The 72089-nt window shown below is 36.3% G+C and overlaps 2 protein-coding genes across 3 annotated transcripts in view; both read left to right on the top strand.

Annotated features, from left to right (window-relative positions):
• The first annotated feature begins 17709 nt into the window (after positions 1 to 17709).
• LOC145258309 (mitogen-activated protein kinase 3-like) lies at positions 17710 to 45518 on the top strand. The gene is made up of 5 exons (XM_080116358.1): positions 17710 to 17773; positions 38753 to 39349; positions 39848 to 40157; positions 41950 to 42095; positions 44258 to 45518. Exons 2-5 carry the CDS (start codon positions 38771 to 38773, stop codon positions 45254 to 45256), a joined length of 2034 nt encoding a protein of 677 aa, XP_079972484.1. The 5' UTR covers positions 17710 to 17773; positions 38753 to 38770; the 3' UTR covers positions 45257 to 45518.
• A 19049-nt stretch (positions 45519 to 64567) lies between these two features.
• The window catches only part of LOC145258308 (COX assembly mitochondrial protein 2 homolog), a 25379-nt gene continuing 17857 nt past the window's right edge, over positions 64568 to 72089 (top strand). The window contains exon 1 of one of the 2 annotated variants that reach the window (XM_080116356.1): positions 64568 to 64806. The gene's annotated coding sequence lies outside the window, so the exon portion shown is untranslated. The remainder of the gene's footprint in view (positions 64807 to 72089) is intronic. The other variant, XM_080116357.1, reaches the window with a different exon arrangement.

Raw genomic sequence — 72089 nt, 5'->3', positions numbered from 1 at the left:
TAATGAAGACTAGCAACCCTACTTCATTTTTCAAACTTGTGCCAAATTGTTTTTCTAAAAAAATGCATTTGTATTTTTTAATGAAAATGAGTATCTACCATTCTCATTATGTATCAATGATTATATTGGTAGCTGAACGCAATAATGCGGAGATTTAATTTAAATCTTTGTCAACGAAAATAACTAATTCAGTGAAATTACCGTCAGTGGTTAATTCAAAGCTGCTTGTGTTTAGAATTAACCACATGTTTAGTTACAGCTTTAATTTTTAAATTTTTTTTATTTGGAGGGGGGGGGAGGCTCAAGGTCACTGAGTTGAGGTCTCTCCAGGATAAGAGTTAATAAGTGTTAGGTAGAGGGTGAGATGTGATCAGTAATGGTGGGTTTCATTATTTAAGAGGACAGCTCAACAAGAACTTATTTATAGTAGACTCGAAAATGACTGTTATAGCCGGCTGGGAAGATGGACAGTTCTAGGAAAGAAACTCTGGTCATGGAATTTTCATTTAGTTTTATGCACAGATAGAGAGGAAAGTTGTTTATGGTTGTAGAAAGACGAGTTTTTGTTGATTTTTCGTTTAAATATGTTAAAATATGAGTACATCAGGGTTCTGTACTTAGTATTTCCCTCTCTTTCTCTCTCACTTCTCTCTGTCTTTCCTTACCTCTCTCTGTTCCCTCTTCCTCTGTCTTTCTTCATCTCTCCATCTTTCTTCTCTTTCTTTTCTCCCTCTCTTTTTTCCTCTCTCTCTCTCTCACTTCCCTCTGTGTCTTTCCCTCCTTTTCCCTTTCTCATCCACTTGTCTCTGTTTTTCCATTCTCTATTCCCCTGTCGTTCACCCTCTCCCCCTCTCTCTGTCTTTTTCCATCTCTCTCTTTCTCTTCTCCCTCTCTTTCTCGCCCCCCCCTCTCTGTCTCTCTCCTTTTCACTTGTCTCCGTCTTTCTCTCCTATATCTCCCTCTTTCTCCCCCTCATTCTCTCCCCCTCTATCTCTGTTTTTCCCCTTCTCTCTCTTGTCTCTGTTTTTCCCTCATCTATCTCCCTTTTTCTCTCTCTCTCTGTATCTCTCACTCCTCTTTCCTTCCTCCCACTACTTCTATCTTTATGTCTCTTTCATTTTGTGACATCATACAAAAATCTTTCACCTTCTCTGTTTTAATAGATCACATCATCAAGTGTGCATGGACACAAGCAAGCAAGTTGTCCTTTTGGCCAAGATCAAAGTGTAGCATCTGTTCTTCAGATGCGGCACTTCCATTTCTCGTTCTCTTTCAGTGGAGGAGAAATCCTTCATGACTGAGACATTTTTTATTTTTGTACCTTTTCTCAACGTTAAAAAAAACGACCCTGGTGTCTAACTCTGTCCCGTGGGGAGGCATTGTAAATAGGGACATAATATATAAATATAGATTTAAACCATATTACCTGGTCTTTGAGACAGAATGTAGTATATATTCTGGTCAATTTCAAGAGGCCAACCTCCCAGGCATTATCTCTTCCTTTGGAAGATAACATCATGGCTTATTGCTTGAGGTACTCACTGTGGAATATTTTTAAGTTTGTATATGCTCAGAGAGCTGCATAAACTAACTTTGCGAGACAAGTAATCAAACTATGTTGTTTTTTTTATCCCTCTGGGAAGGACTCTATCCACTCGCCAATCCCCCTCTTTTTCTTTTCTCCCACACTTAGATCCCACACCCACTTAGAGATTGGCCTGCTTGGTTTCGGCAAACTGAAAAACAATAGGGGGTCTGTTACTTAGATAGGGCTGGGAGGGCCTTACTAACCAATTTTTATTGTTTCCTGATTATTCCTAATGAAATGTCATTACTGTAAATAATTCAATAAAACTTTTTGATCCCCTGACAAAAGGAGGGTGGACCTGTAAATTCACCCTTGTCCGTTTGTCTGTCCGCACTTTTCTCAATAACTACGCCTTGGAGTTTTTTGAAATTTTGCACAAGCATTAAACATGATATGAGTAAAAAAGTAACAGAACAGATTTTCCGGGAAAATTCTGGTTGCCCCCCTAGGGGTGTCTTTTGGGTTAAAATGGCTAAAAATGACACTTTTGTGCTTATTAAAAGAATTTGATGCCTTGATTTTTATAAAACTTTCTGAAAAGTTGTAATTAACTGATTTCTATATAATTTTGTTTGTCTATATTTCGCGATAACTCTCGGGTGTGCCCCAGGGACTCTTTTAAGGCTAATAAAAACACTCCATTTTTGGTACTATTTTACCATATTTGTCCAAAATTTTCTGTATATATCTATTTAACAATTTTGCATGGTGCTGAACTCAAATTTACATATGTTAAGGTCTAAAACTGCACCATTTGTTCATTTTCACCAAGATTTGACGTCCCCTGCGGACTTTTGGGGCTAAATGAGGTTGGTGGGGGGCAAATGCTGAACTTAATCATTTATTTTATGCCTCGTTCACTGTGTGCTCACAGGGGACCATGCATGCTTCTTTTGTTTAAATTTGGATTTATCTTAAGTAGGGCAGTCCCTTGAGTGAATGTGGTATTGTGGTGACTGAGATATTTCTAATTAAGTGTAGGATAGATAATTTTAAGTATTGGAGACCACAGATGACCAATGACACCTGTAAAGGATGGAGTCACCTTTAGGGGTGTGGTTAGCGATCCCATCCTTTATTGCTAACTAGGAGATTGAAGAAAAAAGTTGGATGGTCTCCTTGCCATGAAAAGAAGATACAAAGTATGCCAATATATAATTACAACCAAAGTGAATTTAGTTACATGTAATTAAAAATTAAAGATCGTAACAGTTCATAGCGAAAGATGATTAATGAGTAACGTTACTTGCGTGATTGTTTGGTGAGAGGTCGAAGGTCAGTTTGGCTGTTTGCTAAAACTAGGAAGTGTTTTTCATCACATCTGCATTTGTTGCGAGGTCCAGCAAAAAAAAAGAGTGAATGATATAAACTGGAAGTGAAGGTGGCTGTACTGCCCCCTAGTGGTCAAGAATGAAATTACCAGAATTAAAGGACGATAATCTGTTTGTGTGGAGAACTTGGTTCCCATAATACTCCCTCCATGTTCTCCACACCCATTATTCCCACACTTTTGAATGGCTGTGTGCCTAATTTGTTCATAGGCTTCGTGGCTTAGTGAGGGATGCCCTTTTCTGTTCCCTGCAACCTCTCTCCCACAGTTGCGAGCCTGTCTTTGTTTTATCGTTACTTCCATGACAAGCGCTCATCTGAGCTCCAATCCCTGGTCCCCCCTCGCCAATCCTTCACGAAAAATACCCGTCTAGCTGAAACCACTGTCAAAAATTTTCCCCACTCTTTATCTGTGCCAAAATCAAAACGTAGATTCCATGAACAAAGCTTCTTTCTTAGAACTGCACGCCTGTGGAACACTGTCTCGTTTGCCTGTTTCCCACCTGACTACAACCTGGATGTCTCCAAGTCCAACATAAACAAATTCCTGATGAACCGCCCCCTTAAATAAGACACTTTATCAGATCTCAACACTAATGTACTGTACATGCAATAACTCTTATCCCTGAGTTGTTTCCGGCCCTTGATAAGTGGTGACCACCTTGTAAAAAAAAAATATTTCAAAGTGTTGTACGGGTTCTGATACTATTGACGTTTGTCCCCCCCCCCGTCCCACAAAGTGTTAGGAACTTTAAAAAAAAGAAAAGGAATAACTATAAAAAAAGCAGGTCAATGTGGCCTGGTTATCTCACTGAAGACTTACTTGCAAATGGTATTTATTCTGAAAGCTGTACTTCACATGGGGAGGTTGGGGATGTTTATTTCAAAAGCAGTTCCTAACATGGAGAGGTTGGGGGTAATATCCTTAAAAAGCAACTTTTTGCAGGTAAGTCTTCAGTGGGACAACCAGACTACATTGACCAAAAACAAGGCACAAAAATAATTTGATTAGCAGAACAAAAATTATAGAAAGTTAGCTTAGTAAAAAAACAAGAGAGGAAATTATTCACCAAATAACACAAAAGAAAACTGAAATAGAATTGTTAATCAAGGTTTGGCAGTATACGAGCACAAAGGACTGAACAATGGAGATCAATATATTTAGAGTTAGTTTACAGACAGTTTTAGGAGTGGCAATGAGTTGAGAGAATTGAACTCAGGTTATGACTCAGGCAGATTGAGATGAGCTGATGGCAACTGACAAACACAGTCTCAGCAGATGATTAAGATACAGACGTTAGCCTTCAGTGGATCGTTTTCCACAATGATGTCACACACATACCCAGAACCGAACCGATATATACAGAATGTGTTGGGGTCTTTTGTTTTGAGTTATTTTATTTTTTTATACTTGTAAACCTATGCGTGCCTCTTTCCTCGCTAATGTGAGTGACACTGACACGGCCAGAACTGGAAGAAAAGAAGATAAAAGAGAAGACTGCAGAAACAGCGTTGAAGTTGGTGATTGTTGTCAAACGAGGGAACACATGGTTGCACAGAGTGACCAACCGAGTGAATCATTTTTGTCTTAATCCAGCATGCTGTTTTCGAGGAAGTAGGATTTTATCCACATTAAAATAGATCAATTATTGTATAGCTGGAGTCTGCATAATGTGTTCATATATATATATATTTTTTTTTTTTTTAATTTTTTTATTGAAATTTCACCCCAAACAAGGCACATTGCCACTTTGGTGTAGGGGGTTACTATCAGGGCCAACAGCTATTGGGGTACTATGTTGGGATTTGGGCAGCAAGATGTCGGTTTACGTTACACTTGAACTTCTGCATGTCAGTACAGTCGGGGAAGCAGTGGCCTGGAATGGAATTCCAGAGTTTAGCGGTTCTGGGGAAGAAACTATTGGAGTAGAAAGATCTTTTATATCTAGGGATCTCTACTGTGTGGGGTGGGATTTAGCTGCCTGTCGGGTTTGTCGAGGGTGTCTACGTTGTGGGGGCACAAGTGTCTGCAGTTCGCCAGAGCATTCACCATTAAAATACTTGTAGAACAGGCAGAGACATTACGTCGATGGGACAGAGGTTGAAGTTTAGATGCCAGTTCAGGGCCTATAAGATTTGCGAGCGACTAGTAGCAGATGCACCAGCCCAAATGTGACAGCAATACTCCATACATGGGCGAATAGTGGCCTTATAGAGGTACAAGATACTTTCGGATGTTAGTAGTTTTCTAGCACGGTAGAGAGAGACTACCTTCTTCGCAGCGGCCCTGGCAACGCTTTCAATGTAATTGTTCCAACTCATGTTTCCTGTGAACGTTAGCCCAAGCAGTTTGAAAGATGTACTCTCAGATAAAGAGTCACTGGCCATTGCTATTGGTGACAGAGAAGGTTTCTTGTAATTATTGAAGGAAACCAGTTTAGTCTTGGCAGCATTGAATGTGATCATCCATTTATGTCCCCATTCAACTACAGATTGGAGGTCATCCTCTAGTGTTTTTGCCATTTTTTTTAGATATATGTTCATTTGTTTTCCTGTCATGCCTGTTATAGAGTGTGGTGTCATCAGCATATATACCTATAATATAGCTTACCCCTCTTCTCTCGTCCGAGGGCTGGGCCGCATCCGTCGCTATCCTGGTTCACTGGGAGCATACTTGTGATGTACTTCTGGCCGTGTTCGTCGCTCCCAGCTTACAGGACCATAGATGCAACCCAGCAGGGCTACATTCTTACTTGTCTAGTGGTGGACCCCTCAAGGGTGACCAGACTCTCACTGGTCACTGGAAAATATCTTCTGCTGCTCAGGGCACGCGAAATGTGCATGACCCTAAGTCCGTGTGGCAACATTGTCGATTTCGGCTGTCACTCTGGCTTTGTGCTGGATCCAGTCTGTCTCCTCCATCGTCTGGCGTCAGGGGATATCTGAAACAAACTGCATCTTCATCTCAGGCCGACAATCGAGAAAGAAGGAAAAACTCTGGGACATTTTTATATAACGAAACAAAATAATTATTCATAAATCGTTTTACACTTGTTTAGTCGAGTTCTTTGATTCAAGCTTCATGATACAGGTTGCATACTTAAGTTCCACTAATCAATTTCCCAGCTAAGAACAAGAGCCTTTCAACTTAGCTCTTATGAAGGTTTCGCCCCCCCCCCCCTGGCAGGGTGAGAGCGATGTGTACGTCTCGATGCCAGTCAGTAAAAAAGGACTCTGGACTAAAAGCCCTAACTCCAAAAAGTCAATCATTTTTATCAAATCAGAAATTCCTCCTTCCACCTTTTTGGAGTTATTCTTTCTTTTTTCCATTATCTATTCTTTTCCTTCTCTCGTGAATTCATTATTTTATTCTTTTCATTTTCTTTCTTTTATCATATCAATTTGTATTCCCTAATTTCTACTCCTTCTCTCGGCTTTTATCTATACCAATTTTTAGCCCTCATTGTACTGAGGTGTTACTTATCAATAATTAGTCACTTCCAGGTCGACCGTGTCACTCCACAGGGTTTAAAAACAACCTCTTCGTTGTTAACAGATTTTTTTACCAGCCATTATCTCGAAACAAATTCTCGTTTGTCTTTCTCTTAAAGACCCCACCCCGGCCCTGATGTGATAAGCGACAACTATTTATTACCATCAGTCAACCATTCTCGGCTGGCGAGTCTGTATTGCCCCCTCTGACCCTAACTTCCTATAGGTGTCGGCCAGTAAGACCGCATCCCCCCCACGTACCTTTCGATAGGATCTTATTTCCTTAATAATTTGCATTGTTGTTCTAATCTAAACTAGAAAACGACCCTGTATTCCTTTTTCTTCCTGACCCTAACACCCTCTCCCATCTTCTCTTCCTCTATTTCAAAAACCAAGATCATCTGGTGTCGCCAGGGATCTTGTCATATACCCATCTCAGAGGCAATTTTGTCGGGGAGGTCATTTATGAATATTAGGAACAATAGAGGTCCAAGGATAGACCCCTGAGACACTCCCGCATTTATATCATATTGTTTAGATGTACGACCGTCGAGGACAACCTGGATTTTTCTCTTATCTAAGAAGGATTTAATTATGTTAAGTATTCTACCAGTGATACCGTATGATCTAATTTTCCTGACGAGACCCTCATGCCACACCCTGTCAAAAGCCTTAGACATATCTAGAGCTACCGCTCTGCCCTCCCCTGATTTGTCCAGTGAATGGTATATACGTTCAGAGATTACAGTGAGGATGTCTACTGTGGAACGGGTTTGTCTAAATCCATATTGTTTGTCAGTCAGAAGTTTAGCATCTGTAAGGTGATGGACTAGAGCATGGTTAATTAAGGTCTCAAATATTTTGGCAAAAAAGTGGGAGGAGGCTAATGGGGCGATAATTAGATGGGTCAGTTCTTTCACCAGAATTCTTGAATACTGGTACCACAGAAGCAGTTTTCCAACAGTCCAGAAAGCAAGATTCATTAAGGCATTTGTTGTAGAGTTTGGAGAGAACTGGAGCTACTTTGGCTGAGCACTTTTTTAATAGCACAGCTGGGATAAGATCGGGTCCACATGCTTTTGAAGTGTCAAGATTTTTTTTATGATAGCATGCACCTGAGCAGGGATGATTTTTAGATCATCTAGCGTGGTGTTTGTCCGCAAAGGAAAGTCAGGCAAGGGGTGGTTGGAAGGGTCCAGTGTGGAGTTTGAGGCAAACCGACTGGCAAGCATATTAGCCTTGTCGGTTGCTGAGCCAGCAACCTCGTGATTGTTGGTTAGTGGGGGAATTGTTGATTGCCCATTATTTACTACACTGTTGTAGATTTTCCAGAAGTCACACATTCCTAATTTTTGTGCTTCTATGCGTTTTTTAGTGGTTTCCGTAAATTCTTTCTTAGCTGTCGCTATTTCTTTCTTAACATTATTTCTAGCTTCTATATACTTCAGTCTGTTTGAACTGAACTTATGTCAGTTAAATCTGTGGTATGCATGCTGACTTTGAGCAATGGCAGTTGCACAAGTAGAAGTAAACCATTGGGGAGAGTGGGGCTTGCTATAAAATTTCCGCATGGGAACATGTGCTTCAATTGCCGTTTTGAACCATTCAGTGGTCTCATTTGCGCACTGTTCAGCAGGAAGAGAAAAAATATTTCCCCATGGGGCATCTCTGATAAGATCTCTGATGGCTTCCCAGTCAGCCTTTTTATAATATCTTGTTGTTTTGAGCACTGGCTCTTCAGTTTTGGGTCTAGAGTTTAGGGCGATTTCGACCATTATCACTGTATGATCAGCATTCCCGAGTGGGCTGTCAGCATTTGTTATACAATCCTCGGGAACTGTGGTCAGAAACAGATCTAAAAGTGATGCGTGTTGTTCTTCCTGGTCAGGGAAACGGGTTGGAAACGTAACCATTTGTGATAGGGAGTGAGATATAGCAAAGCTATGTGTTGTGCTGCCCGCTGCATCTGAGAGTAGAGAATCCAAGCCAGTTTCTGTGGTGGATATTAAAGTCACCAAATACATGTACATGTGCGCCAGTGTCGAGGGAGAGTGCTGTGTCTATGCTGTCAGAGACTTTGTTAATTATGGTGCAGTCCTGGGTCGAGGGAGAGCGGTAGAGAAAGTAAAAGTAGTTAATCTTATGTTGTATGTTTAGTCTAGAGCACTTGATCGTCTGATTCTAGGTTTGTTTCTCTAGTCAAGGGGAGGGTGTTACGAATGTAGACTCCAAGTCCGTGCATATGTCTGTCAGAGTCCTTACGGCAAAGTGGGAGATAGCCAGGCATGTTAAAGTAGTTAGAAGGGATGGAGGAGTGTAGGTTAGTCTCACTTAGTGCTAAGATATCCGGGGTGTTTTTTAGGAGAAATGCTTCGACATCATTTAAATTAGTTCTAAGCCCATGGATGTTCGTAAATGCAAGCCTCAAGGGAGAAGGCAGGTTGGTTTTGTTTGAGTTTGGGCTTGGTTTTAGCGTAATTTTTGATTGTACTGTCATTTTTTTTTTTTTAGAGTTTCAGTTTAGGTAAGGGATACTGAACAAGTGGTTATGCAGAATACCAGACATGCAACACAAGCAGACCATCAGTTGTCCTGCCATCTACTAGGATTGTGGCCTCGAGATAGCCCACCATTGATGAGTGCAGGGTCCCTTTCCATGCGTGACATGGCACTACAAACAACCCGATATTATACAACTGTTGATGGAGCAGCCGCTCTAAGTGCTACCAAAGAGTTAGGGCCTGTACTACCAGTCGGGAACAGCAGCTAGGAACTGTCTATCCGGTACCCTCAACCCATCAGACGATGGTCAACCCAATCTACTTGTACTGGCATTATGGCATTCAAGCACTTCCAAGTGCCCAGTTTAGGGGATGGGATGTGTCGGGAGTGGGGAAAACGGCGTTCATTGCCCTAGTCAGGAAACAAGATCGACCACTGAAGCTCTGTCGACTCCTATGATTCGACTTCTACACCTAGCTAATAAGCAAAGAAGGAGTATGGAAGCAGGGCGATAGACAGTGCCTATCTACTCCTTAAGCAGTTTAGGTTTGCAGACCGGTAATTTGTTTGAGTCATCAGCTCCAGGAAGGTTGTCATCCAAGACTGGAGAGGCCTTCCTCCCCTTAGGTTTAGCTTCAGAGTTTTCCTTCTCCTAGACGGATGACCTGGGAAGATCTATGGGTCCATCAGCACAGAGAGGGTTTTCCCCGCGCCTGGGTTTACAAGTATTTATGAATGTATCTATTCTCTGTTTGACTTGTGATAGATTTAATTGTCTCTAAGATATTGAGTGCATATATATTTGAAGTGTATATGTGATCATCTGGTGATGAGAGTATAAACAGGATATATAACATTTATGACAGACGGTCTTTACAATAATATGGGATGAATACAGTTCTCTTTGGGGAGAGAGTTAATATCAGTCAATGGAGAAACATACCTCATCCATCCGGGTTGATATATATTTGATCACCTAGTGATTGTCTGAAAAGGACATAACAAGTATAACAAACAAGGACAAATAAGAGTCTCTTGGTGTTTACATCGGTCGATGGGAAAACATACCTTATCCATCTGGGTTGATCTTCATTTGACGGATCCTTGGAAAAGCTGCAAATGAAGATTCACACGATTCAAAGTCTCCATTATATTTGCAGGAGTTTTATTTACCAATGTTTCCCCCATTGGAAAGCTGTATGCTGGTCTTGGATTTTTACATCTTAACTATCAACATTTTCCAACAGTCTCCCCTGCTCAGAGCCATTACAGTCAGTAGACCATCTCTCTCCTACTGACTGCCGAGTCTAACAACTCTGAATGTCAACTAATTTCTACATATCTCTCAAAAAACTATCTCCCTATCTAAATGATGTCATCAACACACATCACCACACGACCGTCATCTGATCTCTGTCACGTTGTCATCCGTGTTTATTTTTACTTACCAAATTCCTTTTCCCCAAAGTTAAAATTCCTGGGAACTATTTTAATGTAAATATTTTCTCAACTCAAAAATACCTTGAACAGGAAAAATTTTGTGCAGAAATGCTAAAATATCCAATATTTTTATGGAGCAATTCCAGTTTCTGATTGGCTTCTAACAGAACGTGGATCAATTTGATTGGTCAGTTCCTATCGCCAGTGTCTATAAGTAGATTCTTCCAACTTTCTTTAATCATCTATATATTAATATGATAGCGGATGTGTTATTTTGTGTGTCATGCTTACATCTTTTTGCTTCCAAGTGACTGTTTTTTTAATTGTTATGACCTTCCATTTCTTGTAATAAATAAATTTAAAAATCAAAACATTATAATATATAAGAATCAATAGAAAATTGACTCTATAGTAATAGATATGAAATCTGCATGAATTAAGAAAAAATAGAATTCCTTTCACTGGCTTGTTTTTTGTTTTTTTTGTAATGCCACTTTTTTCACTGGCTCTTTTTCATAAAGTTGCTTTCTAATATGTATTAAACATAATTTGCCACAGTTTAAAGAGTTTTCGAAGGGAAATATTGCATTTGATTCAACAGGTGATGCCCAGGCGAAATAACTCGAAACCGGTTACTAAAAAAATAGATGTTGGTAATAATAATTCAAAATAAATTAAATATATTATCAATATAAATTAACTTAAAATAACAATCTTAAATTGAACACTTAAAACAATTCTCTCACTATAAGCGGTAAATATCATACAGCTATTTAGCAAAATCGATTTTCCTTAATGTAATATGCAAATGATGTTACCTCTAGAGTTCATATTTTGCAAGAATCATACTATATATAAAAACATTCACAAGAAACACCCATCTAGCTGAAAAGACTATCAATAATTCCCCCCACTCTTCATCTGTACCTAAACCTAAATGTAGATTCCATGAACAAAGCTTCTTTCTTAGAACTGCACGCCTGTGGAACTCTCTTCCCTTTTCCTCCTATCCAGCTGACTACAATTTGGTCGTTTTCAAGTCCAATGTAAACAAGTTCTTGATGAGCCATTCCTCTTAAATAATCCAATTTACCAAATTTACACTACTTACGATTACTATGGCATTGTCCCATTGACTACTGTACATTCTTTAACCCTTATCCTCCAGTGGCCGCTGGGCCTTGATAAGTGGTGACTTTGTAAAAAAAAAAATAATAATAATAAAATAAAGTTTATGCAAGTAAGTTTTCAGTATGAAAATTAATTAGGAAAGTAATGAACCTTTTGTATTTATTAATCAAATTGTGAACAAACATAAATGCAAACAAACAGACAGGAATACGAATTTATATATATAAATATACCTTGTTTGGGGGTGAATAAAAATATGTAATCAAAAATTAAAGTTAGTATATGTTTCTTTCTTTCTTTTTTTTATGTATTATCATTCTGGACTTTTTGAGCATGATTTTTTGTTTATTTACTAGCTAGCAGCCCGGAGATTTTCCTTTAAGGTTTCAGTTATTGTCTTAGATATGTGTTCATTTTCTCCTTATGTCTGGTGCCTGTTATAGACGGAATTTGATGAATGGCATTAGCACTGTTTTTTTTTTTTTTTTACACAGGAGTCACCACTTATCAAGGCCCAGAGGCCACTCGAGGATAAGGGTTAATGAGTATACATTAGTGAATGTGATTGTGATGAAACATAAGTAGTGGAAATTTCGTCAAATTAAGTATAAAACTATTTTTTAATTGTTGCCAGGTTTAAGTTTTAGAGATGATTGGTCGGATTATGTGACTTTTTTTTCTTTTTTTACATAGGCATCAACACATTACCAAGGCCAAGAGGCCACTCGAGGATAAGGGTTAAAGAGTGTACAGTAGAAATTGGACAATATAGTAATCAATTCGGTAAATTCGGTAAATTTGTTAACTTATATTCTTTCTTCATTTTAAATATGATGACAGTACAATCTAAAAATAAGCTTAAACCAGGCTTAGGGTCAAACAAATCCAACTTGCCTCCTCCCTTGAGGCTTGCATTCACAAATATCCATGGGCTTAGAACTAATTTAGCTGATGTTGAAGCATTTCTCCTAACAAATACCCTGGATATCTTAGCACTAAGTGAGACTAACCTACACTCCTCCATCCCCTCTAACTACTTTAACATGCCCGGATATCTCCCACTCTACCGTAAGAACTCTGACAGACATATGCATGGACTTGGAGTTTACATTCGTAATACTCTTCCCTTGACTAGAGAAACAAACCTAGAAACGGATGATCAAGCCTTTATGTGTTTTAGACTAATTATGCAACACAACATTAGCTACTTTTACTTTCTCTACCGCTCTCCCTCGACCCAAGACTGCACCATAATAAACAAAGTATCTGACAGCATAGACACAGCACTCTCCTTCGACACTAGCACCCAAGTACATGTATTTGGTGACTTTAATGTCCATCACAGAAACTGGCTTGGATTCTCTACTTACGCAGATGCAGCGGGTAGCGCAACTCATAGCTTCTCTATATCTCACTCCCTATCACAAATTGTTACTTTTCCAACCAGTTTCCCTGACCAGGAAGAACAACACGCATCACTTTTAGATCTGTTTTTGACCACAGTTCCTGATGATTGTATAACAAAAGCCGACAGCCCACTTGGGAACGCTGATCATGCAGTGATAATGGTCGAAATCGCCCTAAACTCTAGACCCAAAACTGAAGAGCCAGTGCTCAAAACAACAAGATATTATAAAAAGACTGACTGGGAAGCCATCAGAGATCTTATCAGAGACGCCCCATGGGGAAATATTTTTCTCTTCCTGCTGAACAGTGTGCAAACGAGACCACTGAATGGTTCAAAACTGCAATCGAAGCGCATGTTCCCATGCGGAAATTCTATAGCAAGCCCCACTCTCCCCAATGGTTTACTTCTACTTGCGCAACTGCAAAATGCTCAGCTGAAGTAGCTTCAGTTCTCTCCAAACTCAATGTCTTAATGAATCTTGCTTTCCGAGCTGTTGGAAAACTGCTTCTGTGGTACCAGTATTCAAGAATTCTGGCGAAAGAACTGACCCATTAAATTATCGCCCTATTAGCCTCCTCCCACTTTTTGCCAAAATATTTGAGACCTTAATTAACCATGCTCAAGTCCAGCACCTTACAGATGCTAAATTTCTGACCGACCAACAATATTGATTTAGACAAGCCCATTCCACAGCAGACAAAGCGGGAGAGGGCAGAGCGGTAGCTCTAGATATATCTTAGGCTTTTGACAGGGTATGGCATGAGGGTCTCCTCAGGAAGATTAGATCATACGGTATCACTGGTAGAATACTTAACATAATTAAATCCTTCTTAGATAAGAGAAAAATCAAGGTTGTCCTCGACGGTCGTACATCTAAACAATATTATATAAATGCGGGAGTGCCCCAGGGATCTATCCTTGGACCTCTACTGTTCCTGATATTCATAAATGACCTCCCCGACAAAATTGCCTCTGAGATGGGTATATATGCTGATGACACCACACTCTATAGCAGGCACGACAGGAAAACAAATGAACATATATCTAAAGTAATGGCAGAAACACTAGAGGATGACCTCCAATCAGTAGTGGAATGGGGACAAAAATGGATGGTCACGTTCAATGCTGCCAAGACTAAACTGGTTTCATTCAATAATTACAAGAAACCCTCTCTACCACCTATAGCAATGGCCAACGACTCTTTATCTGAGAGTACGTCTTTCAAGCTCCTTGGCCTAACGTTCACAGGAAACATGAGTTGGAACAATTACATCGATGGCATCGCCAGGGCTGCTGCGAAGAAGGTGGGCTCTCTCTACTGTGCTAGAAAACTACTAACACCCGAAAGTATCCTGTACCTCTATAAGGCAACCATTCGCCCATGTATGGAGTATTGCTGTCATATTTGGGCTGGTGCATCGGCTACTAGTCTCTCACTCCTTGACAGGGTTCAAAAGAGAGTCGCAAATCTGATAGGCCCTAAACTGGCAACTAAGCTTCAGCCTCTGTCCCATCGACGAAATGTTGCATCCCTCTGCCTGTTCTACAAGTATTCTAATGGTGAATGCTCTGATGAACTGCAAGCACTTGTGCCCCCACGACGTGAACACCCTTAACAGACCCGACAAGCTGCAAAATCCCACCTCCACACTGTAGAGATCCCTAGATGTAAAAGATCTTTCTACTCCGGTAGTTTCTTCCCCAGACACTAGCACCCAAGTACATGTATTTGGTGACTTTAATGTCCATCACAGAAACTGGCTTGGATTCTCTACTTACGCAGATGCAGCGGGTAGCGCAACTCATAGCTTCTCTATATCTCACTCCCTATCACAAATTGTTACTTTTCCAACCAGTTTCCCTGACCAGGAAGAACAACACGCATCACTTTTAGATCTGTTTTTGACCACAGTTCCTGATGATTGTATAACAAAAGCCGACAGCCCACTTGGGAACGCTGATCATGCAGTGATAATGGTCGAAATCGCCCTAAACTCTAGACCCAAAACTGAAGAGCCAGTGCTCAAAACAACAAGATATTATAAAAAGACTGACTGGGAAGCCATCAGAGATCTTATCAGAGACGCCCCATGGGGAAATATTTTTCTCTTCCTGCTGAACAGTGTGCAAACGAGACCACTGAATGGTTCAAAACTGCAATCGAAGCGCATGTTCCCATGCGGAAATTCTATAGCAAGCCCCACTCTCCCCAATGGTTTACTTCTACTTGCGCAACTGCCATTGCTCAAAGGCAGCATGCATTCCGCAGGTTTAACCGATATGTCCAGTTCAAACAGACAGAAGTACATAGAAGCTAGAAGTAACGTTAAGAAAGAAATAGTGACAGCTAAGAGGGAATTTACGAAAACCACTAAAAAATGCATCGAAGCACAAAAACTAGGAACTCGTGACTTCTGGAAAATCTACAACAGTGTAGTAAATAATGGGCAATCAACAATTCCTCCACTAATCAACAATCACGAGGTTGTTTGTTCAGCAACCGACAAGGCTAACATGCTTGCCAGTCGGTTTGCCTCAAACTCCACACTGGACCCTTCCAACCACCCCCTACCTCAATTTCCTATGCGGACAGACGCCACACTAGACGATCTGAAAATCATCCCTGCTCAGGTGCATGCTATCATAAAAAACCTTGACACTTCAAAAGCATGTGGACCCGATCTCATCCCAGCTGTGCTATTAAAAAAATGCTCAGCTGAAGTAGCTTCAGTTCTCTCCAAACTCAATGTCTTAATGAATCTTGCTTTCCGAGCTGTTGGAAAACTGCTTCTGTGGTACCAGTATTCAAGAATTCTGGCGAAAGAACTGACCCATTAAATTATCGCCCTATTAGCCTCCTCCCACTTTTTGCCAAAATATTTGAGACCTTAATTAACCATGCTCAAGTCCAGCACCTTACAGATGCTAAATTTCTGACCGACCAACAATATTGATTTAGACAAGCCCATTCCACAGCAGACAAAGCGGGAGAGGGCAGAGCGGTAGCTCTAGATATATCTTAGGCTTTTGACAGGGTATGGCATGAGGGTCTCCTCAGGAAGATTAGATCATACGGTATCACTGGTAGAATACTTAACATAATTAAATCCTTCTTAGATAAGAGAAAAATCAAGGTTGTCCTCGACGGTCGTACATCTAAACAATATTATATAAATGCGGGAGTGCCCCAGGGATCTATCCTTGGACCTCTACTGTTCCTGATATTCATAAATGACCTCCCCGACAAAATTGCCTCTGAGATGGGTATATATGCTGATGACACCACACTCTATAGCAGGCACGACAGGAAAACAAATGAACATATATCTAAAGTAATGGCAGAAACACTAGAGGATGACCTCCAATCAGTAGTGGAATGGGGACAAAAATGGATGGTCACGTTCAATGCTGCCAAGACTAAACTGGTTTCATTCAATAATTACAAGAAACCCTCTCTACCACCTATAGCAATGGCCAACGACTCTTTATCTGAGAGTACGTCTTTCAAGCTCCTTGGCCTAACGTTCACAGGAAACATGAGTTGGAACAATTACATCGATGGCATCGCCAGGGCTGCTGCGAAGAAGGTGGGCTCTCTCTACTGTGCTAGAAAACTACTAACACCCGAAAGTATCCTGTACCTCTATAAGGCAACCATTCGCCCATGTATGGAGTATTGCTGTCATATTTGGGCTGGTGCATCGGCTACTAGTCTCTCACTCCTTGACAGGGTTCAAAAGAGAGTCGCAAATCTGATAGGCCCTAAACTGGCAACTAAGCTTCAGCCTCTGTCCCATCGACGAAATGTTGCATCCCTCTGCCTGTTCTACAAGTATTCTAATGGTGAATGCTCTGATGAACTGCAAGCACTTGTGCCCCCACGACGTGAACACCCTTAACAGACCCGACAAGCTGCAAAATCCCACCTCCACACTGTAGAGATCCCTAGATGTAAAAGATCTTTCTACTCCGGTAGTTTCTTCCCCAGAACCGCTAGACTTTGGAATTCCATTCCAGGTCACTGCTTCCTCAACTGTACTGACATGCAGAAGTTCAAGTGCAACGTGAACCAACATCTTGCTGCCCAAATCCCTACATAGTACCCCAGCAGTTGTTTCCCCTGATAGTAGCCCCCTACACCAAAGTGGCAATGTGCCTTGTTTGGGGTGAAAATGTAATAAAAAAAAAAAAAAAAAGAAAATTTTTTGTGAATTAGTCCATTGGACAAATTGTTCCTCGTAATATATAATAATAATATTCAATAGAGGAATGATTCTATAATAATTCATACGCAATCTGCATAAATTAAAATATGTTTAAGCATATTGTACGACCAGGCAACGCCGGGCGTTCAGCTGGTGTATTTTTAAAACTTTCCTAATGTTTTTTTTTTTTTTAAATAAAGCCCATTTACCAAATTTTAACTAACGATTACTATGCTATTGTCCTAATGACTACCAAACACTCATTAACCCTTATCCTCAAGTGGCCCCCGGGCCTTGATAAGAGGTCACTTTTCTGTAAAAAAAAAAAGCTCATTCAAGATCGGCAGTCTATTCAACAGATTCTTGTTTGCTTACTAAGTACATGACGTCATTTTTCGGTGAACAGGCCTGCTTTATAGAGGTCGTCAGAATGTGCGTAGTAGAAAGTTCATCGATTAAAAACGGACCGGAAGTGAATTAAAGCTTTGAAACCAAAGTAAATATTGCTATTAAATTATATATCACAAATCAAACTTCATTTAAACATTTTATTTCAATATTTTAAATAAAAAAATTATATTTTTATATAAATGTAAATTATTTTACTTTTTAAGTAAATCAATCGAAACTGGGTTCGAGGCTATTCGTGTATTTCCTGCTGTCAGGTCTGACAGGAAAGTAAGTATTTTTCGATTTCTTATCTTTATTTGTTTTCGTTTTTATTGACCGAAGTTGAGTAAAGGGTTCAAAAATCTAATAATATACCTTTGTATAGACAATGGTTGGAATAAATATTTAGATGAACAGAAAAAATGCATTTAAAATTGTTAATAACGAAATCTTTCATTTATTATTATTTCTGCCCCCTTCAACATCCATTGCTTTTTCGCTTGTGTTTTTTTAATGGTGTTGCGAATATTTATTTTTTTTATTTCAAATGACTGTTTTTTTTTTTATTTATTCTTGAATGATGACGATTTTAAATCAAAAGTTCACCCACGATTAGAGCTCTACGCATTTTTTTTTTCTACATCAATAATTGAATTATTCTCGGTTTAAAATTGATATTCGAATTCTTAAAAATACCTCTCCTTTCGTTGACAGCATTTTTCTAAATTCTCTAATTTGTTAAAATATTTTTTTTTTTTTTTTTAGCTTTTGTTTTAACGTTTTGTTTTTAGTATTTTCTTGAACTTGTCATCAATATCTTTTTCATTTTTTTTTTTTTTTCACGCCAAGCAAGGCATATTACCACTTGGAACGTAAGAGGCTACTTACTATTTGAGATCGTGTGTAACAGGGGGCTGTGGGGAGTTGAGCAGCTACATGCCTATTTTGCATGTCGGTACAGTCAGGTAAGCAGGAAACGGGAACGGAATTCCAAAGGCTATCATCCGAGGAGTATTAGAGTAGAAGGCTTTCTGGCATCTAAGGACTTCAACAGTGAAGGGGCGAAATTTTGCTGCTTGTCGGGTTAATTGGGAATATGTACGTCGAAAGGCACAAGTGCGACGCGTTCGCCAGAGCACATTAAATTAAAGTACTTGTGAAGCAAACGCAGGGATGCAATACTTCGGGTATTATTATACAAACACCGTGACAGCGTTAGGGTTAGGGGTTAGGGTTAGGGTTAGGGGTAGGGTTAATTCGCTGTCACGGTGTTTGTATAGTTTTACCATACTTCGTTGATGGGGCAGCGGTTGGAGTTTGCCGATAGTGTGGTGTGTAGAGACTCATTTTTGGGGGGTGAGGGGAGGCTCTCTTAGAGGGAGTAGTTCGTGGAAGATACTCCATCCATGGGCAAACTGTGACTTGTATGCTCTCTGGTGTGAACCATTTTCTAGCACAAACTTAAAATATGGCTCAATTGTACTATTGGGTCCGTCAGTATATCTCCCTTATTTCCTCCGGTTTTTATCGCACATATTTGGGCTAAAAATGTTGGCGTTTCTACACTATTGGGACGAAATTTCGCAAATCGTAAAACTGAATTTCACATGAAAACAATTATATCTATGTATATTTTTAAGATAATTATATCCTAAAATTACGAAAATCGATAAGGTAGAAAATTATTTATCAAAGAAAATAAAAATTTAGTTCGATGAAAACTATCGTAAGACACAGAGTTCAAAAGAGAGGTAATTTTCCGTTTCGATTTAAGAGATGGCGGCAATTTTTCACCTAATACGATTAAAGTTTTTTTTTTTTTTTTTTTGGTAAATATTCAGATTGCCGACCACTCTAATTTTTTTTTTTTTATAGGTAATCGAGGTCGCTGACAACGAATCTGATAAAATAGGAGCAAATTTATCGTTTGTAAAATGGCTGAAAGTAGTTCGTGGGTTCAGGGGTTAATACCATGCAAACGGTAAATTTGCCCCGGATTTGATTATCAGATACGTTGTCAGCGACCTTGATTACCTTTAAAAACGAATTAGAGTGGTCGGTGTTATGTTGTAAATAATCTGAATATTTACCTTTTTTTTTTTTTTTTAAATAATTCAATAATATTCAGGTAATTCCGACTGCATAATTTGGAAGCTACCATTGTAATTTTTAAGAATTGACGAAAAAAAGTCGGTTGAAACCATTGTTTTTTTTTTCTATCTGAAAACTTTATCATTTATCGACTACGAAATCTCGTTCCAATAGTGTAGAAGCGCCAACATTTTTTTTTAGTCTAAAATTGTATTTCTTTTCTGAAATAAAATTTTAATTTAGTTTTTAAAGTTATTGAAGTAGAACTTAAATTCAATGTTTTAATCACCGGCAGCCATGTTTTGTGTGTATGTCTTCGACATTTCAGGCCACATTTTGGTAAATATTGGCTCTGTAAAATCCGGTAACTAATTAGCAAGAGCCGGATGACAACAATACAAAATTAAACTCTGGTTCCTGAGGAAAAAAAAAAACGGTACTTCTGCAATTTATGGACCATGCTCTATTTAGAAAGCCATTCTTATCATGAGAAGAGGATTTTGTTAACTATTCTGTACTTCTATCTAACAATTTAATGAATAAGAGTGCCATAAAAGTTGAATTTAGCTTAAATTTTGTTTAAAAATTAGCATGGTCTGCAATTTGCACAAATATCGGAAAAACTAAGAATTTACAGATTCAACAAAACAAAAAAGGGGTAAAAAAAAAAAAAAAAAAAAAAGACGAGTAAATGTTACCAAAGGCAAGATAAGTTATTCTTCTTCTATGGTAAGTTTTTGTGCTTTAACTTTGTTTTTAGTTCAGTATAAAACTAGTGTCCACTTTCTTGAATTAAAACGATAAAAAAAATTCATTAACATTAGACAATCACGCAGTCTAAATTCGAATGGGATCAGAGCTAATGTTACCAATCATGAAAAAACAATGTTCAACTGAACTGTATTTATCACCAGTGTTTTTTGTGTAATTTTCGGTTTACACGTGATCGTCTAATGCAGGAGTCAGCAACTCATTAAACCCATGGGCCAGATAGTGTTATAATGATGGGTTGCGGGCTGGATGAAGGTCATTAATGAAAAATTAAGGAAATCAAAATATTTAAGACATAATAAAAATAAACATTAAGAAATCAGAAAAAACAAAAGGAAAACTTAAAATTATTAAAAAGAAACACCGAACAAAAATTAGTTTTCCTCGAGAAACCTCAAAATACTTCAAGTGAAAAAAATCACTCTAAGCCAAATGGATGAAATTATGATGTGTATGTTTGAAGCTGTTATTGAAAAAAAACAAAACAAAAAAACATGGCCCATTGAAAGATTCCAGCAACTTACATAGGGTTGGTAGCAGAGGTAAGCATTGGGGAGGTTGTTGTTGAAGGAATGAAATAGAAAAACCAACTGAGACAATATTATCTCGTTGAAGCTGTACCCGCCTAACATATGTCACTAGTCGGTTGGTCAATCCGGCTCTGAGTTTTTATTTTGTATTTATTTTTAATTTTTATGCAGAAATAGAAATAATTGGGTTTTGATCATGTTTTTTGCGATCATAGTGTATCTGTGTGTAGTATATATATATATATATATATATATACTAGACTACCCATGACCCGTTGGGTCAGTATGTTATATTAGCTATGGAATTCATGTATGAGCATGACACTTGTGACGTAAATAAAATAGTTCTTTTGTGACATAACAGAAACATTTCTATGAAAATATATTAAAATGAAAAATCACAGACGGATCACTCAAACATGAAAAAAAAAATCCTCCCTATTCGTGTAAAGTTACCTATTTTTCCGAATAATCGCTCAAAAATCGAAAATTAAACATGATTTTCCTACGAATCGAATGCTGACAAAAGTTATTTAGCAGCAAAAACGCACCGATGAGAAATATAAGAATGAAAAACCCATATTAGAATCCTTCAACCAAGTTATAGAAACTTAAAATCTAAAAAAAAAAAATGATTAATAAAACCTGAAGCAAAAAAAATAAAACCTAAATAAATAAAATAAAATAAAACTAATATTGAAACAGATTAGTAAATGTGTCAACAAATTCACCGTTCTCACACAACTACCTTGTATCTAGAAATGTAAATAAAAAAAGGAAGGAAGGAAGGAAAAGGGACGGATAGAGAGTAGTAGTCTTGGCTTTACTACAATTGTTCTTATGTTTGTCAACGGGTTAAAGTTGTTTAGGTGTAAGAAAATAGCGACAGTATAGTTGTAATAAAGAATAGTTGCAAAACACCTCGACTCTTCCCATGTTAAATAATAATTTCGAAATAATAACGTTAATATTTCAGTGCACAGGTCAAAATGTGCAAAAGAAGCGATTTGTGTTTATTTTTACATTGTTATGGGTTCAAAAACAGCCTACAGAAAATGGACTCTGATTTATGAAAGTATGATAGGTTATGAAAAGAAAGGGTTGTAAAGAGATAGCTTCGAATTTGGGGGTATCAAAACCAAAGCAAAATATGATGAAAGTAAAAATAAAATAGATAAACCCCATAATTTATTATACCATACCTGTTCACACTGAAACACTTATCGCAATATTCTGTGGATCTATATTAAAAAACCTTGTTAAATTTTGTGACATATTTCCATTCTATGGAGGTTAGGTGCGAACGAACACCCCATAATTTTATTATACCATATTTCTTCAAACTGAAACATAATTATCAAAGTATACTTACGCAGATAGATATGAAAAGTCTTTATTAAAGTTTGTGCCTATTTCCATTCTATGGAGGCTAGGTGCGAACGCAGACCCCACAATTTTATTATACCATCCCTATTTAAGTTAAAACATACTTATCAAAGTATTATGTACATCTATATCAAAAACACTTGTAAACGTTTTTTTTTTAATTTTCAAATTTTTTATTTCCATACTTTGTGGACCATGCGCGAACGCAGATCCCACAATTTTAATGAACCACCGTTCTGCCAGATCAAACATAGCCATTCCTGTGTCTCGATACACCTTCTATCATTATATATAATCAGTTTTTTAAAATAGTCAACCCTATAGGAGCCTATTTGTGACCAGACACACGCACACATTCAGCTTTATATTATAGATATAAGGGGTGCCTGGTTGTAAAATACACCGAAATATGATATTTTAATTCATGCAAATTTCATATTTATTAGTATAGTCGGTTCTCTATCAATTATTTCATATTATATTTTACCCAATATAATTTCAAAAGTATAAATGAAAATGAGTGGGGTGCCATCAGCTAGAATTGAAGCTGAAATCAAAATTTACAAAATTCAAGCAAGCCAGCCCGGACGGTCCACAGAGTTTTATAATTATTAAGATATATATTTACTATTATGTAAAAGGAACTTTGTGTCTTTTGAGTTCGTTCTCTATGGACTTGCAAGCAGTTGAGCTGATCTTTTTGAAATTCCATACGAAGGTACTTGATGTGTCTGGGAGTGCTCCTATATAGGTTTTTTTATCGGAATACATCTAATAAGTATTAAAAATTGATAATCGAAAAAATCTGATTAAAGAAGGAAGTCCTATTTTGACCAAAGTTAACACATGTATATAACCTAACATCACAAGTGCATTTGAGAAGTTTTATCACCGCACAAGCAGAAAGGCACAGCTTATAAATCAACTGCAAATTATTTTATAAAACAGTGTGTTAGAAATGAATGTTTCTTTTTAGAGCACGACTGAACCTTAATACTTGACTCTTGCATTTTAAACTTTAAGTGAAGCCATTATTTATAGATAATTTTATTAAAATCAACAGTAGATTCTCTACAGTGCAATGTAGACTACAATGCATTGAGGACTAAGTCACTACAGAAATGCATATTAAGCTTCCTCCTGGTACACTGCGATGGTGGGTGGGGATCCCTAACTAGAGCAGGCAATCAATCGTTTGGATTTAAAAATGGTTGATTTCACTGATTTCGAGTACAATGAAAGTATGGGAGGGTAGAACATTTGCTGATCTTCATTCAGTCTAAGACAACATCGTGTCTTCCTGCTAATATATATATATATATATATATATATATATATATATATATATATATATATATAATCAGGTGGACAAGAAAGTTCTTGCAGTTTTTAACTTTTAAATTCAGATGAACATATCTCAGCTCAAACAAAAATTTATTGATCGAAATAAGCACCATCAGACTCCATATACTTTTGCCAATGCCAATAACATAAAAATCTTGCATTCTGGTGGTGATAATGTCTCTGAAAGCGTTTTTGATATCGCTTAGGGTTTTGAAGCATTTCTCATGCAGAAAGTTGTCAAGATGCTTGAAAAGTTGGTAGTTGATAGGTGAGAGGTTTGGAGAGTATGGTGAATGAGGCAGTTTCGTAGCCCAATTCATTCAACTTCTGCAGAGTCGGTTTAGCAATGTGTGGTCGAGCATTGTCGTGGAGGAGAATCTGGCCTTTCCTGTTGACTAATGCTGGGTGTTGTTGTCGAAGTTTCCGATAAATTTCATCCATTTGTTGACAGTACTTCACTGCCATAATGGTTTCGCCTGTATTCAAAAATTTGTAATGGATGAGACCTGTCGCAAACCACCAAACAGTCTGCATTTCTGGCTTCAGGAAGTGTCGTGGAGCTTCGTTGGTGTCTAACCACTGAGCTGAGCGTCGCCAGTTGTAAAGAACCCACTATTTGTTGCAAGTCACAACCCCGTCAAGAAACAGGTCGTTCTTGTTGCGTAAAAGAAGGGAAGATAACACTTCCTAATGCCGTTTCTTATGGTTGTTGTTCAATTCATGAGGCATCCATTTATCAAATTTTTTTGTCTTTCCAATCTCAAGTGGTTAGAAATCATTTTATATATTACATCTAATTCAGAAGCAAGTTCTCGAATAGTTGTACGTGGATTGGCTTTGATCTTGAATCATCCAGAAAAAAAACATCTTTGACACTCTTACCTCTCAGATTTTTGTCTATGTTGGTATCATAAAAACTAGGGAATCCTGAAAATTTGAGCCTCTAACTCTAAGTGGTTCCGGAAATATTGCAATTTTTGTATTTGATGTATATCGCGTTGGCTTGCGAATTTGCAACATTATGAAATGACGTCTTTGGGTATAAATCGATTCCTAGACTAGGTAAAACTTTGAAAATTTGCACTGACAAAATTTTCTACACGAGGAATCCAAAATTCATGTCTAAAACCTCTGAAAATGAATGGTTTCCAAATTATTGAACTTTTAAGCCGAAATTTGGGTATTGGTCTAACCAGGTGGCACTATTGGAAATTGAATTATTTTTGTTTGTAGAAATTCTTGATAGTCTGAACTTAAATTCCTCCAAAAATGTCTTTTTGTTCTTTCCTTGTTAGTTCGCAATCGAACCTCAAAAAATGGACCAATCACAGGACCAATCCAAAATAATAAACTGCATATAGTATGGATACGATGTGTTTGAAGCATTCTTGAACTCCTAAAAATTCTCACGGCCTCCTGTGATTGGTCCATTTACGAGGTTTCATTGTGAGCTAGTGAAGAAAGAACAGATGCCCATTTTTTTTTGAGGAATCAATGCAAGAGGGTTTGGATACTAAAAAATGGCACCTATGCTAGATGAGTACGTGGTTCGGATTTTTTTTTTTTTTTTTTTTTTTTCCTGGATAGTACATTAAAGTCAAAAACTATCAACGCAACATCTTATGAGTGTAAAGCAGCGTATGCTGTCACAGTTTTATCGTAATCCTCCTCAGAAATAGTAAAACTCCTTCCACTTGAGTTTGTTGTAGGTACGTGGATACTACAAATGATGTTTTTGAGAGGAGCAGGACACTGGTCAGCACTGCGAGGCCAGTTGAAAGTTTTACATAGATATTGGTGTGCATGAACTGATCATCAACATCACCTTCATTGCGGTTTACTTTCTGCATCAATCTGACCCACCAGAACGAGTTGTACGCACGTTATGTACGTTGAAGGAGCAACATCCCCAATGTCAACATGAGTGGGGATTTTTAAAGTCGTGAATGTCAACAAATGAATCGTTCTCACTACAGAAGTTGTGTCCGATCTTGCATCCTAATTGTGAAATAAAATGATGACTACTTCTCGTCCCCGGGTACTGCTTTCCCATCCCCAAACCTCTTATCCATTCTATTTCTCACCTTAACCATGTCTTCCTTGTCGATTCCAAAGAACACAATGGACTTCATTTCCGCTTGGCACACCTCCAGTACTGCTTTGTAAGTTAGAATCTTGTTGTTCAAGGGTCTCTGCAAGCTTAGCTTTGCTGCATGCTGCTTAACTACACCACCAATCCCATCACAAGGGGATTTGCCATGGCTGGTTGCAAAAAATATCCACTCAGCATCGATAGCGTAATTATCTTTATGGAAACACAGATTAAGAAAGTTTTTAAAGTTCTTATATTGGCCACCAACCATCTGAAACATAGATTTTGTTGATACCTGTGAAATGTTTTATGAAATCTGTCATATTCTGTATTTTGTGAACAAAGCAAGTGTGGTGAGTATTGTAATCAGAGATAAAATATAACAAGTGATACTGTAGAACTCCCTCTTTGGATTTGTAGTATATTACAAGGGGGTGAAGTGTGCAGTACTCCTTGCTCCAGTGAAAACTTTGTATCTCATTCTGAATGAAAAACTAATAGCTTTCAGTGAAATCACCTGGGCTTTGGTGAGGTACGAGTGTCGAGTCATTTCATTTATCTTCTCCACAAGAAACTCCTTGTACTCCCCATATGTTGTTATAAGTGTCAACAGGGCAGCTCAATCAGTTGTTTGCCATTAGCACTAGTGGAACTCGGATTCCATGTCCAGGTGTGACAGTTCATCGTCCAGGAACTGTTCCAGAGCTGTACTCCCAGGACATGATTCGCAATGATGCATCGTACAGACTCTGTCACAAACCAATTTCTCAATCAAGTCTTTGTATGTGCATTTCCAGTCAGTTGCATCAACGAGCAACACTAAATTTTGATGGGTGCTGCACACACAAACTGAATGAATCCCTTATGAACCAGCCGAGATGCACACCTTTGCCTGAGAGAGCAGAACTTGGAGAAGTCAATTTTCACGTTTGGGTAATTTTCTTTGAATGCAGCAAACATTTCTGACAGGTTGCAAAGAACCAGTCGCTTTTGTTTGTGCACATTCTGTCCGACACTTAGTCGTTCTTATCTGACGACTGTATTCATCGTCCTCATAGAAACTCAGTACCAAGTTTAGAGTTTCCTAAGGCAAGGGTTTTCCTTTCTTTGGATCTGGTGTTGCTATAATAACCCGAAAGGACAAAAACCCATTTTTGGAGAAATTCAAGTGAAGACTATCAAGAATTTCTAGGAACAAAAATAATTCAATTTCCAATAGTTTTTCCGTGTTTTTTTGGGCCGCGCTAGATCATTACCCAAATTTCGGCTTAAAAGTTCAATAACTCAGAAGCAGTTAATTTTCAGAGGTTTTAGACATGATTTTTGGATTCCTCGTGTGGAAAAGCTTGTCAATGCAAATTTTCAAGTCTAGAAATCGATTTATACCCAAAAACGTCATTTCATAATGTTGTGAATTTGCGACTCTACATGATATATGTCAAATACAAAAATTGCAATATTTCCCGAACCGCTTAGAGTTAGAGGCTCAAATTTTCAGGATTCCCTAGTTTTTATGATACCAACGTATGGTGAAAGTTTGGAAAAAATCTGAGAGGTAAGGGTGTCATGATCTGGATGATTTGAGATGGAAAAACCCTTGACTAAGGCTCTTGATTGTTGGCAACATCTGATGACTACGCTCATCATTTTCAAGACTAATCACCACCACAAAATTTTTTAAACCACCATTGTACTGTGCATTCAGTACGGGCCAAATGCTTTGTTGACATCACAAGCTGTTTCAACAGTTTTTTAGCCAAGCTTGAATTGAAATAAGAAAATTGTGCGAATTTGCTCTTTTTCCATCTTACATTCAATATTCTGACAGGGAGATATAATTGTTTTAAAATGATTGTAATTTAAACTATTAGATAGAGCGAGAAACGCCCTTTAAAAGAATATATAAAGTAAAGATATTATAACGAAAATTTATTTGAAAATACATTATTTGAAATTAAAATTAAATATATAAAGTATTAAAATTAAATATATAAAGTAAAGATATTATAACGAAAATTTATTTGAAAATACATTATTTGATATCAAAATTAAAAATTCCACAAGAACTTTCTTCTCAACCTAATATATATTTATATATATATACTAGCATTTCTGCCCAGTGTTTGATTCCAGTAAAGCAACTGGCTCAGACAGCATTCCAATTATAGTGTTGAAAAAGCTTCGACCAGAACTTGCCCCCATACTTACAAAACTGTTTAAGCATTGCCTTAAGGAGAAGTGCTTTCCAACACCTTGGAAAACTTCGTCAGTATGCCCTGTATTTAAGAACTCAAGTAATAAGTCATCTCCCTCTCAGTACAGACCAATAATTAAATAAAAAAGTAGTCAACCACCTCAGCAGAAATAACCTCTTTAGTGACATGCAATATGGTTTCCATTCTGCTAGATCTACAGCTGATGTGCTAACAGTTATATCCCATAGGATTAGTGAATCTCTCGACAAAGGCTTCCTTTCTAGGGCAATTGCTCTTGACATATCAAAGGCCTTCGATAAGGTTTGGCGTAAGGGCCTACTTCACAAGATTTCCAGCTACAGTATAACTGGAAATGTTTTCTCAATAATTAAATCATTTCTCTCTGACAGGTTCATAAGAGTAGTGGTTGATGAGCAGCAATCAGAGGCCCACAGTATTAATGCTGGAGTCCCCCAGGAGTCCATCCTGGGCCCAACTCCCTTCCTGATCTACATCAATGATCTCCCAAAACACATACTTAAATCATTCGTTGACATCTATGCTGATGACACGACCATCTACAGCAACACATCAAAGGCCGTAAATGACAAAGTTCTATCTGATTCCCTCTCCTCTGATCTTGAGTGCATGGTTCAGTGGGGGAAGAGATGGCTGGTTACTTTTAATGCATCTAAAACCAAGCTCCTAACTTTACATCATCAACGCTCTGTTCCTCATCTAGCATCAATTGAAATGAATGGCTCTCGTCTTGGGAAGGCTTCATGTTTTGACAAGCTCCTGGGCTTGACCTTTACTCCTGATCTGAAATGGAACATGTATATCAAGTCGGTTGCCTGGGCCGCTGGGAAAATGGTGGGATCCTTCTACCGCTCCAGAAGATATCTCACTACTGATGCAATTCTCTATCTCTATAAAAGCTAAGTACGTCCAAAGATGGAGTACTGCTGCCACATCTGGGCTGGAGCTTCTAAAAACAGCCTATCCTGCCTTGACAAAGTACAAAATAGATTTCGTGGCTCTGTGGGGGAAACTCTCTTCTCTTCCCTGCAACCTCTCTCCCACAGAAGAGACGTTGTGAGTCTGTCTTTGTTTTATCGTTATTTCCATGGCATGTGCTCGCCCGAGCTCCAATCTCTGGTCCCCCCTCGCCAATCCTTCACAATAAACACCTGTCTAGCTAAAACCACTGTCAGTAATTTCCCCCACTCTTTATCTGTGCCTTAATCAAAATGTAGATTCCATGAACATAACTTCTTTCTGAGAAGTGCACGCCTGTGGAATTCTTTTCCGTTTGCCTGTTTCCCACCTGGCTACAACTGGGATGTCTTCAAGTCCAACATAAACAAATTCCTGATTAATCGCCCCCTTAAGTAAGACACTTTATCAAATCTCCAATACCAACTATTACTACGATACTATCTCATTGATTATTGTACACAAAATAACCCTTATCCCCGACTGGCTTCCGGGCCTTGATAAGTGGTAATCCCCATGTAAAAAAAAAAAAAAAAAAAAAAAAAAAAATTATATATATATATATATCTCATTCAAACACTATGGTGTTTGAATATATGGTTAAGTGGCAGTTTTAGTCATTTAGAACTGCTTTAAAGCTTCACCGCTCACTCATTTTTCGACCAAATTTCAAATAATTATTACAGCTTCTCAGCTATATTTTGAATAAAAATTTTTCAATTTTCGTTCAGTAAAACAAAAGTTATGATGAATTTACTGGTGTTCAAAATTGTAAAAAAACATAAGGAGGTGAACAACATTTTTTATGACTTGCTTCCATGGCAACCACGTGACTTCAGTGACTAGTGTTGCTACTAATTCACTGCTGTTGCGAAAAGAGAAGTAACAAGTTAAACAGAGAGAATAAAAGAATGAAAGGGAGATAATTCAATGGATTTTATTGAAGCAGACGAGTGTCATACATGGTTATTACATATGTGTCTATTGGGGCAAAAAAATAAGACTGAAATTAAACAAAGAATAAGTGAATTTACTAGAAGCCTGGAAAACTCATGGATTACAATAGAAAAATGTGAGCATGAAAAGTAATATGGTTAAGCTTAAACATGGAAAAATAAAGGACTAGCTGTTAAAATTGGAAAAGAAAAGGACAAGATATTCTAGTAAAAAATATAAATTTATAAGTTAAAATATTGCATCATTAAGATTTTTTTTTTTTTAAAAATTCAATTTAACATTATATAATCAATTCTTAATTCTGCAATATTTTGAGTTATAAATTTATATTTTTTACTAGAATATCTTGTCCTTTACTTTTCCATACTTAACCATAATACTTTTCATGCTCGCATTTTTCTATTGTAATTGCTGTGAGTCCAGAATGAATTTACATATTGTTTGTTGTAAATTCATTCTGGACTCACAGCAATAAATTTCCTATATGCTGCTCTGGGTACACATTGAGCACTCTAGTCCGTTTTTTTTTCTCACCAGTGAAGAAATATATATATATATATATATATATATATATATATATATATATATATTTGCAGTAAAATTTGATGTTTCTGCTTAGCTTCTATTTGTAATATTGTGAGGGATGCTGAAGAAGACTTGTTGGAATCTGCAGAAATATAAAATATTGTAAACTGTCTTAGAAACAATCGTATGACAAATATTACAAAAGGTTAAATTCTTGGAACTGGTATAATGTGCTTATTTTATTTCTCTCAACATATATATACTAGCAGGACCTGTGTACTGGTGTTACCTGCTGGCAGTATGGCACAAAGCCAGAAAAGATTTGGTAAAGGACCCTAAAACAAGTTAAACTATGGTTGTTAGTGGGGGAAAATAATTTAATGTATTTTTCACTTTGTTTATCATGGCGATGTAATTAAACATTCATATTCAACATCAAATTAATTTTAATAAAAATAACTGCATGTTATTAGCGATAGAGTTCTTTATAAAAGTGATATTTCTTTGCGATTCTGCTGAATTCTTCGCTTGGCACTGATCGCATTTGTCCATTTGAGGTGGTTCCCTCAACCCCTTCTCCAGTCAAACACATACAGAGAAAAAATTTCAGTTGTCCTTCTTCAATGCTTGTGGCACAAATCACTGTTTTTGCATTGTTTATTAAATTGTTAGGTGAAAGTACAGACTAGTTAGAAAAACACCCTCTCCTTCACATGTTATGAAACGGGTTTCCAAAAACTTCTCTGCATAAGTACTATTGTTTTTATTGTTTTAACATCTTTATTTTATTTTTGTATTGCCTCTGTTCAAGTTAACGTTGTGATTGTTTATAAATGATCTATTTCCGGTTTGTGCGGACCATTCTGCTTTATGATGAATGCCCAGAAAAAGTCCCTTCTGATTAATGTTTACCAGTTTTAAAAGAAGCAAACGAACTTGACTATTTTTCAGAATAACAGAATATCTTTTTTATCTGGTAAACATTAATCAAAAGGACTTTTTCATGGCATATATTTGAAGCAGAATGATTCGCACAAACCAGAATTTTTTAATAAGAGATTTGTTCATTTTTTTTTTCATAAATAATTCCTACCTTAACAATTTACCATTGGGGACTTGTTAAAAAAAATTGTCCTGTTACTGAATCCATTTGAAGAAATCACCAAAGAAGCAAGTCACAGAACTTCAACCATATTGATGATAATATTTACAATTTTAGCTTTGAGGTTATTTCTTTCAAAAGCTGTCCAATCTAATTCTGATATTTCTCACTTTTGCGGAATCCTTACCATTGTTGAACAATTCAATGAATCAATGGAAATAAGATTTTCATTCTGTTTAAATTATAAAAACTTCTGTGTTTACTTTCCTAGATTCAAGATTCACATTTAAATTTCAAAAGAATGACATGGAAAACATTACGAATTGGATTCTACATCTACTTTCTGCTGATGATAATGAAGGAGAATCAGCAGGATACATTTCTTTAAGCTCTGTTGAGGGTCAAGAAGATCAAAGTGAAAGTAAAACTGTATCTCTTTCAAGCCTGTTTGATGAATTAATTTCAAGTAAAACTACAGTAACGAATGAAAACTTAGATCAGGCAGAAGCAGAGTTTAACCTGGAAACTGTAACTGCAACAGAAATACAAAAATCACAATCTAAACTCAAAAGGAGTAAATCCCTTATGGTTAAGTGCACAAAAGAACTTGACTATTATATAACTTTACAACTACTCGCAAAAGGTGATGATCCATTTCAGTGGTGGAAGAAGACACAGGAGACCTTACCACTGCTGAGTAAACTGCTTCAAGAATATTTAAGCGCACCACTTGTATCCTGGAGAGCGAGAGGCTCTTAGGTACAGGTGGTAATGTGTATGAACCTATGAGGAACAGGCTGAGAATAGAGAAACTTTAATGTTTCTACATTACAAGTTAAAAGTATTCAACTTTAAATACTAAGGAGATTATGAGAGAAGAGGAGGCAGGTAGTTAGAAGAGGAAGTAGATCAACAGCAGGTGCAGAACTTCAGCTTATAGTTAATCACTTAAAGAATTACAATTTGTACTTTGTAGTTGGTTTATAATTTCTTTTTCTTATCTAATTGTTTAATTATATTCATTTAAGAATTAGAAATTGTATTTTGTAATTTTATTTAATAAAGACAAAAGCCATAATAGTGGCCAGATACTTAATTAAATGTTAAGTTAAATTAGCAGTTACTATGTTAATGGGTCAAAGCGATCTGATGAGTCACTTCGCAATGATGAAATGATTTAAATTTAAAAGGAAGGAGTAATTAATCAGTCGATTACCGATTAATTGGTAAAGTGACCAATTAGGCACATTACATACCGATTAATCGGTACACCCTTTATAAAAATATCTATCTATATATACTAGCATTTCAGCCCGGCGTTGCCCGGGTGTTTGGAGGTGTATGCTGAGCAAAAAAAAAAAAAGAGTAAATTTTTTTTTTAATTTGACCCCTATTATGACCCCTTAAAATTTATAGTTTCAGGGTCATATACCTTTATTAAGTAAGATCCAGGTTCAAGGAACCTATATCTAAAATTTCAAGTGTCTAGACCCAAAATTGTCAGGAGTTTGGTAGAGTTCTTAAAGGTCAAATCGTTGAAATTTGACCCCTTAACAGCCAAATTTCTGGCTGACACCCGTCACATCGATTTTCCCAAATCTCAGTACCCGGTATTTCAAATTTCGAGTCTATAGACTAAAAATTGACAGAGTTATTGCGTAGGGAAATGTACACAGACAGACAGACAGACGCGTTCACTTTTATAGATATATAGATCTATAAAAGTGAAAGTGTCTGTGTACATTTCCCTACGCAATAACTCTGTCAACTTTTAGTCTACAGACTCGAAATTTGATATACAGAGTACTGAGATTTGGGAAAATTGATGTGATTGGTTTTCGGCCAGAAATTTGGCTGTTAAGGGGTCAAAGTTCAACGATTTAACCTTTGAGAACTCTACCAAACTCCTCCGACAATTTTGGGTCTAAACACTTGAAATTTTAGATATAGGTTCCTTGGACGTGGATTTAACTTAATAACTTGATTTGAGCCCGAAACAAATAAGGGGTCATAATAGGAGTCAAAGTTAAAAAAAATTGACCTTTTTTTTTTTTTTTGCTCAGCATACATCTCTAAACATCCGGGCAACGCTGGGCTGAAATGCTAGTGTATCTATAAAAGTGAAATTGTCTGTGTGTTTACATTTCCTCTACCAAACTACTCTGCCAATTTTCAGTCTACAGACTCGAAATTTGGCATACGGGATATTGAGATTTGTTAAAAAATTTTTTAATTGGGTTTCGGACAGAAATTTGACTGTCAAGGAGTCAAAGTTCAACGATTTGACCTTTTGAAAACTCTACCAAACTCCTCTGCCAATTTTGTGTATAAACACTTCAAATTTTAGATGCAAGTTACTTGGACATGGATCAAACTTTTTGATTTGATTTGAGCTCAAAATAAAAAATGTTAAGGGGTCAAAATTAGGGTCAAAGTTTTAAAAAAAATTAATCTCTGTGGTCTCTAAAAAATTACTCAACCAATTTTTGATCTAAACATTTGAAATTTTACATAAAGTGTATTCAGACATAGGGCAAGCTTTTTAATCGGTTTTTGGTCGAAAATTTGGCTGCCAAGGGGATCAAAATTCTAAAGATTTGACCTTTGCGGTCTTTCGCAAACTATTCAGCTAATTTTTGGTCTAAACATTTGAAATTTTACATAAAGAGTATTCAGACATGCAGTAAGCTTTTTAATCAGTTTTTGGGTGAAAATTTCGCTGCCAAGAGGTCAAAGTTGAAAGAGATGACATTTGTAGACTCTACCAAACTCAAACACTTAAAATTTTAGATGTAGGTTACCTGGACATGAGTCAAACTTTTTAATATATATATATATATATATATATATATAATAATAATGATTGCAATGTCTTGTCAGACGAGTGCCACTCCCTCAGGTACTGAAAGTCCATGAGCCCGATGATAACCATAATTTTAGCCCTGCCGGGGGGGGAAAAAAAAAAAAAAAAATTCACACGCACAACCAGACATGACACTGAAGACGGTCACTGGTATATATACATATATATACATGCACGCATGCATAAACATATGCACATACACACATACATACATACACATTACATATATGCATACATAGACATACTTATACATAAACATACACAAGACGGTCATTGGCATGCATACACACATATATATATATATGTATTTAAACGCAAATATACATATATACAGATACACACATAACTGTAAACATACACATATATGTACATACACCATGAATATGCATACATGCAGATATACATACATACACACCCACAAATACATAGACATATACATACATCCATCCATACGTACACATACGCACATACATATATACAGACACACTTACCTACATATACATACATGTACGTAAATATGCACTCCATCACACATACATACATGCCCACACATACACACGCCCATATACATACATGCACACATACACATAGACATACACCCATACATACACACACATATATATATATATATATATATACATACATAGATACATATAATAATGGCAGATCAATTACTACATGCTTCCAGCATTTCAGACCTACATGCGTCACAACTTTTCCATCGCAATAGGACCGTTTTTTTTTTTTATAGCCTGAGGGAGTATCTGTACCTGATGGTGTTACAGAGTTTTAGCTTTGTACGACAGCTAAATCTCTCTCTCTGTTCAAAATGTTGAAATCCAGCAACAAGCAAGAGCAAGATAGCCAGCAACAAGTCAAACTGCTGACCAGCTTAATGCGGGTACTGGTCTCCCGCTTTGTTTTTCAACTCAGAGATTTGCTTCTCCTAGAGGGGTTGCCTTCACCACGGCTTACGGGAGCCCCCTCTACCCCGCATACACATGGAAATAAACACATGCGTACATAGACATACGCCAACATACGTGTGCATGCGCACAGATATACAAACGTAATCACGTAGAGGCACACATATACACACACATACATACATACACACACATGCCAAATACACATGAATAAATAGTCCAAAAGTCATAAATCGTAAGTAAGTGATCAGCGATTGGACCAATTTGGTCCCTTTTCCTCCCTGCTTGGATTTTTTTTTTTTTTTTTTTTTTTTTTTTTTAAAGTTTGTTTCAAACTCATTTTTTTGCAACACATGAATATAAAATTAACAGACTCGCATATAATTTTCCAAACAAAACAATGTACGAATTGACAAGACAGTGCAAGCGTCTTTAAAAAAAATATATATATATACATATGCACATAAAGTTATGTATAGTACATAGGACCCGAGCAAAGCCAGGCTAAACTGCTAATATATATATAAACAAAAATAACTAAGTGATAAAATTTGTTAACGCTCTCTTCACCCCATTTCTATCAATGTAAAAATGAGATTTTTTTTTTTTTTTGTGTGCATTAACACAGTGAAATTAATTTTCAATATATGCATTGATATGACCTTCTAAAACATAATGTGTATTAAAATGATTAGAATGTTGACTTCTAGAGCTATTACTTGTCAAGATATTGCATTATGGACAGGAATAGTTAGTGACATGTAATGGAAAAGCTGAGAAAATTTCTTATTTTTTATTTATATGCCTTTCTGGTTTGGGATAGCTGCTCTCTCACCCCCTTTGGAGATGGACTAAGGGTATTATGTAGTGTCAGGACGATTAATTGGGAATCAGAAAAATTGGAACTATTTGGAGTATCAGAATCGGGGGGCGGATTATGCCAAATTTCTGATGCCAAAAACGATTCTTTCAATTGTCTGTTTTTGTTGAAGATTTAATTTTCTATTGCCGGTACTAATGATAAAATAATAATTATTTATGTATTTTGAACTACCAGTAAAACTAATATCTATTTACCAGCAGGTGTATTTTTATGTTTCTGAAAAACATGCATATGGGTATTTATGGTAATCCCCCCCCCCCCAAAAAAATATAAATTAATATTTGAAAAGAATTGGATTCAATAATTATATCTAGCTGACTACAATCTGGTTGTCTTCAAGTCCAACGTAAACAAGTTCTTGATGAGCTGTTCCACTTAGTTAACAAATTTACCTAATTTCTATTACTAACAATTACTATATTGCTCAATTGATTACTGTAAACTCTTAACCATTATCCTCGAGTGGTCTCTGGGCCTTGATAAGTAATGATGCCTATGTAAAAAAAAAAAAAAAAAAAAAAAAAATCAGAGGTGGAGGAAATTTTGGATTCGTCCCATACCTAGTATTATGCATGCAAACTATATGCTATAGAAAAAAACTTCTGTATGCAAACTATATGCTGTATAAAAAAAACTTCTGTATGCAAACTATATGCTGTAGAAAAAACTTCTGTATGCAAACTATATGCTGTAGAAAAAACTTCTGTATGCAAACTATATGCTATATAAAAAAAACTTCTGTATGCAAACTATATGCTGTAGAAAAAAACTTCTGTATGCAAACTATATGCTGTAGAAAAAAACTTCTGTATGCAAACTATATGCTATAGAAAACAAACTTCTGTATGCAAACTATATGCTGTAGAAAAAAACTTCTGTATGCAAACTATATGCTATATAAAAAAAACTTCTGTATGCAAACTATATGCTGTAGAAAAAAAACTTCTGTATGCAAACTATATGCTGTAGAAAAAAACTTCTGTATGCAAACTATATGCTATAGAAAACAAACTTCTGTATGCAAACTATATGCTGTAGAAAAAAACTTCTGTATGCAAACTATATGCTATAGAAAACAAACTTCTGTATGCAAACTATATGCTGTAGAAAAAAACTTCTGTATGCAAACTATATGCTATATAAAAAAAACTTCTGTATGCAAACTATATGCTATAGAAAACAAACTTCTGTATGCAAACTATATGCTGTAGAAAAAAACTTCTGTATGCAAACTATATGCTATAGAAAAAAAACTTCTGTATGCAAACTATATGCTGTAGAAAAAAAATCTCGAAAACATTGTTAAACCCATGAACATATGATCATGTGTTTCTGTCATTATTCATTACCTTAACAAATGTTAATAAAAACAATGAAAACAATTTTACAAAACTCCAGCTGATAAAACACCATCCGGATAATCCATTGGGATTGCAGAGTTGGTTCACTATTGTATTACAATACTGTATTCTTCTAACAAGAAATATATTTCAATTACAATAGAAAAATGTGGGCATGAAAAGTAATATGGTTAAGCTTAAACATAGAAAAGTAAAGGACTAGTTGTTAAAACTGGAAAAGAAAAGGACTAGTTGTTAAAACTGGAAAAGAAAAGGACTAGTTGTTAAAACTGGAAAAGAAAAGGACTAGTTGTTAAAACTGGAAAAGAAAAGGACTAGTTGTTAAAACTGGAAAAGAAAAGGACTAGTTGTTAAAACTGGAAAAGAAAAGGACAAGATATTCCAATAAAAAATATAAATTTATAACTTAAAATATTGCAGCATTAAGAATTGATTATATAATGTTATAAATTGAATTAAAAAAATTCTTAATGCTGCAATATTTTAAGTTAGAAATGTATTATATTTTTTACTAGAATATCTTGTCCTTTTCTTTTCCAGTTTTAAAAACTAGTCCTTTACTTTTCCATGTTTAAGCTTAACCACATTACTTTTCATGCTCACATTTTTCTATTGTAATCCATGATTTTTCTAGGCTTTAATGAATTCACTTGTTCTTTGTTTAATTTCAGTCTTAGTTTTTTGCCTCCATAAACACATATGTAATAACAATTTACAGCACTTGTCTGCTTTCAGTAAAATCTTCCCAATTATCTCCCGTTCATTCTCTCTGTTTAACTTGTTACTTCTCTTTTCATGACCGCAGTGAATTAGTAGCAATAGTAGTCGCTGAAGTGACGTGGTTGCTATGGAAACCAGTCATAAAAAGCGTTGCTCACCTCCTTACATTGTTTTATGATTTTGAACACCAGAAAATTCAATATAACTTTTGTTTTAATGAAAAAAAAGTGAAAATTTTTTTTCACAATATAGCTGAGAAGGTGATCTATAAACTGTAATAATTATTTGAAATTTGGTCGAAAAAAATGAGTGAGCGTTAAAGCTTTAAAGCAGTTCTAAATGATTAAAACTGCTGCATAACCATATATTCAAACACTGTAGTATTTGAATTATAAAGCAGTTGATCAATAGTGAAAAAATAAAAGTATTTTACTTATAAAAACAAAAATTTACAATTATATCAATTTTCTAAACATCTAACTTCAATAATTTTTAACTTTCTTTTTTTTTTTTTTTTTAATGAAGCAAAAATTGGTCAGTACAATGGCCCATCCTGGGAAGAAAGACCTGCAACAATGCACTCTTGAAGATCGTGATTTCAAGGCAGATTCTCGCTTCATCAACCTGAAACCAATTGGCATTGGTGGCAATGGTATCGTCTACTCGGCCGTCAACAGTGAGTGCGAGAAGGAAGTGGCAATAAAGAAGATATGTTTCTCTGACAAAAGAAGTTGCAAGTATGCATTTCGGGAATTGCGTATCATGCGGCGACTTCACCATGAAAACATTGTGGCTGTATATGAGGTTTTGGGGCCAGGAGTTTGTAGTGGTACTGATAATATGATGGGTTCACTACGTGAGCTCAACTCGGTTTATATTGTTCAAGAGTTGTTGGACACTGACCTGCAACAATTGTTATTTGATGAAGGACGCCCCCTCGGAGACGAGCACATTCGTTTTCTGCTTTATCAATTGTTACGAGGCCTCAAATATATTCATTCAGCTAATGTGTTGCATCGTGATTTGAAACCAAGCAATTTGCTTATTAATCTTGATGATCTCGTTTTAAAGATTGGTGACTTTGGACTTGCAAGGGTTGTTGATTCTGACTATATGCACAAGGTAAAACATTTTCTTTTCTGTTCCGTTTTCTTTATTTTTTTTGATTATTTTTTTTTTTATTTTTTTTTTTTTTAGTAATTTTTTTTTTTAATTGTTTCTTTTTCATTGTTTTTTTTTATTAGTTTTTGTTTTTTCTTTATTTTTAAAAATTATTTTTTTTAATTAGTTTTGTTAATTATTTATTTTAGTTTTTTCTTTAGTTAGTTTTTTTTTTTTTTCCCCATATTTTTATTTTTTTTGTTTGTCCCCTTTTCTCTCCAGTTTTTCCACTGCCCTCGCATTTTTATGTTTTTTTTTTTTTTTTTTTTTTTCTTTTCATGTTAGATAAATTTTAGATTGTTGTACATATTCTAAACTCTTGAGGAAAAAGCTTTAAAATAGAATCCAGCAGATAGACCTCGAAATGTAAATTTCTTTTTTTTTTTCAGTCTATATCTGCATTTGTTTTTCTAAAAATCTTTTACAGTTGTGTTAATTCAAAGCATGTTTTTCTTTCAGGGTTTCCTAACGGATCAAGTCGGAACTTGCTGGTATCGTTCTCCTGAGTTGATAATTTCTCCAAACGATTATACGAAAGCGATTGATATTTGGAGTGCTGGTTGCATTTTGATGGAAATGTTCATCGGGCGGCCGTTATTTCCTGGTTCTCATGAAATGGAGCAAATCAGTTTGCTCCTTCATACGCTTCCAATCAGCGATAACGACTGGAACAGTGTTACGCAAGTCTTACCAAAGAGTGTGATGAAAAGAATCCCAAGGAATCCAAATAAACTGCTCAGAGATCGATTCCCAAATATCGATCGCACAGGTAAAAAATATTGTTTTATTGAAATAGGAGGGGTGGGGGTAAAAAAATGAAAAAAAAAAATGCAATATTTGTATACATAGTCCATCAGTGGAGGTGGGCTAACTGTATTTCTATGAGGTTGGGGATTGTCTTGTGTAAACTCAGATTTTTTAAAATATTGGGACATTTCTTTTGTTACTTTAAAATTTGACTTTTTTTTTAAAGATCCAGTCATAGTCAAGATTGTCTGCTTTATTTTTTAATTTCCATTTAGTTGGATAATTAGCCAAAAAATCTAGAAAGGTGGCTCTCCTAAGACTACTCAGTTCGACAGAATATAGCCACAAGAAATAAAAACTACATCACCCCAAACTTCTGTTGTTGCAAAAATATCCTCAATCACATTGAATTGTGGGTAATTTTCAAAATTGCAGATAGGAAAAATGCAATAATAAATAATTAAAAGTAAATAAATATAAAAAAAAACAGTGCAGGCCCAGAAGTTAACCTAATTATAAAACAAAAATCATGGTTCCACTTTCATGCATGTGCCAATGGTTGGGGGTTGTGGATATGACCTTAAACTATATCTAGTTGTGAGGCCCCAGCTTTCGAGTTTTGGGGAGTGTGGAGCCACCCTTTAATTACCATTGCTCCCAGGTCCACTCTGACCCGGACTGGTAGTACCTGTTAGGGTCCCAACTATGGGTTAAATAGAAACCGACTTGAAAACAACAAATATATTCTATTAAAAAAAATTTCTTCAAAATCTTTGGATTTGGCATTAAATAACCCAAAAAGGGTTGATATGCCGTAAAAATAAAAACAACCAACCAAGCCAATGGTTGGCGCCTATCACTACCCTACGCCACACCTTTACAAAAGAACGCCAGTGCATAAGAGATAGCACACTTTGGCCTCACAAAAAAAAAAAAAAAAAAAATTGACTTCCAAACTAACCTATCTCTGGCCAGGTCTTTATTTATCCTTCTTTGTCTCTGTTTTAAAAATCAGTGTTATGGCAAAATGTGTCCTTTTGGTCCTTGCTAATTCTGAAATACTTAAAATTTATTTGATTCAATTTATTTATTACTAGTTGTGCATATCCGGCATTGCCTGGGAGTCTTTTTTTTGCATTTAACAATTGAGATACTTGGAAATTTCAAAGGAATATTCAAAGTTATTAATTTGTCTTATTTTTTATTTTTCAACTATTAATATAAAATTAATATGTGGAGAAACTGAAATGCATCAAGATTTTTTAAAAAACGGTCCTCTCGTGGCAATGACCGATTCTACGCATGCGTCAGATGACGTCGTGACCTGATTTACTTTAAATAGTTAAAAAACCGAACAAACTTCATGTACGTCGCTTTAGCTCAGTTGGTTAAGGCCTTGGTTCATTATGTAAACGTTTTGGGTTCGAATCGTGGTGTGAGATGTTTTTTTTTTCTTTTTTTTTTTTCGATTTTTAAAATTTTAATATCGAAACAGGCTTATTTAAGCCATTTTTCATGTGTTCGTTTTCTGTTTTCATCGTTCGTTTGCCTTACGTTAGTTTTTTTTGTGTTTTTTTTTTCCCCGCTTAGTGTTAACATTGTTTTCTTTTTTTACTTCGCTTATAACAAACAAACCTACGTTGTCGTCGTAACGCTTGATGACTTCCGGCCGCGCACCTTCTTTCACTAACTCATTCTGGCTGGCCGATTTTATTTTCAAACTTCGCCTCAGGGCTTCGGGTTCGACCTTGTAATTATTATTTCATGTGAATATTTCGTAAAATCTGTGATAACATTCATTTTTTAATCGACAGCGATGAATTTGGTAGAAAAGATGCTGACCTTTAATTCCAAACAACGTATCACTGCCGAAGAGGCTCTACAACATCCGTACCTGAAAGCGTATTGCTGTCCAGCTGATGAACCTGTCGCAAGCCAACCATTTTATATTGAACATGAAGTATGTACTTTTTTTTTTTTCCAGTAAAAAATATTAAAACTTTTACATTTAAACTAAGTATACGGCCTCTGTAATATGACGTAACCAATCTATGTGCTTGCTCATAACTTTGGATTTCTTCAAAAAACTGAAATGAAAAATAAAATATGCATCAAGTGCGCTTGAAAGCCAAATCACAACGCAATATTATGAAAATAAACAAATATTTTACTTGCTTAAAATTTATAATTTAAATATATTTCGATGGGAAACGCCATCCTCAGTATGTTGTTTTCTTTCTTCTTCTTCTTTCTTGGCATGTTGTAAAGTTGGAGAAAAAAGTCTGTTTGTAAAGATCTGCGCATCGTCTCTCAGCAGTTGTATTTTAAAATGTTGGAACGTGGCGTTGGCTACGCGAGATTAACGCCAAGGCTGTGAGTTCCGTTATAGAAATGTTGATTTTAATTTGAATAAAATAAAATATGCATCAAGTGCGCTTGAAAGCCAAAATACAACCGCTGAAAGATGATGCGCGGGTCTTTACACTCAGACTTTTCTTTTTCCAACTTTACGACATGGCAAGAAAAAAGAAAAGAAAGAAAACAACATACTGAGGATGGAGTTTGACACTGAAGTATATCTAAATTATAAATTTCAAGTAAGTAGACTTTCAAGCGCACTTGATGCATATTTTATTTATTCAGCACTTGTACAGTTTAATCAAGACATTAAAAAATGAAAATATTGAAAAAAAGGTTATATTGCATGTATCCGTTATGGACTGAAGATCTCCGAAAAAAAATTTAACTTAATTTGATCGTGTAGTTTTTTTTTTTTTTACAGCGGAAAAACACGTTTTTATGACAGCACGTTGAAGGTAGACATCTTTGAATTTTTTAAATTTTTGTTTGGATTTTTTTAACATGCCACGGGGAGATAACTCAATTTCAAACATCGACACTCCCTCCCCATCTTTAATACTAGCTTTTCTTCCTGAAAATCAAACCTTTTGCTCGGTATCATAACAAATAGTTTCTTCCCTGTAAAAAAAAAAAAAAAAAAAAAACTACTTCATGAAATTAAGTGAAATCTTTTTTGGAGAACTTCATTCGATATGGATACATACAATTTAAACTTTTTTTTTTTTTTTTTTTTTTTTTACAGTGATCACCACTTATCAAGGCCCGGAAGCCACTCAGGGATAAGGGTTATTGCAAGTACATTACGTTAGTGTGGAGATTTGATGAAGTGTTTACTTAAGGGGGTGGTTCATTAGGAATTTGTTAACGTTGGACTTGAAGACATCCAAGTTGTAGTCCGGTGAGAAGCAGGCAGACGGAACAGTTCCACAGGCGTGCAGTTCTAAGACAGAAGCTTTGTTCATGGAATCCGCATTTTGATTTAGGCACAGATATAGAGTGGGGGAAATTTTTCACAGTGGATTCAGGTAGATGGGTGTTTTTCGTGAAAGATTGGCGAGGGGGGGGGCAGAGATTGGAGTTCAGACGAGCACCTGCCATGGAAATAACGATAAAACAAGGATAGGCTCGCAACGTCTCTTCTGTGGGAGAGAGGTTGCAGGGTAGAGAAAAGGGCATCCCCCACTAAGCCACGAAGTCTATTTTGTACTCTGTCAAGGCAGGATAGGCTATTTTTAGCAGCTCCTGCCCAGATATGGCAGCATTATTCCATCCTTGGACGTACTTGGCTTTTATATAGATAGAGAATTGCATCAGTAGTGAGATATCTTCTGGAGCGGTAGAAGGATCCCACCATCTTTCCAGCGACCTTGGCAACAGACTTGATGTACGTGTTCCATTTCAGATCAGGAGTAAAGGTCAAACCCAGAAGCTTGTCAAACACAATATTTTCATTTTTTAATGTCTTGAATGAACTGTACAAGTACCATTTATTCAAATTAAATCAACGCTTCTATGATGGAACTCACACCCTTGATGAAATGAAAAAATTCAGTTTTTAATTCAGTATCTTTAGTCATAAAATATTAAAACATATTTTTAATATAAAAGTTGTATTATTTTTTTTATTTATTTATTTTTTTGTATAATTTTAAAGAGAACATTATCTCCTCCAATGAATATTAAAATAACTGGGTTTTAGATTGAAAATTTATTGATGCCATAACAAGAAAGAATTAATTTTCTTTTTTTTTATTGTCTTAGGTGGATGACCTTTCACCCAAAATGTTGCGACGCTACATAAATCGCGAATTGCAAGATGAAGCCAGATCCTGTGGCACCTCTGTCCAGCCCTATCCACGGAAAGTGACCATTGATTGTTCCCCACCTACGATCACAACTCCGCCTCCTCCTCCCCTTCCTACCTCGAGTAATTCTCTCTCCTACCAACGGCACATTTCTAACTTGAACCCGCACGTTGACCATTATCTCCATCACCACCACTCCTCCTCGTCCCTCATAGCTGCTGCTGATGAAGCTTGTGAGAACGAAAAGAATAACGAATTGACGAATCTCTCCAATCTGTGGCTCCCTCCGATGGAGCCAAATCCCAACACAAGGAACAATTATTCACGGCAGTCGACATTCCATGAGCAGACCTCGTTGTATGGCCATGACTCTGCGGCCGAGACAACGGTCAATAATAAATCCGTTAAAATCAAACCGTACCATAAATCGGGGAATGATAGAATTAATGAAATGCGGACAAAAGATAGAGTAAATCTCGAACGTAAAGGAGAGCGTGTTGCACCTCTTCCGCGTCATCGGAATGGTTCTCCTCATTCTGCTCGGACTTTAAAAGAGGAAGAACTACTAACGGTCAACGAAGCGGACTCTCTGAAATTCGTGGCCGAAAAACAGCAACGTGAAAAGAAACTGGCTCGTGAGAATAATCGGGAGCAGGGTTGCGGTGCCGATTTTGACCGACGTTATCGACTGCCGACGGAGCATCTGAGACGACAGCATAAACAAAGTCATGGGTTGGATGGCCGTCCGTTCAAACTTAATTGGGACAATTCGTGTATCTTGCCCAACGAAATGGAGAAACTGTCCATTTGGGATGATAATATGAACAGTGAGTCTTCCGATAACTACGGGGCCTCGTCAAAACGCCAAAGTGACCTGAAAAATCTTCAGGGGTCTGTTCATTGGTCACAGCAAAACCCAGAGCCAGATTACAGTTCAGAAAGTGATGAGCATTAGCATTTCATCCTTTCTTTTTTTTTTTTTTTCTTACTATTTGGTGGGTGCTTATGTGTGCGTGCGTATGTATGTATGTATGTATATGTATGCGAATAAACTAGTGTGTGTAAGGAAATGATTTGCTGAGATTTAAAACGCGAGTTTATATCTAGAATTGCTGATATTCCTGTTTCTTTCTCGTGCCTGCTATTTAAATAGAAATATAATATATGGACTGAACATTAAAAAAAAAAAAAATAAAAAATAAAAGTTCTAAAACTAATTTCATTTTTTTTTTTTTTTTTTTCTTTCAATTCCCAAACTAATTCTGAATATGAGCTATTTTCTGCACGTCTCTTTACACTAAGGGTCAAATTGCCACAGTTTGAAATCTTGTTACATAAAAACAAAAACCTATTGTTGACATACATCCTTCATTAGGCGAAGACCCTGTGGTGTATAATTATTTTGCTTAACCCTTGGACTACGATATTTTTACACACATTGCCTACGATGGGTGTGAATTTTTTCACATCACATAAAATCAAGTTTAGTGTCTTTGAAAAGTAATTTTTTATCAAAAAACAATGCAAACATTCAAACATGGGTTTCAAGCATCAGTTTCATTCATTGATTAATGCAGTTAGGGCAAAGAAGAATTCAATAGTCCTTGAAGACATTGTTGCAGTTGTTTGTAATAGAAAATTAGGTGTTAAAAAATTAACAGCCAGCAAGTCTAAGGGTTAAACTAACTAACCACAACATGATACGTAATCACAAGAAAAATAAACATAAACCCAGAACGACTATTTCTAACGTTGTTTTCTACTGTCATCTCCCATTTGCCAATATATGGAGTCAACGTACTAAAACCTACTAAAGCCTTTTACTCTAATAGCTTCCTTCAAACTGTTAAATTTTGGAATTCCCTCCCTGTTTTCTGTTTCCTTAACTGTAATAACATGCAGGAGTTTAAATGTAATTTAAACAGACATCTCGCTGTTCAATTCCTCACATACAGGTGGGACGATAAAATTGTCACCGTAGAAAAGACAACATGACTCCATTTCCGTTTGAAAACCGTTTTTTTTTTTTTTTTTTTTTTTTTTTTTTTTTTTTGCAAGCCATCTACTAGTTGGCCAGTTGTGTACAAATCTCAAGAGCGATAAAACTCTTCTATCATGTCTTTAAGTGACACAATGTTCAATGAGCGAGCTCTGAGATGCGTCGCTGTACAACTCGTGCTTTCTACCGATCCAATTTCTGACAACAAGACCATTGCCAGCACCCTCAAAATGCATCACTAGATTTCCAAGAATGGTGTTAAAAAATTAACAGCCAGCAATGCCTAAGGGTTAAATTGGAAGTTGTAATGATGGTCTGGAGGAACTCCTTATTTTTGATACAGTGCTCAACATATTTAAATAATAAAAAGGGAAACTGATGGAAATTCAGATAAATAACACGTAACATGAGTGACAGCTGAAATAACAAAAGGCTACAAAGGAAGGCTAACTTTTAAAATAAAGATAAACAAGGAATTCTGGAGGAATTTTAGTTTACGTTTTTCTTTTTTTTTTTTTTTTATTACACAGGCATCACCACATTATCAAGGCCAAGAGGCCACTCAAGGATAAGGGTTAAAGAGAGTACAGTAGAAATTGGACAATATAGTAACCAATTTGGTAAATTTGTTAACTTAGAGGTAACAGCTCATCAAGAACTTGTTTACATTAGACTTGAAGACAACCATATTGTAGTCAGCAGGAAAACGGAAGACAATTCCACAGGCGTGCAGTTCTAAGAAAGAAGCTTTGTTCATGGAATCTACGTTTAGGTTTAGGCACAGATAAAGAGTGGAGGGAGTTATTGATAGTGTTTTCAGCTAGACAAGTGTTTCTTGTGAAAGTTTGGTGAGGGGGGACCATAGACTGAAGCTCAGTCAAACACTTTCCATGAAAATAATGATACATCAGAGACAAACTCGCAACATCTCTTCTGTGAGATAGAGGTTGCAGGGAAGAGAAAAGGACATCTCCTACGAGGCTACGAAGTCTATTTTGAACTCTATCAAGGCAGGACAAGTCCTTTCTAGCAGCTCCTGCCCAGATGTGGCAACAGTATTCCATCCTTGGACGTACCTGGCTCTTATATAGATAGAGAATTGCATCAACAGTGAGATATCTACTGGATCGATAGAAAGATCCCACCATTTTTCCAGTGGCCTTGGCAACAGATTTGATGTATGTGTTCCATTTAAGATCAGGAGTAACGGTGTAAAATGAAATAACTAAATTTAGGCTTTCGGTAGTGTTGGGGTTTGGACATGTGATGATGACATGATGATACGTAGATTTGGGTAGATTTTAATCAGTTGTTAGTTAAACGCTTGAGAATACAGACGACTCAAGGGGTAATTGTTCTCCCTTCATGGCCTGGAGACCAGCGTTTTCCGAGACGTCAAGACGTTATAATCTCTAAAAATGCCGGCCGTAATCAAGAGAATAAATGTTTTATATATAAACCAAGTATTTGTTTGTACGGCACAATCACGTTAACACACCGGTTCTCACCAGATCACCAAAGTTAAGCAACATTGAGCCTGGCCAGTACCAGATGCGTGACCATTTGGGAAGACTAGGCACTGTATGTACCTTCTGGGAAGGTTGGGCATGGGGCCAGCACCCTCACCCTGTAAAAAGAACTCCTTGCTACAAAAACATCTACAAAAGTTGTAGATGGCCTATGCCCCTCCAGGGGCTCAAAGGCTATGGGTGGATGGAAGTATGTGTTGTGTTTGTCTACGATTGTTGGAACGACCTATTTTGTCTACAGCCGTTTCGATACGTCCACGTCAATCGTTTCATGTTAGAAATGTTGCATAAATGTAAAATACACACAGTAGACAATCCACTATATAATACATGATATAGATATATATACATACATATATATATATATATATATATATATACATACTCGCATATAATATAACCGAGATATATATATATATATATACAAGCATACATAAAAGTACATGAGTATGCAGATAATATATAACCAACAGAAAGAAATATGACGAAGCAAAGTTAATTAAAATGTAATTGTATGAACGTAAAGTGCAGAAGTTGATTGACGAAGACTGCTTCCCCACTTTTGCTGCATTTCTGTAAAATTATATATTTCTCTCTCCTACAGAGTTGAACAATGAATTTGTCGCCCTAAAGAAAACAACACTACAGCTTTATTTTAAAACTTTTATCGAAAAAAATCAATTCAGATTTTTTTCTTTTTTCATTTTTTGCATTTTCTCCCCAAACACGGGACAGTGCCACTTTGATGTAGGGTGCTACTATCTACGACATAATTGTAGGGATACTGTGCAGGGAGTTGAGCAGCAAGATATCTGTTTACATTACACTTGAACTTCTGCATGTCAGTACAATCAGGGAAGTAGGAAGCTGGAAGGGAATTCCAAAGTCTAGCAGTTCTGGGGAAGTAGAAAGCTTTCTTACATTTAGTGATCTCTACTGTGTAGGGGTGGGATTTTGCTGTTTGTCGGGGGTATTTACGACGAGGGCGTACATCGGCTTGTAGTTCGTCTGAGCACCTACCATTAAAATACTTGTAAAACAGACGGAGGAATGCAACATTTTGTCGATGGAACAGAGGTTGAAGCCTAGATGACAGTTCAGGACTTTTCAGGTTGCGACTCTTTTGAACCCTGTCCAGGAGTGAAAGACTAGTTGTAGATGCACAATACTCCATACATGGACGAATGGTGGCTTTGTAGAGGTACAGGATACTTTCAGGCATAAGTAACTTTTTAGCATGGTAGAGAGAGCCCACCTTCCTCACAGCAGCTGTGGCAATGTCCTCGCTGTATCTGTTTCAATTCATGTTCCCTGTGAACGTTAAGCCAAGGGGTTTGAACAAAGTACTTTCAAGTAATGTATTATTAGCCATAACTATTGTTGGCTGAGAAGATTTCTTGTAATTATTAAAGGAAACAAGTTTATTCTTAGCAGCATTGAATGTTACCATCCATTCCCCCCTCCCCCATTCTACTACAGATTAGAGGTTTTCCTCTAGGGTTTCCATCATTGCCTTAGATATGCGTTCATTCGTTTTCCCCTTGTGCTTAATAGAGCATGGTGTCATCAGTAAATATACCCATCTCAGAAACAATTTTATCCGAATATCAGGAATAATAAAGGTTCAAAGATTGACCTCTGAGATACACTCACATTTATGTCATATGAGGACAATCTGGATTCTTCTCTTATTTAAGAAAGATTTATTATGTTAAGTATTCATCCAGTAATACCATATGATCTGATTTTCCTGAGAAGATCATAGTGCCATACACTGTCAAAAGCCTTAGCTATATCTAGGGTTACTGCCTTACCTTCCCCTCTTTTATGGTATATATGTTCAGAGATTACAGTTAGGATATCTACAGTAGAACGAGCTTGCCTAAATACATAATGATGGTTGAACAGAAGTTTTACAACTGTAAGGTGGAGGACTAAAGATTGATTAATTATGGACTCAAATATTTGAGTGAAAAGAGGGAGTAGGCTAATGGGACGATTACTTGATTATGTAGTAGAGCTGACATCTGTTCAATGTAACTGCCTTCAGCCTCAATCACTGCCTCTATACAGGTCTGGAACTGGGAACTTGCCTTTTCCACAAGCGCCAGCTTGAATACTCTGTGGACGGTGGCGATCAGGCTGGCTTTGGTGTTATGGGAAGTCATGTTGATGTTCTCGACGTATGAAAAAACAAAGTAGTCCAACGGGTTCAGGTCGGGGGAGGTGGGGGACCAGTGAAAGAAGGTACAAAATCATAGTACTTGTTCTGAAGCCAAACCTGGGTCCCTTTGGATTTATGGGCCGGTGCTGAGTCCTGCTGCTACACCCAGGGTCTGCCAGTGGCCACCTGATTGCACCAGGGGGATCATCACACTCTTCAGAACATCAAAGTACACTTTGGTGTTAACTTTCAAGCCGACTTCGAAAATGTGAGGTGGCATGATGTGGTCCTCACTTGCTGGCAATGGCCCTGTTGTCATAACTTAGATCATTAGAGAGAATGTGTTGTACAGCGGCGCATTTCCGATCTCACTTGTTAAACATTGTATCACTTTCAGACATGATAGAAGGCTCCTATCGCTCTTGGAATTGGTACCCAACAGACCTCTGCAGATGGTCTGCAACAAGAAAAAAAAAATTTGTCTTCATTAAATGGATATGGAATCATGTTGTCTTTTCTAGGGTGACAATTTTATCGTTCCACCCTGTATATATATATATATATATATATATATATATATAAAAAACGGTGCATTTAAGTGGTGAGCCATTATGCCATTATAGCTCTTTGGTAGAGTGCCAGACTGCGGATGATAATGTCAAGAGTTCAATCCTCGCTATGATATATATATATATATATTTCTTACATATCACCACTTGGACGTAAGGGACTACTATTTGGGACCATGCCTAGAAAAGATTAACAAGACATTGATTTACATTACATTTAAAATTCTGCATATTAGTATAGTCAGGGAAGCAGGTAGCAGAAAGGGAATGATGGACTTAGTAATTTCTATTTTTGCATGGTGCAGAACTCAAATTTACATGTAAAGGCCTAAAACTGCACCGTTTGTTCATTTTCAACAGGATTTGATGTCCCTGGGGACTTTTGGGGCTAAATGCGGAGGGGGGGGATGCTGAACTTTTTTTATCATTTTTTTATGCCTTGCTCACTGTGCACTCACCGGGGGGGGGGCGGGCATGCTTCACTTGTATAACTTTGAATTCTCATCTCTTAATACTTAAATGTTTCATATATTTACTTATTTATACACACATATACAAGCTTTGCTACACTGGCATGACAATGTTTCAATCTGTAGATTTTTTTTTTTTTTTTTTTTTTTACAAAGGAGTCTCGGCCTTGAGGTCACTCGAGTATAAGCATTGTTGAGTGTACAGTAATCAATGGGATAATATCGTAGTAGTCGTTATTAATGGAAATTTGGTAGATTGGATTACTTAAGGGGATGGTTCATCAAGAATTTGTTTATGTTGGACTTGAAGACAACCAAGTTGTAGTCAGTTGGGAAACAGACAAACGGAAGAGAGTTCTACAAGCGTGCGGTTCTAAGAAAGAAGCTTTGTTCATGGAATCTACGTTTTGATTTAGGCACAGTTAAAGAGTGGGGAAAGTTATTGATAGTGGTTTTAACTAGACGGGTGTTTTTCGAGAAAGATTGGCTAGAGGTGGGGGGGGAGCAGAGATTGGAGCTCAGACAAGCACCTGCGATGGAAGTAATGATAAAACAAAGATAGGCTTGCAACGTCCCCTCTGTGGGAAAGAGGTTGCAGGGAAGAGAAAAGGGTATCCTTACGTTACAAAGTCTATTTTGTACTCTGTCCAGGCAGGATAAGCTGCGTCTAGCAGCTCATCCTGCCCAGATGTGGCAACGATACTCCATCCCTGGACGTACTTTGCTTTTATATTGTTAATAACAATTATTCTCATCTTTATTAGTTGTTGTTTCACAACGTTTTGGCCAACTATTCCTCTGACCTTCATCAGGTGGTAACCGCGACGGATAGGAACTTCGAATCTCCTAACTGCATTCTCAGCAATCACTGCCATCTGTAGTTGTTATTGTTTCATCTTTATTAGTTGTTGAGAATAATAGTCCGCAATAAATAAATTAATATAAATAATACTCATCTCAATAATGAATTCCAATTAAAATAATATATATATATATATACCATTCAGTACGGACCCGATCATTGAAGATCAGATAATAAATAAACGTGGATGTATAAGATCAAAAAATCCCACCTTGATCGCCCTTCGGGGCCCGTAGCACAGTTGATAGAGAGGTTGAACCTCTATGGTTTCAGATGAGAATTGTCTGAAGATAGCGGTTTCAATCCTACCCAAAGCTGGCCAGAGGCTTGGCCAAAAACGTGGTGAGACGACAACAACTACGGATGGCAGTGATTGCTGAGAATGCAGTTAGAAGATTCAAAGTTCCTATGCCGTCGCGGTTACCACCTAATGAAGGCCAGAGGAATAGTTGGCCGAAACATCGTGAAACAACAACTAATAAAGATGCGAATAATAGTCCGCAATAAATAAATTAATATAAATAATACTCATCTCAATAATGAATTCCAATTAAAATAATATACAACAAAGATCTCCTTGGATGAAAAGTTGTCTTTTTTCATTTAGATTTTTTCAATATGAACACTTAAATGAAAAAAGACAGTTTTCATCTCAGGAGAAATTAGTTATTGATAACTATAGATTGAAACATTTTCATTTCAGTGTTGCAAAACTTGTATATGTCTGTCTGAATAAATAAATATATGAATAGCTCTATTTATTATTGAGCACTCTTATATAAATCTGGTTAAAATTCTCTGGATTTTTTATCCTATGAATACATTCTTAACTTGGACTCTGTGGAAAGCAACCATTTATTAAGTCGCCTGACGAGGACTTTTGGTTTTAACTGACCATTTGTCTGAAACAGTAGTGTCGTGACCATGTAAATTTGTTTATATCAATAAAAATATATCTTGCTCTTCTTTTATTGCGCACTGTTAATAATTTCGTTAAATTCATTAGTTATCATTCTTAAATACCATTAACCTGGTATATGTATTGCTAGCAGGTAGACAGGACGTTGCCCAGGATTGAATGGTGATCAACAAATACTTCACACTCCCATGTTTTATTACCATCGAAATCAGTGAAATCGTTCATTTTTCAATAAAACCGATTGGCTGCTCTAGTAAGGGACCCATCCTAGTGCACCGGGAGGAAGCTTCATATGCCTTCCCGCAATGACTTGGTTCAAAATACATTCTAGTTTACATTGCACTGTAAACAACCTACAGTTGATTTTATAAAAACATTTTTTTTATATATAAAATGGCACGAATTAAGGTTTAAAATCCAAAAGTCAAGTGTTATGCTTCAATTGTGCTCTAAACAGAACCATTCATTTCGAAAGCGCCCCTATCATATCAAAGAACATACTGTTGATTTTTATATGTTGAGCCTTTCGACTTGCGTGGTAAACAAAACTTCTCAAATGCACTTGTGATGTTAAGCTGTGTGAAGTGTTAACTTTGGTCCAAATCGCGTGTTTCTTTATTGATCTTTTTTATTTCATTATCGATATTTATTGATTTTTTTTATTTCATTATCGATATTTATTGATTTTTTTTATTTCATTATCGATATTTATTGATTTTTTTATTTCATTATCGATATTTATTGATTTTTTTTATTTCATTATCGATATTTATTGATCTTTTTTATTTCATTATCGATATTTATTGATTTTTTAAATTTAATTATCGATACTTATTGATCTTTTTTATTTCATTATCGATATTTATTGATCTTTTTTATTTCATTATCGATATTTATTGATCTTTTTTATTTCATTATCGATATTTATTGATCTTTTTTATTTCATTATCGATATTTATTGATCTTTTTTATTTCATTATCGATATTTATTGATTTTTTTATTTCATTATCGATATTTATTGATTTTTTTATTTCATTATCGATATTTATTGATTTTTTTTATTTCATTATCGATATTTATTGATCTTTTTTATTTCATTATCGATATTTATTGATTTTTTTATTTCATTATCGATATTTACTGATCTTTTTTATTTCATTATCGATATTTATTGATCTTTTTTATTTCATTATCGATATTTATTGATTTTTTTTATTTCATTATCGATATTTATTGATCTTTTTTATTTCATTATCGATATTTATTGATCTTTTTTATTTCATTATCGATATTTATTGATCTTTTTTATTTCATTATCGATATTTATTGATTTTTTTTTATTTCATTATCGATATTTATTGATTTTTTTTTATTTCATTATCGATATTTATTGATCTTTTTTATTTCATTATCGATACTTTTTGATCTTTTTTATTTCGTTATCGATATTTATTGATTTTTTTTATTTCGTTATCGATACTTTTTGATCTTTTTTATTTCATTATCGATATTTATTGATCTTTTTTATTTCATTATCGATATTTATTGATCTTTTTTATTTCGTTATCGATATTTATTGATCTTTTTTATTTCATTATCGATATTTATTGATCTTTTTTATTTCATTATCGATATTTATTGATCTTTTTTATTTCATTATCGATATTTATTGATTTGTTTTATTTCATTATCGATATTTATTGATCTTTTTTATTTCGTTATCGATACTTTTTGATCTTTTTTATTTCATTATCGATATTTATTGATCTTTTTTATTTCGTTATTGATATTTATTGATCTTTTTTATTTCATTATCGATATTTATTGATTTTTTTTATTTCATTATCGATATTTATTGATCTTTTTTATTTCATTATCGATATTTATTGATCTTTTTTATTTCATTATCGATATTTATTGATTTTTTAAATTTAATTATCGATACTTATTGATCTTTTTTATTTCATTATCGATATTTATTGATCTTTTTTATTTCATTATCGATATTTATTGATTTTTTTTATTTCATTATCGATATTTATTGATCTTTTTTATTTCATTATCGATATTTATTGATCTTTTTTATTTCATTATCGATATTTATTGATCTTTTTTATTTCATTATCGATATTTATTGATCTTTTTTATTTCGTTATCGATACTTTTTGATCTTTTTTATTTCATTATCGATATTTATTGATTTTTTTTATTTCATTATCGATATTTATTGATTTTTTTTATTTCATTATCGATATTTATTGATTTTTTTTATTTCATTATCGATATTTATTGATTTTTTTTATTTCATTATCGATACTTATTGATCTTTTTTATTTCATTATCGATATTTATTGATCTTTTTTATTTCATTATCGATACTTTTTGATCTTTTTTATTTCATTATCGATATTTATTGATTTTTTTTATTTCATTATCGATATTTATTGATCTTTTTTATTTCATTATCGATATTTATTGATCTTTTTTATTTCGTTATCGATACTTTTTGATCTTTTTTATTTCATTATCGATATTTATTGATTTTTTTTATTTCATTATCGATATTTATTGATCTTTTTTATTTCATTATTGATATTTATTGATCTTTTTTATTTCGTTATCGATACTTTTTGATCTTTTTTATTTCGTTATCGATATTTATTGATTTTTTTTATTTCGTTATCGATACTTTTTGATCTTTTTTATTTCGTTATCGATATTTATTGATCTTTTTTATTTCGTTATCGATACTTTTTGATCTTTTTTATTTCCTTATCGATATTTATTGATTTTTTTTATTTCATTATCGATATTTATTGATCTTTTTTATTTCATTATCGATATTTATTGATTTTTTTTATTTCATTATCGATACTTATTGATCTTTTTTATTTTTATTATCGATACTTATTGAAGACATTCCAATACAAAACCCATCTAAGAACACTGCTAGATACAATGTACCTACATGTGAAATTTCATAAAAATCGGCCCAGCTGTTTTCGAGTCCATCAGGACAAAGTTCTTTTTATATGATAGTATATAAATATATATATATATATATATATATATTTTGTGTACAGAAAGTTGTTAGTTGAGACAGATCATTGGTACCGTCGGTTTCAGACCCGATAATAAGGCCCGTTTAAGGTATCCTAATCAAGCTCTCGTTTTCGTCTATCGAATATTGGCTGAAGAGAGCTTGATAAGGATACCTTAAACGGTCCTTATTATCGGGCTTGAAACCGACGGTACCAATGATCTGTCTCAACTAACAACTTTCTGTACACAAAATATAAATACGCTCTTACAATTTGAATTTTCCTTTTAATTGAGCACTCTTCCAAAAAAAAAACTAATCATATATATATATATATATATATATATATATATATATATAACTACTTAATTTACTCACATAAATTTATATACGAAAGTATAGATTTATGCGTAAACTTTAAGTATTTACTTCAAAAGTGCTCAATACGTAGTTAGATCTAGTTAGTAATTTATAAAATATATAGTGCCAATGTTTTTTTTTTTAAATACCATGCGATCTACCCACAAAGTCTCTACAATTGACCCATTGATAGTGATCAATGTAATGAGCGCCCCTGACCTAGCACATCTTCTACTGGATTATTTTTCATAATCTTTGGAATGTATACTAATTTCGACATGACACGTAAGTATGCAATAATGTTTTAAAGATGCTTCTACATTATAATAATGAAAATTTATATTTATGCCTATATTTCATAATAGCAGGCCACCCGGTCGTAAAATATGCATAAATATTATATTTTAAGTAATGCAGAATTCTTATACATTATATAAAAAAAAAAATACTACAGGTATTTAACGTAACATTAAATTAAAAAAAAAAAACGAAAGAAACTGAGACATGTGCATGCGAGTATTGTTTTTTCTAAACTGTTCACTTCTTGTAAGTAAAAAAAAAAAAAAAGATACTGAAGCTGAGATCGAAACCTAGACCTAAAGACAATGACTCAAGTACGATAATCATCAGACCAGCTTGACCCCCCACCCCCACCCAGTACCAATTTTTCAATTTGGACCTTTTAACAGCCATTTTTATTGACATCAAAATCAGTGAAATTACCTTTTTTTTTTTTTTTTTTTTCAATCAAATTCATTGATTGCCTGCTCAAGTCAGAGACCCACTACTGTGCACCAGAAGGAAGCTTCACATACCTCTCTGCAATGACTTAGTCCACAATACATTGTAGACTACATTGCATTGTAGAGAACCTACTATTGATTTTATAAAAGTACTCGTCAACCCGTTGGCTTTTGAAGAGTTAGAGAAAAAATATTTAAAATAAAAAGTGATTTTGAGACTATAGTTTCTCTCATTGTCGTAAGGATAAAAATATGAAATATTAAGTCAAAACTTATTTATTTGAAATATAAATTATTGATCCAAAACACTGTTATATACAATAATTTTTGGTCCCCCCAACAAAAGAAGGGTGGACCTGTACGTTCACCCTTGTCCGTTCGTCCGTTCGTTGTTCGCACTTTTCTCAATAACTACGCCTTGGAATTTTTTGAAATTTTGCTCAAACATTAAACATGATATTAGTAAAAAAGTAACAACTGATTTTCCAGGAAAACTCTGGTTGCCCTCATACGGGTGCCTTTCGAGTTAAAATAGCTAAAATTAACATTTTGTGCTTATTAAAAAAAAATTGATGCCTTGGATTTTTATAAAACTTTCTGAAAAGTTGTAACTAACTGATTTCTATATAATTTTGTTTGTCTATACTTCGCGATAACTATACAAATGAAGCATGTATAGTCCCCTGTGAGTGCACAGTGAACAAGGCATAAAAACCCCCCGACTAAGTTCAGCCCCCCCCTCCACCCCATTTAGCCCCAAAAGTCCCCAAGGAACGTCAAATCTTAGTGAAAATAAACAAATGGTGCAGTTTTAGGCCTTAACATATGTAAATTTGAGTTCTGCATCATGCAAAAAAAGAAATGACCAAGTCCATCATTTGACCCCCCCTCTATTTAGTCTCAAAAGTCCCCAAGGGCTTAACATATTTAAATTTGAGTTCAACACCATGCAAAACTGCTAAATAAACATACACAGAAAATTTTGGACAAATATGGTAAAATAATCGCAAAAATGTGTTTGTACATCTATTTTCTTCTACACCAACTTTAACATTTTTTTTTTGTCTGGCTCTACGTAAAACTACATAACTGGACATGTTGAAACACAGGTTTGTTTAAATAAATCAATTTGTCCCTGTGAATTGTGAATTGTGATTGCAAAAGCAGATGTTTATTTTATTTTATAAGTAGTATTACTAATAAGTAGTTTACTATCTAACATATTGTTTTTCAATTACTAATTACATATACAGGGTGACCCCCCAAAAACGGACCCCAACTCTAATTAGGCTCCGTTTCTTAGTGTTTTGTCCAAATGAAACGAAACTTTGATCATAACTAGTTTATTATATTCAAAACATCACATCAAAACACTAGGGTCTTTGGCCATTTTTTTTTTCTCCGTTGACTGTAAAATGCTCAGAAAAACAATTGAATGGCCTCTGTTTTTTTTGGGGGGGGTCACCCTGTATGCTCTATGTAGGATATTGAGCACCATTCGATTCAACACAAGATTTAATACAAGTAAATTATATTTTAACACATTTAGAGTATGGAGTACATATGCATTCAGCGTCTACCACGTTCCAAGTGACCTACTGCATTATTGCACACACCTGTTACATCTCGGAGATTAAGCACTATTTTATGAAGCATATACTATTTACTGAGTGTCATCAGAGCACATTCCATTTAAAGTATTTTCTGGGGTGTTAAGTGTTGAAACATTATGTTGAACAGAGTGCAGTCTCGATACTGAGTGTGAAGTAATTTCCAGTAACAAAGATGGCAGCTAAGAATCAAATGCGGTTCATGACATAGCCAACGGCCAACTGATTAAATCCAAAATTCGACAATTTTTATAGTAACTTTGGAAGCTTTTCATTGGTTGATTACCACAACCGATGATAATAAAAACGACCGGTGAAATCATTGGTGTCATACCCCCATTACTCGCCTGATGGGGATGTGTCTCCTAGCGGCTTCGGCTGCAGGGAGACAGGGTAGTAGTACTCGTCAAGGATTCGTCACTTGACACTCAGCCCAACAGGTGAGGGGCCGGGAACCGGCCCAGCACCTGTCAGACTGAGGTACGCCGCCTGGGTAATACCTAGGAGGTCCACCCTCCCAGGCCTTACCACTGGGCTTTCCAGTGGAGTAAGTTCATTGCTTACTGCCTGAGGCACCCCTACCGGGGAATGCAGACGGGGTTACTCAGGCAATTTTTTCAATTGCAGGAGTGCCCCTCCTTTAGGGGAACCTGCTGGATCCCCATTTTCCGGTCTTGTGCCACATTTTGCCGAGGTGGGCGGCAAATAAATAACTACCCCCATTAGGAGTCAAAAACATTTTACATCCAGGAATACATAGACAAAGAAGGTTCCTTGGACTGGCTCAAAAGAGGATCCCTCCACCACGATCAGGAAAGGGTTATAATGGCCGCTCAAGACCAGGGATTGATGACGAATGCATTCAAGAAAATGGCAGGTTCACTAATGACAACAAATGTAGGTTCTGCCACACGGAATTGGAAAGTGTGAGTCATCTAGTATCAAGTTGAAGGTTCTTTTAGGGGATGGCTCCTACACAACGAAACATGATGGAGTATGTAAGCACATCCACTGGACCATCTGTAAAAAATTAAACATCCAATGTAGCAGCAAATCCTGGGAAAATCAACCTGAAAGGACAGTGTGGAAATGACTTATATACGATACATTACGACCATGTAATCCCTACAGCCATCTACAAGGGGCGTGCAATAAGTAATGCCCCTGACCCACTTCCAGTTGTCTGATCTAGCTGAAATTTTGCATGTGCAATGATTTCTATCTCTATGGGTTATGTGGCAAATTACACCTCTGAACTAATTGTGGTTTCTGTTTTACAGGTGTTTCAACTGAGTTAGCTGTGAAATGGAGCCTGCTGAATGTCGAGCAGTGATCTGGTTTTTATATTTGAAAGGACGCACACCACAGGAGACTTTTGATGAAATGAAAGAAACTTATGGTGATAATGTCCCATCATATGACCTTGTAAAACGCTGGCATTGTGAATTAAAACATGGCCGGAAGTCTGTGGAAACAGCTCCCAGACCTGGTCGCCCCCCTCCCTTCTGCCATTGATGAGGCATCTGTCCGTCAAGTTGAGGCTGCCATTTTGGAAGATCGGCGCATTACTATTCGCCAAATAGCCCAAGATGTCAAGATTAGTACAGGGTCTGTGGAAACTATCATTCATGACCATTTGCATATGCATAAGGTGTCTGCCAGATGGATTCCCAGGTTGCTCACACCATTCCAGAAGCGAGAATGTGTTGAGTGCTCGAGGATGAATTTGGAGATGTGCCAAGAAGATGAAGTTTTTCAAAAGACTGATTATACAGGATGAAACCTGGGTCCATTACTATGATCCAGAGACCAAAGCCCAGTCAATGCAGTGGAAGCACTTGGATTCACCACCTCCAAAGAAGGCAAGGGTGCAGCCCTCCGCTGGCATGGTCATGCTCACAGTCTTCTGGGACCAGGACGGAGTAGTGATGACAGTTTTCCTGGCAAAGGGTACCACAATTACAGAAGCCTATTATGCTTCACTTTTGAGGAAATTAAGGGAAGCTATCAAAATCAAGAGGCGAGGCAAGATCAGCAAAGGTACCCTCCTCCTGCAGGACAACACTCCGGTCCACAACTCTCATGTCGCCAGATCAGAAGCACGGGCGTGTGGTTATGAAATCCTTCCCCATCCTCCCTACTCTCCTGACCTTGCACCCTCTGACTTTCACCTCTTCCCAGCCATGAAGTTGTTTTTGAAAGGAAAGCGTTTCCCAGATGATGCAGCCTTGATTTCTGAAGTCATGTCGTGGTTGGAGGACCAACCTGGGGTGTTCTACAAAAACGGTTTCCAGAGCTGCATCAAACAATGGGAGAAATGCATAACTCTGGGTGGTTCCTATGTAGAGAAAGACTAATAACAGTGCCAAGTTTCGTTGCTCTACTGCTATGGGAAGTGGGTCAGGGGCATTGCTTATTGCACACCCCTCGTACCTTGAAAATGTTGTTGTGAAACCTGACATAGTTATATGGAATAAGTCAGAGAGAGTGGTAACCTTGGTTGAAGTGAGTGTTCCTAATGATGGAGGTCTGAACAGAGCTGAAAGGGAGAAACAGACCAAATATCAAGGTCTCATGTATGATATGAAAAGAAACTGGAATCTTTGGGAGATAGCAATCATACCAGTGATTATAGGTGCCACAGGGCTTATGAAGAAGAACCTGAAGTCCTACCAAACTAATATTCCTGGTGAACCAAGTACAAAAGAGATCCAGACAATTGCACTTTTTTTTTTTTTTACATAGGCATCACCACATTATCAAGGCCAAGAGGCCACTCAAGGATAAGGGTTACAGAGTGTACAGTAGAAATTGGACAATATAGTAATCATTAGTAATGAAAATTTGGTAAATTTGATAACTTATATGGAACGGCTCATCAAGAACTTATTTACGTTAGACTTGAAGACAACCATATTGTAGTCAGCCGGAAAGCAGGAAAACGGAAGACAATTCCACAGGCGTGCAGTTCTAAGAAAGAAGCTTTGTTCATGGAATCTACGTTTAGGTTTAGGCACAGATAAAGAGTGGGGGGGAATTATTGATAGTGTTTACAGCTAGACGAGTGTTTCTTGTAAAAGTTTGGCGAGGGGGGACCATAGATTGAAGCTCAGTCGAACACTTTCCATGAAAATAACGATAGATCAGAGACAAACTCACAACATCTCTTCTGTGAGATAGAGGTTGCAAGGAAGAGAAAAGGACACTTAAGGAAACAACGAGGATACTAAAAAGAGCTCTCGGTTGGTTTCAATAAAAAGTAAGGCAATGTTGGCAGCTGGTTTGGCTGCCCTATACCCAGCGTTACAATCTTCAAAGGAAGAAAAAAAAAAAATTAAAGTACTTGTAAAATAAGGACAGGGTATAATTTTGTTTTTAATTTGACAAATTTCTTATGTTTTTCCTATATGTATTTTATCTAAGATTTTAAATAAATTCATAAATTCATTGTGAGGTAATCATTCATCTATATTTTTCCGTGTCTTGTATATCAATATACCTATAAAGTTTAGTTTTTTTTCTCGCTCTGACATTGATATTAAAAGCCTATTTTTTTTATTAGTATTTTATTGTTTCCCCCTGAGATCAATATGTGACACAGGGTCATTTTTATTGTGTGTGTGTGTGGGGGGGGACCAGCTCCTCAAAAAAGGGCACTTGGGCAAAAATCAAAATTGCCCTAGTATAGAAGAGTTTCCCCTCCATTGACTAAAATTAATTTGAGTGTGCCCATTTACTTGCCTCCTCACGAGGGCAGAGTTAGACACAAGGTCGGTTTTTAATGTGGGGAAAATCCAGCTCTCTAAAAAGGGACACTCTGGATAGGAACAAAAATAAAAATTGCCTCAGTCATGAAGGATTTCTCCTCCACTGACCAGGGACAGAAACGGTGAAGTGCAACATCAGAACAGATACTACACTTTGCTTTGAGTGAAACATTAAAACAAACTTCTTAATATACTCAGTCATGGATATGCGAGAGACTTCATAAATGTTAACTAATTTGCATATTCCTTTGAAAAACGAACGTTCATTAATTACTTATTCATTTTTTATGGTTTCTTATTAAAGGATTGGTTTCATTTAACTATTATGTTGAATTATATTTATGCATAGTTTCTACATTCTGCATAATTGCGTAGAATTTAGGATGAAAACATTCTAGCATGCGTACGTCTTATATATATATATATATATATATATAAAGGATGAGTATTGGCTGAAGAGAGCTTGATATGGATACCTAAAACGGTCCTAATTATCGGGCTTGAAACCGACGGTACCAATGACTTGTCTCATTAACAACTTTCTGTACACAAAATACAAAATATAAATACGCTCTTATTTTTCGGATTTTCCTTTTAATTGAGCACTCTGCTGGATTTCGTTTTCCAAAAAAAACTAATGATATATATATATATATATATATATATATCAAGTGACTTGTCTCTGTGTGTGAAGCGTCTCTACCAAACTCCTCTCTTAATATTTGATCTACAGATTGTTGAAACTTCATATATAGGGTATTTAGACCTTGGGAACATTTTTGATTTAGCCAGTAAAAACAAAGTTGACCATGGCAGGAATAAATTGACTAACTTCCGAGCATGCGTACATATACATTTTTAATTTAAAGTTGTTTGATTTTTAGCCTTTTTAATTTTTTTTTTTTATTTTTAATTTTTTTTAATATCCATCTGGCGATAGCTTATACGATAACGATGAAAGCTCAGGTGCTAAATAATGACTATGGCTGGAATGTTTTGGTTTCAATTCTAGCTGATGACACCGGAGTGTAGAGGACTAGGATATATAAATCCTAATCCCGTTACAAAAGAAAATAATGAAACGAATGGAATGAAGGAAACAAAAACTCAATTGATGGATAAGATAAACGTGTCGTTTATTTACTGACGAAAGAATTAATGTTTTAGATATAACACGTGTTCATGTCCGCGCGGGTGTAACCATCGTTTGTTGCGAGATTGGTAGTATAGAAGGAAAAAGGAAATGTGTGTTCATCTCACGTTCGGGTCACTATCGTTTGTTCGCGCATGGGAAGAGAAGTGAGTGATGTAGTGGAAAATGGGAATGATAGTCCAGTGTGTAGACAAAGAAAAAGATAGAGGGTTGACATCAGTTAAACTGTACGCCATGTTAGCAGTCAGCTACGCGGTGGTGTTCTCTGGCACAAGTAGTAGATAGAGAGAGAAAGAGTGAGAATGTCAATCCAGTTCATGGAGAGAGAAAGCGTATAAAGTGTACATACTGTCTGTTGGCTTTTTGTCCCACATAGTAGCAAGTGGCGTGAGACATGCGCGTGCCTGCCGAAACGGCGGCAGCTGGTGCGCCGACCACTCACCTCGGAAAGCGAGTTGGAAAATGGGCTGGAAACAGCTTGTCTCTTGCTTTTATAATTGTTTCCGGTGGTCTTTTGCGCATGTGTGGATTTCCTTTGAAAGGGAAGTGACGTCGTCCATCTGTGCGTACATGTGCGTATGTTAGCGTGTGTGTGTGTATACATGTGAATGTGAGTGTATGTACGTGAACGTGAATATATGTATGTGTGTGGACGTGTGAGTGTATGTTTGTGTGCGCGTATGTATATGACAAGTAATATGGCTTGAAATGTGAACGTGTGTTTTTGTGTGAGACTAGAAAAGGCTCGCGCAGGAGTCATTTTTTAAAAAAACTTTTCAAATTATTACTATATTGGACATACTATAATAATCAATCGAGAATTTTCTCTTATAATAATAAATGCAAAATTTGTATGAATTAAAATATCATATTTTAGCATATATTACGACCAGGGAATGCCAGGCGACCTGCTAGTTTTTTCTTTCTTTCTTTTTTTTTTTTTTTTTTAAATTATCCCCTTTCTGCTATTTGTACTTGTGACATTTTTACCTGAAGTCAATTCATGGCATGAAGTTAGAATACACTTAAGAAAGCGCCGTTTGTGTTTGACTAGAGTTATCTCCCTTTCGTCGCGACTTTCGGATTTGTATTTTTTCACTCAGAACCAAACAAAAACGTTTTCCTTCTTTTCTTTTTTTTTTTAAATCAAAAATTGTAAATATTGTTTTATTTTTTATTTTCATTTTCACAATTGAAAGATTATTATTTTTTAGTCCAAGATTGGGTTTATTTATTTTCGAGCGAGAAAGAATAACAATCGGATGTCCTCCGACTTAATTTACAACAAAGGTGACTTGACTTTCAAGTGATTGAGTTACGTAAGTAATTCCATTTTAATTTATTTAGTAAGATTTTATTTAATTTTTTAAAGGTAAAACCGCAGTTTAATGGCCTGAAAAATTCTGTCCAGGCAATGAATACTGTTTTATCTTGTTACTTCATTAAATATTAGTAAATGAGAAACCATTTCGAGTTAAAATCTATTTAGTGTTTACGCTTGTAAAGCACATGTTTGAAATGTGTACATATGCTGAAATAAAAAAATAAAAGTTACTTCACGAGGAACGTGGACCCTGCCTAAACGGGGTTTAATTTAATGGCTGCTCCCTGAGATTTTCTTTCATTTTCTTTGTATATATCTCCATACACTTTTTTTTTAATCGAGCGTGTATTTATTTTTGAATTTTTTACATTTCTTTATTTAAATTTGATTATTACTTTTATTTCATGTTTGTTTTTATTTTATTTTCAAAACTTTTTTGAAGGTACTATTTGAGGCAAAAAAAGGTACTAGTAGTGCAAGTGCACTTATTGGTCCGTGCTGAAATAATAACGTTATTATTTAAAAAGCCATTCTTAACATGGGGAGGGTGTTTTGTACCTATTCTGTACTTTAACCTTACAATTGAATAATAAAAAAACATATCATAAAACTTTAATTAAACTTGGAAATACGATTTTAAAACTAGCGCGGCCCCCGCGGATCAGTAACTGCGGGTTTGTATTACTGTACATATAGATTCGAAAAAGTTGTCAAAAAACAAATATATAACAAATAAATGTTATCAAAGGCAAGATAAGTTACTTTTCTACCAAACTGGATATAATTCACGTGTTTTTATTCAATTTAACATGTTTATTCAGCTCGAAAAACATGCAGTGTTTGATGTATTGGAAAATTCAAAATGGGGGCCGACTCTCTCTTAAACACGGTAAGTTCGGGAAAAGGTATTATAAATAATAAACTAGACAAAATACTGTTAGAAATTCGCTCAATATATGTTACCGTGACATAGGTTGACATATATTCGGCGTTTTTTTAATAGTATTTTGTCTAGTTTATTATTTATAACACCTTTTCCTACACATACCGTGTTTAAGAGAGAGTCGGCCGCCATTTTGAATTGTCCAATACATCGGTAAACACTGCATGTTTTTCGAGCTGAATAAATATGTTACATTGAATAAAAACACAAAAAATATATCCAGTTTGGTAGAAAAGTAACTTATCTTGCCTTTGATAACATTTATTTGTTATATATTTGTTGTTTTGACAACTTTTTCGAATCTATGTGTACAGTAATACAAACCCTCAAAGATAAAATTAGGGTACCGGATTGACAGTTCCTGGCTGCTGTTCCCGACTGGTAGTACCGGATTCCTAACTCTTTGGTAGCGCTTAGAGCGGCTGCTCCATCAACAGTTGAATAATATCGGGATGTTTGTAGTGCCATGTCGCGCATGGAAAGGGACCCTGCACTCATCCCCGGTGGGCTTTCCTGAGGCCACAATCCTAATTGGAGAAAGGTCAGCTGATGGTCTACTTGTGATGCATGTCTGATGCTCTGCATAACCTCTTGTTTAGCTCCCCCTTACCTAAACCGAAACTCTTTAAAAAATATGATGACAGTACAATATACAAATAAGCTTAAACCGAGCTTAGGGTCAAACAAACTCAACTTGCCTCCTCCCTTGAGGCTTGCATTCACAAATATCCGTGGGCTTAGAACTAATTTAGCTGATGTTGAAGCATTTTCTCCCCGGATATCTTAGCACTAAGTGAGATTAACCTACACTCCTCCATCCCCTCTAACTACTTTAACATGCCTGTATATCTCCCACTCTGCCGTAAGGACTCTGACAGACACATGCACGGGCTTGGAGTTTACATTCGTAATACCCTTCCCCTGACTAGAGAAACAAAACTAGAATCGGATGATCAATCCTTTATGTGCTTTAGACTAAACGTGCAACATAACATTAGCTACTTTTATTTTCTCTACTGCTCTCCCTCGACCCAGGACTGCACCATAATAAACAAAGTCTCTGACAGCATAGACACGGCACTCTCCCTCAATACTAGCGCACAAGTACATGTATTTGGTGACTTTAATGTCCACCACAAAAACTGGCTTGGATTCTCTACTTACACAGATGCAGTGGGCAGCACAACTCATAGCTTCACTATATCTCACTCCCTATCACAAATTGTTACATTTCCAACCCGTCCAGGAAGAACAACACGCATCACTTCTAGATCTGTTTTTGACCACAGTTTCCGATGATTGCATAACGAAGGCCGACAGCCCATTCGGGAACGCTGATCATGCAGTGATAATGGTTGAAATCGCCCTAAACTCTAGACCCAAAACTGAAGAACCAGTGCTCAAAACAACGAGATATTATAAAAAGGCTGACTGGGAAGCCATCAGGGAACTAATCAGAGATGCTCCATGGGGAAATATTTTTTCTCTTCCTGCTGAACAGTGCGCAAATGAGATCACTGAATGGTTCAAAACTGCAATTGAAGCGCATGTTCCCATGCGGAAATTTTACAGTAAGCCCCACTCTCCCCAATGGTTTACTTCGACTTGCGCAACTGCCATTGCTCAAAAGCAGCATGCATACCGCAGATTTAACCGACATAAGTCCAGTTCAAACAGACTGAAGTATATAGAAGCTAGAAATAACGTTAAGAAAGAAATAGCGACAGCTAAGAGAGAATTTATGGAAACCACTAAAAAACGCATCGAAGCACAAAAACTAGGAACTCGAAACTTCTGGAAAATCTACAACAGTGTAGTAAATAATGGGCAATCAACAATTCCCCCACTAACCAACAATCACAAGGTTGTCTCCTCAGCAACCGAGAAGGCTAACATGCTTGCCAGTCAGTTTGCCTCAAACTCCACACTGGACACTTCCAACCACCCCCTACCTGACTTTCCTATGTGGACAGACGCCATGCTAGACGATTTGAAAATCACCCCTGCTCAGGTGCATGCTATCATAAAAAACCTTGACACTTCACAAGCATGTGGACCCGATCTCATCCCAGCTGTGCTATTAAAAAAATGCTCAGCCGAAGTAGCTCCAGTTCTCTCCAAACTCTACAACAAATGCCTTAATGAAGCTTGCTTTCCGGGCTGTTGGAAAACTGCTTCTGTTGTACCAGTATTCAAGAATTCTGGCAAAAGGACTGACCCATTAAATTATCGCCCCATTAGTCTCCTCCCACTTTTTGCCAAAATATTTGAGACCTTAATTAACCATGCTCTAGTCCATCACCTTACAGATGCTAAACTTCTGACTGACAAACAATATGGATTTAGACAAGCCCGTTCTACAGCAGACATCCTAACTGTAATCTCTGAATGTATATACCATTCACTGGACAAAGCGGGGGAAGGCAGAGTGGTAACTCTAGATATATCTAAGACTTTTGACAGGTTATGGCATGGGGGTCTCCTCAGGAAAATTAGATCATATGGTATCACTGGTAGAATACTTAACATAATTAAATCCTTCTTAGATAAGAGAAAAATCCAGGTTGTCCTCGACGGTTGTACATCTAAACAATATGATATAAATGCGGGAGTGCCCCAGGGGTCTATCCTTGGACCTCTATTGTTCCTGATATTCATAAATGACCTCCCCGATAAAATTGCCTCTGAGATGGGTATATATGCCGATGACACTACACTCTCTAACAGGCACAGCAGGAAGACGAATGAACACATTTCTAAAGAAATGGCAGAAACACTAGAGGAAGACCTCCAATCTGTAGTGGAATGGCGACAAAAATGGATAGTTACATTCAATGCTGCCAAGACTAAATTAGTTTCATTCAATAATTACAAGAAACCCTCTCTACCACCTATAGCAATGGCCAACGACTCTTTATCCGAGAGTACATCTTTCAAACTCCTTGGCCTAACGTTCACAGGAAACATGAGTTGGAACAATTACATTGAAAGCATTGCCAGGGCCGCTGCAAGAAAGGTGGGCTCTCTCTAACGTGCTAGACAACTACTACCACCCGAAAGTATCCTGTACCTCTATAAGGCCACCATTCGCCCATGTATGGAGTATTGCTGTCACATTTGGGCTGGTGCATCTGCTACTAGTCTCTCGCTCCTTGACAGGGTTCAAAAGAGAGTCGCAAACCTGATAGGTCCTGAACTGGCATCTCTTCAGCCTCTGTCCCATCGACGAAATGTTGCATCCCTCTGCCTGTTCTACAAGTATTTTAGTGGTGAATGCTCTGATGAACTGTAAGCACTTGTACCCCCACGACGTGAGCACCCTCAACAAACCCGACAGGCTGCTAAATCCCACCCCCACACTGTAGAGATCCCTAGATGTAAAAGATCTTTCTACTCCAATAGTTTCTTCCCCAGAACCGCCAGACTTTGGAATTCCATTCCAGGTCCCTGCTTCCCCAACAGTACTGACGTGCAGAAGTTCAAGTGTAACATGAACCGACATCTTGCTGCCCAAATCCCTACATAGTACCCTGGTAGTTGTTGCCCCTGATAGTAGCCCCGCCCCCTACACCAAAGTAGCAATTTGCCTTGTTTGGGGTGAAAATGTAATAATAAAAAAAAAAATATTGTGAATTTAACTTGAAAATACTAGTTAAAATATAGCACACACACACACACACACGATGTACGCACAATTTGCAAATATAAGAATTTAGTACTAGTGCACTTATTGATCCGCGCAGAAATAATAATTTTATTATTTAGAAAGCCATTCTTAACATGGGGAGGGTGTTTTGTACCTATTCTGTACTTTAACCTTACAATCTAATAAAAACAGATATCATAAAACTTTAATTATTACTATACACATAGATTCGAAAAAGTTGTCAAAAAGCAAATATATAACAAATGTTATCAAAGGCAAGATAAGTTACTTTTCTACCAAACTTGATAATTTTTTAGTGTTTTTATTTAATGTAACGTGTATATTCAGCTTGAAAAACATACAGTGTTAAACGATATATTTGAAAATTTAAAATGGCACTGGACTCTCAATTGAACACGGTAAGTTTGGGAAAAGGAAATAAAAATAAAAAAACTATACAAAATACTGTCAGAAACCCACCGAATATATGTCAACCTATGTTACGGTAACATATATTGAGCAAGTTTCTAACAGTATTTTGTATAATTTTTTCTTTTCGAGCTAAATAAACATGTTACATTAAGTAAAAACACCGAAAGATTATCCAGTCAGAAAACTACTGACACCTGAAAGTATCCTGTACCTCTATAAGGCCACCATTCGGCCATGTATGGAGTATTGTTGTCACATTTGGGCTGGTGCATCTGCTGCTAGTCTCTCGCTCCTAGACAAGGTTCAAAAGAGAGTCGCCAATCTGATAAGCCCTGAACTGGCATCTAAGCTTCAGCCTCTGTCCCATCGACGAAACGTTGCATCCCTCTGCCTGTTCTACACGTATTTTAGTGGTGAATGCTTTGACAAACTGCAGACACTTGTGCCCCCACGACGTGAGCACCCTCGACAAACCCGACGGGCAGCTAAATCCCACTCCCACACAGTAGAGATCCGTAGATGTAAAAGATCTTTCTACTCCAGTAGTTTCTTCCCCAGAACCGCTAGACTCTGGAATTCCATTCTAGGTCTCTGCTTCCCTAACTGTACTGACATGCAGAAGTTCAAGTGTAACGTGAACCGACATCTTGCTGCCCAAATCCCAACATAGTGCCCCAGTAGTTACTGCCCCTGATAGTAGCCCCCTACACCAAAGTGGCAATGTGCCTTGTTTGGGGTGAAAATGTAATTAAAAAAAAAAAAAAAAAAAAAAAGTTAGGTAGAAAAGTAACTTATCTTGCCTTTTGATAACATTTATTTGTTATTTATTTGTTTTTTGACAACTTTTTCGAATCTATGTGTACAGTAATACAAAACCAACTTGAAAATACTATTTTAAAAAAATTGTTGCGGGGGGGGGGACTATGGGTGTCGGTGTTAATCCCACAAACTCAAAATAATAAAAATCAAAATCAAGTGTAAAAGTAGATTGGTTGGTGGTTTTTGTTTTACGGCATATCAACCCTTTCCAGGTTATTTAATGCTGAATCCGGTGATTTTTGAAGAAAATTTTTTTAATAGAATATATTTGTTTTTTGCAAGTCGGTTTCTAGTTGGGACCCTAACAGGTATTACCACTCCGGGTCAGAGTGGACCTGGGAGCAATGGCAATTAAAGGGTGGCTCCACACTCCCCAAAGCCCGCAAGCTGGGGCTTCACCATCGGATATAGTTTAAGGTCATATCCGGGACTGTAAAAATGGAGCTGAACAATCAAGCAAAAATGACTGAGACGAATGGATAAATGAGATAAAAAATTTATTTTATAAAAATTGTAAATAAATGAAAAGAGAAGATAATAAAGTTTCTTCTTAGTTGTTGTCTCTTCCTGTGACTGAGGTAATGAAATGAAGTAGAAAAATGAAGGTTCTTGGTTAGAAATAACCAGTTCTTTTTAGGAAAAAATAACATCACTTACTTTTGCAAAGAGATAGAAAAGGAGAAAAATCCATTAAGGTAAAAAATTCATTAATTAACGATTAATTAATTATCGAGCGTGCATGCGTTTAACATCCTGTGGATGGAGATCGACATTGATGTTTACAGCATGCTTGTTGGGGGTCGACTGATTCGTTTGGGTGCAAAATGCCTTTTATATAGATCCAAACTGGTTCCACGGAGAAATTTTTTTTTTTAATTTGTTTCCTTCGTAATCCAATTGGATGAAAAGAACATCTTTGTGACGTAAGATGCTCCCCAAGACGTCCGCGTGAAAAGGTGAAGTTTCTTTCATAAGTCCACAGAATTTGCGTGGGTGTAGAAAGACGATGTGTGCACGGCTGAAGTAATCTTTATACAGTCGTGGCTATGTGCCATTATTCTCTTTGAGTAATCTCGATGCGACAGCGGCGAGGCTACAATAAAATAGTGAGGACCAATAATTGCACTAGCACCAAGAATTTTTATACAAAAATAAAATTTTGGGAGCAAGAAGATTTGGTCACTGTGGCTTGATTGTCCCACTGAAGACTTACCTGTAAAGAATTGCTTTTTAGGGGTATTATCCTCAATCTCCCCCTGTTAAGAACAGCTTTCGGACTAAACATCCATTGGAGGTAAGTCTTCAGTAGGACAACCTGGACACATTGACCAAAGATTTAAATAGCAGGTTTCTAATATAACATGATGTATTGGCCAAAATGGTCATATGTCCAAAGTGCCAAACAACCTGTTCCTTTTACAGAGAAAAGTCGCAAACT

This window comes from Euprymna scolopes, chromosome 33, assembly GCF_053919585.1.
Source record: "Euprymna scolopes isolate OS-2025 chromosome 33, ASM5391958v1, whole genome shotgun sequence".
In the NCBI taxonomy this organism is placed as follows: Eukaryota; Metazoa; Mollusca; class Cephalopoda; order Sepiida; family Sepiolidae; genus Euprymna; species Euprymna scolopes.
Note: the sequence above shows the minus strand (reverse complement) of the source record. Positions and strands in the feature narration are given on the sequence as shown.

What these genes read in the sequence shown, in the direction of transcription:
- LOC145258309 (XM_080116358.1), top strand. Translation starts at nt 38,771, where the DNA reads ATGGCCCATCCTGGGAAGAAAGACCTGCAACAATGCACTCTTGAAGAT. An exon ending in CCCAAATATCGATCGCACAG is followed by an intron (nt 40,158 to 41,949) that starts GTAAAAAATATT and finishes TTTAATCGACAG; the next exon opens with CGATGAATTTGGTAGAAAAG. An exon ending in CATTTTATATTGAACATGAA is followed by an intron (nt 42,096 to 44,257) that starts GTATGTACTTTT and finishes TTATTGTCTTAG; the next exon opens with GTGGATGACCTTTCACCCAA.